General features: G+C 53.1%; 3 protein-coding genes across 3 annotated transcripts in view; 2 read left to right on the top strand and 1 right to left on the bottom strand.

The window, feature by feature from the left end:
* The first annotated feature begins 19,442 nt into the window (after positions 1-19,442).
* On the top strand, positions 19,443-42,053 carry LOC116940398 (L-threonine ammonia-lyase-like). Its single transcript, XM_032950180.2, has 13 exons — positions 19,443-20,535; positions 22,887-23,001; positions 23,410-23,651; positions 24,686-24,802; positions 26,547-26,821; positions 27,978-28,143; positions 29,872-29,968; positions 32,342-32,417; positions 33,381-33,506; positions 34,459-34,626; positions 36,830-36,887; positions 37,043-37,141; positions 38,033-42,053. The coding sequence occupies exons 2-12, from the start codon at positions 22,998-23,000 to the stop codon at positions 37,139-37,141; spliced, it is 1,428 nt and encodes a 475-aa protein (XP_032806071.2). The 5' UTR covers positions 19,443-20,535; positions 22,887-22,997; the 3' UTR covers positions 38,033-42,053.
* Positions 42,054-45,008: 2,955 nt separating this feature from the next.
* On the bottom strand, positions 45,009-58,712 carry G3BP2 (G3BP stress granule assembly factor 2). Its single transcript, XM_032950142.2, has 13 exons — positions 58,601-58,712; positions 57,219-57,356; positions 54,925-55,006; positions 54,415-54,516; positions 53,148-53,219; positions 52,532-52,622; positions 51,759-51,858; positions 51,299-51,593; positions 49,650-49,760; positions 48,622-48,754; positions 48,021-48,152; positions 47,334-47,458; positions 45,009-47,027 (listed from the first exon to the last, which is right to left on the bottom strand). The coding sequence occupies exons 2-13, from the start codon at positions 57,311-57,313 to the stop codon at positions 46,728-46,730; spliced, it is 1,638 nt and encodes a 545-aa protein (XP_032806033.2). The 5' UTR covers positions 57,314-57,356; positions 58,601-58,712; the 3' UTR covers positions 45,009-46,727.
* Positions 58,713-66,510: 7,798 nt separating this feature from the next.
* LOC142924122 (solute carrier family 35 member D3-like) overlaps positions 66,511-71,600 on the top strand; it is an 11,109-nt gene continuing 6,019 nt past the window's right edge. The window contains exon 1 of the mRNA XM_076065761.1: positions 66,511-66,855. Within this exon, the coding sequence (XP_075921876.1) occupies positions 66,691-66,855 (165 nt within the window). The 5' untranslated portion in view covers positions 66,511-66,690. The remainder of the gene's footprint in view (positions 66,856-71,600) is intronic.

Raw genomic sequence — 71,600 nt, forward strand, 5'->3', positions numbered from 1 at the left:
GACACGGTTATTGTCACTGATTTTAAATCCTGTTTGGGGACAAAAGATTCTAAATCTCATCTTTGCTCCCCCCACACACAGAGCACCCCCCCCCCCCCTTGTCCGGGTCCCGTCCACCCCCACCCGCTCCTCTACTCCGCCTCTCCCTCCCCCACTAAAGTGCCGGATAGAGAGCGAGAGGGGAGGGCGGGAGAGGGAAAGAGAGAGATGGAGAGAGGAAGATAGAGATAAAGAGATGTAGAGCCAGCGAGATGGAGGGTAAGAAATAAGAGAGAGGGGTGGAGAGGGAGAGAGGTGGAGAGAGAGAGGTAGAGAGGAAGAGAGGTGGTAGAGAGAGGGGGGGGGCAGAAAGGGGTGTAGAGAGAGAGGGGGGGGGCAGAGAGGGGTGTAGAGAGAGAGGGGGGGCAGAGAGGGGTGTAGAGAGAGAGAGGGGGGGCAGAGAGGGGTGTAGAGAGAGAGGGGGGGCAGAGAGGGGTGTAGAGAGAGAGGGGGGGCAGAGAGGGGTGTAGAGAGAGAGGGGGGGCAGAGAGGGGTGTAGAGAGAGAGGGGGGGCAGAGAGGGGTGTAGAGAGAGAGGGGGGGGGCAGAGAGGGGTGTAGAGAGAGAGGGGGGGGCAGAGAGGGGTGTAGAGAGAGAGAGGGGGGGTAAGGAGAGCAGAGCAAGACATATTTTGTTAAAACTTTCATTTAAAAGGGGGGGGAGGGGTTATATAAAGTAAAGCATTAAAAAAACGAAATGATGAACAAAGCAAAGTGCCGACTACACCGAGCATCTTCTTGTTTCCTCTGCTCGTAAAAAAGAGAGAGGTGGAGAGAGAGAGGGGTGGAGAGAGAGGGGGGTGGAGAGGGAGTGAGAGCGGTGGAGAGGGAGCGACGTGAAGGGAGTGAGAGGGGTGGAGAGGGAGCGAGGTGAAGGGAGTGAGAGGGGTGGAGAGGGGTGGAGAGGGAGCGAGGTGAAGGGAGTGAGAGGGGTGGAGAGGGAGCGAGGTGAAGGGAGTGAGAGGGGTGGAGAGGGAGCGAGGTGAAGGGAGTGAGAGGGGTGGAGAGGGAGCGAGGTGAAGGGAGTGAGAGCAGACGAGGGGAGCGTTTGTGCGATCCCGGCTGAAGCTCCTCACGGACCTCGACACGGGATCCCCGCTTTTCTACTCCCTCGGGAGGCAGAATGGGAGACGCAAATCCATGGAGTGCCTCTTTGATGGTGCCGGTGTCCTGGTGCACGAACTCCAGCAGAAGTCGACCATCATCAGAGACTTCTACGGCAGCCTGTTCTCCCCTGAAGAAACATCGGAACCGGCCCAGGCGGAGGCATGGAGTGGTCTACCCACCCTGGGGGAAGACGGGAAAGAGCTGCTAGAGCAAAAGCTCACCAGGACTGACCTTGACGCAGCTGTAAGAGGACTGGCCTTAAATAAATCCCCAGGGTTAGACGGCCTAACAGGGGAGTTTTTCGCCGCTTTTTGGCCATCCCTGCGGGAGGACTACAGAGAGGTGCTGGAGGAAGCCTCAGTCACTGGGGTGATGCCTCAGTCTTGGAGGAGGGCGGTGCTCACTCTGCTTCCCAAGAACGGAGACCTGAGGCACCTACAAAACTGGCGTCCGGTCTCACTCCTGAACACAGACTACAAAATATTGACGAAGGCTCTCTCCCTGCGACTGAAAGGGGTGATTGCACAAGTCGTACACGGGGACCAGTCTTACACCATCCCCGGACGAACCATCCACGACGGCATCTTCCTGGTCAGGGACCTCATCGCGGTGTCCCATAGGTTGGGCATCCCAATCGCGTTTCTGGCTCTTGACCAGGAAAAGGCTTTTGACAGAGTGGACCACAAGTACCTGCTGGGAACCCTCAAGACCTTGGGTTTTGGGGATGCCTTTGTCCGAACGATCCGCCTACTCTACACCAAGGCGGAGTGCATGATCAAGATCAACGGCGCCCTCACTGCCCCGGTCAAATTCGAGCGAGGAGTGAGACAGTGATGCCCATTGTCGGGCCAACTTTATGCCCTGGCATTAGAGCCTTTCCTGAATCTCATAAGGCGGAGACTCAGCGGCCTGGTGCTGAGGGAACCAAGCGTCAAGTTGGTCCTGACGGCATACGCCGACGACGTCCTCCTCATCCTGCGCTCCCTGGCTGATGTCGCCCTGCTGCATGAGTGCCAGGAGGTATTTTCGAAGCCTCCTCATCAAAAATGAACTGGCAAAAGTGCAGCGGCCTGCTGGTTGGAGCGTGGGACATGACCGAGTGTCCCGAGAAGGCAAAAGCCATCAATTGGAGCACAACATCGCTGCACCACCTGGGAGTGTTCCTCGGACCAGAGGAGGAACCACCGCAGAGGAACTGGGTCGAGCTGGAGGAGAAGGTGAAGGAGCGGCTGGCCACCTGGAGTCGCCTGTGCAAGTTCCTCACCTTCAGGACAAAGACGTTGGTGGTGAACCAGCTGGTGACGTCCATGCTGTGGCACCGACTCTTCTCCCTGCACCCCCCCATGAGCCTCGTCAACGCACTTCAGAAGCGAGTCCTCGACTTCTTCTGGTCGGGTGGAGGACACCGGGTCGCGGCTGGGGTCCTGGCCCTGCCACTGGACGAGGGCGGTCACGGGCCGGTGTGCGTGCAGAGTCAGCTGGCCACCTTCTGACTGCAGGCAGCGCAAAAGTTCCTGCATGCCGCCCCTGCACCGGCCTGGAGCGTCACGGCCTCCTTCCTCCTGAAACAGCTGGGGGGTCTGCAGTGCTCCAATCAACTATTCTACATGGACCTGCAGGGCCTCCCACTGGGACAGCTGCCACCCTTCTACAGAAGCGTCCTGCAGACATGGAGCTCCCTCGCCGTCAGGAGGCTGAACCAACCGCGATCGGCCGAGGATCTGGTCTTCGAACCCATCCTCAGGAACCCACAGACAAAGCTGCCATCCACCACCACCACCCCTGGCATGGAGAGGCGCCTCGCCAACACGCGGCTCACCAGGATGGGAGATCTGGTGGAGCCTGAAACACGGGGCAGGTGGCTCGGACCAGCAGACGTGGCCGCAAAGACAGGGCTGCAGTCGCTCCGGGTGGCTGCCCGGATCCTGGCCGAAGCCAAGGGGGCCTTCTCAGCGGCAGCGGGGAGAACGCCCCCCATCGGCGTTGGGGATGATGAGGCCCCTCTCGATCCCCTCCACCGGAGCTCTCAGTCGTGCCACTGCATCGCCAATGCCGACAAACGAAGGCGGATCACAACCTGTGCCGGCTAGAAGACCTACCGGAGGTGGCCTTCGCAAATGTAAAGAGGAAGGTGCTCTACTCCTACATGGTCCGGTTCCACCAACAGGACACCCTGAGGAGCCACAAGGACCATGCCTGGAGGAAAGCCCTGCCCTGCGTCTCTCCGGAGAGGCATCGCTGGAGGCAACTCTACTCCAGCCCGACGTACAACCGCATCAGCGACCTCGGCTGGAACATCGCCCACGGCACCGTCACCACCAACGTCTCCCTGGCGCGCTTCACCGACACGTCCCCGGAGTGCCGATTCTGCAGTAAAGTGGAGACGGTGGCGCACCAATACGTGGAGTGCAAGAGCCTGGACTCGCTGTTCAAGGTCCTGAGAAACATCCTCCTAAGGTTCAGCCTCCACTTCTCTCCGACGGTCCTCATCTTTGGATACCCGAAGGGCGACGGACCCCAACATCTTCAGGGGCTGGTCAACGTGCTCTTCGGCTACGCCAAGCTCGCCATATAAGGGCGAGGAAAGTGGCCCTGGAGGGGCAACGTCCAGCCAGCAGCCTGGGCATCTTCCGCGCTCTGGTCGGAGCCAGGGTGTGGCCGGAGTTCCGCCATGCGCGGCTGACCCACGCCGTGCCGGCCTTCAAGGAGCAGTGGGCGCTGGAGGAGGCCGTGTGCTCGGTGGTAGATGACGGAGAGCTCTGCATGCAGATCTAAGCTACCCGTCGGAGGCCGTTTGACTGTGGGAAGGGCTGAGTGCAGATGCAGCACTTGTCGTAGTTATAAAGAAAAAAGAGAGAGCGAGAGAGACCCAAATGGAGTAGGAAGAGAGGGGGCAGAGAGAGAGGGGGGGGCGGAGAGGGGGTAGAGAGAGAGGAGAGGCAGAGAGGGGGGTAGAGAGAGAGGGGGGGCAGAGAGGAGGGTAGAGAGAGAGGGAAGGGGAAAAAAATTTGGGTCTTTCATTTAAAAGGGAGGGGGGGTTACATAAAGCAAAGCATTAAAAAAAAACGAAATGATGAACAAAGCAAAGTGCCGACTACACCGAGCATCTTCTTGTTTCTTCTGATCGTAAAAAAAAGAGAGGGGTGGAGAGGGAGCGAGGTGAAGGGAGTGAGAGGGGTGGAGAGGGAGCGAGGTGAAGGGAGTGAGAGGAGGGGTGGAGAGGGAGCGACGTGAAGGGAGTGAGAGGGAGTGGAGCCGCTCGCCCGAGGGGGGATCTTCAGTTGCCGCGGTGTCGCTTTGACACGGCGCCTCTGATTGGCTGTCATCGCACACTGCGAGAGAGGGCGAATGCGATTGGCTGTCCTGATTCCTGCAGAAGTCAATTTTACCACAACTTTTTCAACATAATAATCGATTATCGAATCGTGATCATGTATTGGATCGCGAGGCGGGTGGTGAGGGGGTGGGGGGCGAGGGATCATTTCCCTATTTTTTTGTTACATCCAATGTCAATCCACTGCTCGTTCAAGGCCTCCGAGCGACGGGCGGGTTTGTTTGACCATACTTCACCACGCCAGTCAGCGCGGGCTTTGGTTTCAGATGTGACTCGCCGCTGATGTTGGCCGCGGCCGGGAATCGAAGTTCAGAGAACCGGTGTTCATTGCGCAGTGCGCTAACCACTGCGCCACCGCTCCCTCTATTTAACTTAACAGAGACAAACACATGATTGGTGTGTCCCATGCAGCGTGCTGGGGACATTGTAGTTAGCGAGCATCTATTACGACACACTCATTCACAGACGAGCTTGTACAAAGACTAAAGCTCGCTCCCCTGTATATCCGCTACCAGACTGTTGGGGCAAGTGTACCCTTACACAAACAACCAATTGCATATTTGCAAGAGTCACGCGCACTTCGCTTTATACGCACACGTGTGCCCTTTATACTTAACAATGTACAAACGTGTCCACATGCACATTTATCACACGCACCCTCACCCACACTCGTGTTCACGTGCGCAGCTATACGCACGTGAACACCCCCCACACACACACACACAGAGACGCTTGTAGACTCGCGCAGCGGTCTGCAACTGTCACTGATCACAACTTAAACATTTGCTCTCGCTAAGAGGATTTTGAGTGGATTTGAATGGAGACCACACACCCGCACATTCACACACACACATTTATACACACAAAGATAGCGATCCCCAGTATTATAGCCTTTAACATAATGTCGGGGCAAGTTCTATTTAGCGAGCATCTATGAAGGCCGGAAGGGTACACGACAGGGTGGGTGGCCAGCACCACGCGCGACCGCCTTTGTCTGCCAAGTGACGATGTTTACACACCGCACCAGGTACTCATTTGAGGCCGAGTGGACCTAGGGTAGGTCCAGTACCGTGAGCCGGAATCGAACTCGGGTGGTTCGTAGCGCAGCGCGCTAACCGCTCCGCGTGTTCTCATTCACAAGACCCCGTCGCGTCCCATACATCACCCCCCCCCGTCGCCCCACCCACACCCGCCCCCCGCGCGAACCAGCATGGACAGATGGAGACGCGTGTGCGTGCGTGTGTCAGAGAGCGTCCGTGATTGTTGTGTGAGTGTGTGTGAGTGTATGTGTGAGTGTGTGTGTGTGAGTGTATGTGTGAGTGTGTGTGAGTGTATGTGTGAGTGTGTGTGAGTGTGCGTGCGTGTGTCAGAGAGCGTCCGTGATTGTTGTGTGTGTGTGAGTGTGTGTGAGAGTGTGTGTGAGTGTATGTGTGAGTGTGTGTGAGAGGGTGTGAGTGTATGTGTGAGTGTGTGTGAGAGTGTGCGTGCGTGTGTCAGAGAGCGTCCGTGATTGTTGTGTGTGTGAGTGTGTGTGAGAGTGTGTGAGAGGGTGTTGTGAGTGTGTGTGAGTGTATGTGTGAGTGTGTGAGTGTGTGTGAGTGTATGTGTGAGTGTGTGTGAGAGTGTGTGAGTGTATGTGTGAGTGTGTGTGAGAGTGTGCGTGCGTGTGTCAGAGAGCGTCCGTGATTGTTGTGTGTGTGAGTGTGTGTGAGAGTGTGTGAGAGGGTGTTGTGAGTGTGTGTGAGTGTATGTGTGAGTGTGTGTGAGAGTGTGCGTGCGTGTGTCAGAGAGCGTCCGTGATTGTTGTGTGTGTGTGAGAGTGTGTGTGTGTGTGAGTGTGCGAGTGTGTGTGTATGTGAGTGTGTGTGTGCGTGTATGAGTGTGTGTGTGTCTGTGTGTGAGTGTGTGTGTGTGCGTGTGTGAGTGTGTGTGTATGTGAGTGTGCGTGTGTGTGTGAGTGTATGTGTGAGTGTGTGTGAGTGTGCGTGCGTACGTGTGTCAGAGAGCGTCCGTGATTGCTGTGTGTGTGAGCTTGCGAAACGTGGACCCCTTAATGGAGCATCTTCGCCGGTTGTAAACATTTAGGCTAGCCTGCCTACGATCCATCCTGGGTTTAACCAGACTGGATTGTGTGAGGAGCTCACAAATCCTTGAAAGATCTGGGCAAAGTCCCATCGGTGAGCTCCTCTGGCGGGGAAGGCTGCGTTGGCTGGGTCATGTAGCCCGCATGCCCAGCCACCGCATGCCGAAACAGCTTTTGTTCGGCCGGATTGAGGGGGCTAAGCGGGCGCGGCACGGGCTAGAGAAGAGATGGAGTGATGTGGTACAGGAGGACGTGGAGCTGAGTGGACTTGCCGATGACTGGTACCAGCGGTGTCAAGATCGGCCTCTGTGGAGGAGGCTCGTGAAGGACGCTATTGGGCAGTTGGAGGCAGTCGCCCTCCAACAACAACGGAGGGTGGAGGAGCGACGCTCACAACAACGAGCGGAGCGCCGGGTGGCTAAAGCACAGCAGGTTGGCACAGTAGGGGGCACAGGTGGTGCATCAGCCAGGCATCTCAGTCGACCCGTGGCACCTGGGTCTGCCCCGTGACCTCCTGCCCGCGGGCGTTCGACACTTCACGTGGCCTCAAGGTGCACATAGCCTGGCACAAGCGTCGTGGTGACGTCATCGCCACTTAGTGGCGAATGGCGGTTGTTGTTGTTGTGTGTGTGAGTGTGCGTGCGTGTGTCAGAGAGCGTCCGTGATTGTTGTGTGTGTGTGTGGAGCGGTAGTGTAGCGGTTAGCGCGCTGCGCTATGAACCTGGCTACCCGGGTTCGATTCCCGCTCACGGCCAACACCAGTGACGATTATCTGAACCGGTCCTGTGCCTTCCCTAGGTCGACTTAGCCTCAAATGAGTACCTGGTGCGGTGTGTAAACATCGCCACTGGGGAGACAACCACCCACTCCTTCGTGTGCCGTGCCGGCCTTCATAGGTGCTCGCTGACGGCACTTATCCAAAAAGTCTGTTTAGGCTACACGGGGGATGTTTGTATGTTACACACGTGTGCACGCGTCCTCATCACCTCGGCCATCTCTGATGTCCCTTCCCCTACCGCCCCTCCCCTACCCTCCGTCCCTTCCCCCCGAGCCCCGCCCCTCGCCCATAATTCCTCTAATTCCTCTAATGAGCCGCGTTAATTAATGGAGACGACACCAAAACACAAACACTTTCACGTGGCGTCATTGCAGAGCCATCCCTGCAGGGTGGGCTGGTAGGAACATTGGCAAAGTAACGTGCCTTCGAACTTCGCCTCGCAAATGGTATTAGGCTGTGGGCTGTGTGTGAATTAGCCACATCCCCAAAAGCGAAGTTCGCAAATGAGATAATGTGACTTCCAAATGTTGGGTGCAATAAGACATATCAAGTCTCTGCGCTGTCTATTGCTGATTTTACACCCAACAGCACGAGACGGACGGACACATTAATCTATTGCAGGCTTACAACTTCGTTCCTACCAGTAAAAGGAGCATACATATCTGTAACAGGAGGCGACGTTTCGAGTAATGGTCCTTCTTTATAGCGCAGAATCATTGACTTTTTCATGCTACTCCACTGCTGGATGGAGAGCTTTCCCACGCCGTGCGGGTAATTCGACCATACTTCACCACGCTGGTCTTTTGAGTGTGGTTGTGAAGGGACGGGGCGCAAAGACGTGAGAATATAAACACTCATTAATTAGCTGAGAACACCGTCATATGTAGAGGACTGCAGAGCTTGGGGGAGGATTTAGCGCCAGCTCCTCACCACGTGGTGGCTGCTGCCCGTCTGTGGTTCCTCCTGGCGCCTCCTCTCAGTCGTCCTCCCTCTCTCGACGAGCCAACACCGTGCGGCCACTGCGCAGCCTTCGTAGTTGACATGATGATGATGATACAGCAGAGGACTGCCCTAGGCTGCCTTCCACGTGATCCCACATTAGCCTATGTAAAGCTGCATGTGTGCGCGAAGAATCGCCCATCCAAACGCTATCCCGGCTCTAGCCTGCTTAGCTCATCACGAGATGTGACCATCTCACTGCGGGTGACTTGGTTACAGCGCCATCGGCACGGAACGCGAGTGACTTGGGTTGGCGTCCACTTAACAGGGACTCCAACCTCCACTTAACAGGGACTCCAACCTCCACTTAAACAACTCCCGGGCTCTCTGACGTGCACGCAGCAATTGACGTTGCTTCGACAAGACTAATCCGAGCGCGTCTGAGGAAAGGGTTGGTGGATCACGATGGGGATTAGTAAAAAAACAACTCTCTAACCCGCTGCTTTGATTGCTCACGGTGTTGCCAGGAGACGGCAGTACAGCAAATGGGTTGGTGACATTCAATGCGTGGTTGGGGGGAGGGGGGTGGACGAGAGGTGGACGAAAGAAGAACCTCACCACCCCTTCTGTCCGCTCCACCGCCCTTCCCCCTCCCTGCCGCGCTCCTTCACAACCCCAAGAGCGTTGATGCGGGCAGCCTAGGTCAGGGTTCAAAGGTGAATTGCTCTCTGTGGGGAGCGACAAATAGGGGCAATGGAGGGGGCAATGAGGGGGAGAGAGGAGGGGTCGTGGTAGGGGTGGTGGGGGGGGTCCCTCATTGGATTACGGACGAATAGAGGAGGGGACAGGGAGCAGAGTAATCAGGTTACGGGACGCGCCGGACGGCCACGCGAATTCCGTCAAAAGACATTCTACCCCAGGGTGAAAGGGACCTTGTTTCTCTTCCGTCCCTTTAATTTAATAACAAAAATGTCACCCCCCACCCCGAGCCCCCCCACAAACCCCGAGCCCCCCACACAGCGCCGCACTCTCTGGTCAATGTGCGAATGTGCTGAGTCCGGAAGAAACAAAAAGGGACGCCTCCAAGTCAAACACACCTGCAGCCCGGGGTTGGTGGGTCACGGGAGGATCGTGTGAATGAACGAGACGTGAGATCTTCCCAAAGAAGGCAAGGCGGAGTTACGTAATGTGGGATCTTGATTTGAAGCTTTCGTGACTGCAGGAATCCATACTCTTTGGTTATTTCGGTAAAGTCACGTGGGTATAAAAATAATAATAGATCACGACGTTTCGATCGCAACGCAAGCAATCGTCATCAATGTTACTGTTCGTGTGTAGATGTCACGTGCTTGTTACTGTTCGTGTGTAGATGTCACGTGCTTGTTACTGTTCGTGTGTAGATGTCACGTTCATGTTACTGTTAGTGTGTAGATGTCACGTGCTTGTTACTGTTCGTGTGTAGATGTCACGTGCTTGTTACTGTTCGTGTGTAGATGTCACGTGCTTGTTACTGTTCGTGTGTAGATGTCAAGTGCATGTTACTGTTCGTGTGTAGATGTCACGTGCATGTTCCTGTTAGTGTGTAGATGTCACGTGCTTGTTACTGTTCGTGTGTAGATGTCACGTGCTTGTTACTGTTCGTGCCTAGATCTAACGTGCATGTTACTGTTCGTGTGTAGATGTCACGTGCTTGTTACTGTTCGTGTGTAGATGTCACGTGCGTGTTACTGTTCGTGTGTAGATGTCACGTGCTTGTTACTGTTCGTGTCTAGTTTGTTGTCCTGCTGTACCTCCAATTAGCGACATTAGATAGGTAGGGTGCGAAAGAAGTTCAACATACAGATTTTCCGAAATGCTGCTTAGGTCGGATTCGGAGTAGGGTTGATTGTAGTAAGGCACTACCACTACAGTGCAATGTATGCAAAATCCACAATCATATTAATAATCCCTATATGCCTATAATGCCATTAATGGGTTTTGGACAAATCACGTGGTACAGCAACGCTCCGGACTGTCCCGGCTGAACTTAACCTCTGTGTTTAGTCCTTTAATCACATCCACTGCAGCACATTTGCTGTTCTTGTACATATTGTTTAATTGACAGCGAACGCCGCTGGGAACTATTGTCCCACAAGCTCCATCGGCCGAGAGGTTGAATCATCAGCAGCAGCACGACCATCGTTCAGGCTCAATTCACAGCAGGATGAAGGCTTCCCCATGCTGCCATATCTCATGGAATCTCCGCTGTGCCGATCCCCCTAACACCTGCACACGAGATTATTTAATCGCTCCATCACCACGGCGGACGTCCCGACTCTCGGGGCGCGGCGTCTTCTCTGGCTCCCTCGCTCGGCTCGACCTCGCGCCAGCGTCCCTCTTCGGGCCACGCGGCCTGCACGAGGCCACTCACATTTCTTATCAGTCGCGATTCTGTGTTCACCCCGCGCGTGTGTTCTCTCATCCACGTGTCCCTCTGTCTTTGCCTCTCAGTGCTGCAATTCCAAGCATGCGCGTCTCTCTACCTTGCCCACTTTTCAGTTTTTGCTTCACTTTCTTTTTCAATGTCCGTGTGTTTCTGAGAATGTGGAATTTTACCACCGACTCAGGACGCCCATCCTCCCCCCTCTCTCCCCTCCGCCCCCAATCTGCTCCCTCCCCACACCCCCAGTTATTCTGCTCCATTTGTCAGAGTAAACCAATTATTTGGTGATGCTGCTGCTGCTGCGTTGGCAGTGCTGCACAAAACGCCTCAACACATTTGTAAACAGCACTGTGGCCTTGTAAGTAAATATTTAGCAGGCGACGTTTCGGGCAATGGGCCTTCTATACTATGATGAACATCAATTGGCCAAAGAGTCACCGATTGTATACGTTTCATTTTAAGGCCACAGTGTTATTGACAAATGTGTTGAATTGTATTTATACCATGTATCGTAGAAGGTGTAGGTACCCGGCACTAACATACTGATGACGCACTGGCGTCTGGAGGAAACACGGCTGTGTGTTGTGTACGTGCCAGGATCAGTTTTTCTACAGCACCCAAACAAACGCTTTCTCAATGTGCGTCGTCGACTCATCATTTTGGTGAATCAACGAAAAGGCGTTTCCCTTGTTGGCATAATGCAAGCCTTAGAATGTTAAAACATTAAATGGACACCTATTACAAGGCATCAAGTCTGGATTAACCACACACATGCTTGTTATAAAACATTCAAACGAATATGCTTTGATGATAATGTATTAAAATTGTCCTTGAAAGTGATTGGCCTACACCAGAGACAGCCTCCTTGATGGCGCTGTCTCACCACTGCCATCGACTTGCGGACGCCAAAACGCGAACAGTACAAGGGCGATGCAAACGACAACGCATCAATAAGTCGAGTTAAGCAGTTATAGCTACGCGACCCTTTTTTAGTATTAACATAATAATACATTTTGACTTAAAACTTTCGTGACGGCAGGAATTCATATTATTTGTTTCTTTTGGTAAAGTCACGTAGATCGAAAAAAATAAAAGTGAGCGTACTGGCAGTCTATATTGTAGACTTATCCTGGTTCTTTCAGTAATAAAAATCTAATTAAAAAAACACACAAAAACCACTACGTTTCGATTGCAACACAAGCAGTCGTCATCAGGAAAAGGGGGGTTAGCCTCTAAAGGCAAACTGTTTATAAAGGTTTAAAGATGGGCGTAGCCCAAGTGTTTCAGCAGCATGGGCGGGGCAGCTAATGTTAATGTAGGAGAAGAGACATGCAACTGCAACTAAACCAATCAAAGGGGTGCCAGGCAATCATCTCCACACACCCACACTGCTGACGGTGGAGGTTGACAAGAAAACACAAATCAAGTCATGACCCAAAGTGACATATTTACAATGATTGAAGAGTTTATAACCATCCTTTAAGGTGGAAATTGTGTATGTGTCTGTATATATGGATGTCTTCATGAACTAATCTTTGTTTTATAGCCAGTAGGCTTGCAAAGTATCATCGTCTTAGAGAAATCAATTTTATGTGAGCCAGCCGAATTATAGTAATGATCAGCCACGGCAGAAGTATTGGTCCTGCCGTGTTTCAGCTCTGCCTTGTGTTCACGAACACGGTCCGAGACATGTCGCTTAGTTTCCCCAATGTAACTGCTGCCGCAGATACAACTTAGTTTGTAGACGCCGGGGTATTGCATGTCAGGAATCTTGTCCTTCACAGATGGGATCAGATCACGAATTTTACATACTGTGTTAAATCGGACCCTTCATCTTGAGTTTGTTCATGACTTTGGAAATCCTTTAGGCTACAGTTTGATCCAGGCCCACATTCAATAACTGCCCTAGGTGTGCGCACACACACACTCGTGAGGTGTGCTGCAGCTAAGAGCCCCGGATAAGAAGACATCGTCAAGCGTTGAGCGAACTTGTTGTAAGGTTCCCGACTCGGCTCCGACCAGGATCACGAGGCAAGGCGGCCGGAGCTCGCAGTGCTTGAGTCGAGCTAGGAGTGCTCGAGCCTCGAGTCGAGCTAGGAGTGCTCCAGCCGAGCTAGCAGTGCTCGAACCGAGCTAGCAGTGCTCGAACCGAGCTAGGAGTGCTCCAGCCGAGCTAGCAGTGCTCGAACCGAGCTAGCAGTGCTCGAACCGAGCTAGCAGTGCTCGAGTCGAGCTAGCAGTGCTCCAGCCGAGTGACCACCGCCATGGGAGGCAATGTACCGGGCAACACAAGGTGCAGCACAGCACAAGGTGCCGGGCAGCACAAGGTGCCGGGTAGCACAATGTGCAGCACAGCACAAGGTGCCGGGCTGCACATTGTGCAGCGCAGCCAAATCCATTATTGGTCTGCTGCACATTCTTGATGGAAGCTGCCCATTCTTGATGGAAGATGCCCACTCTCCCCCCTACGCCCGCAGTGCCACCCAGCGGCCACGTGTAGGATACCACCACGCGTCTCACATGCAGATGGCAACCGAAGTACATAACTCGAGTCGTCTCCATACATCACGGGTACATCGGTATCGCGTACATTTCAAAACATCTAGTGGACATTTGTGAAGAATCAGAATCAATCTAAATACAGATCATTATTCTGATCGCTATAATTTATATACAGTGAGGGAAAAAAGTATTTGATCCCCTACTGATTTTGTAAGTTTGCCCACTGACAAAGAAATGATCAATCTATAATTTTAATGGTAGGTTTATTTGAACAATGAGAGACAGAAAAACAACAACAAAATCCAGAAAAACGCATGTCAATAATGTTATAAATTGATTTGCATTTTAATGAGGGAAATAAGTATTTGATCCCCTCTCAATCAGAAAGATTTCTGGCTCCCAGGTGTCTTTTATAGAGGTAACGAGCTGAGATTAGGAGCACACTCTTAAAGGGAGTGCTCCTAATCTAAGCTTGTTACCTGTATAAAAGACACCTGTCCACAGAAGCAATCAATCAATCAGATTCCAAACTCTCCACCATGGCCAAGACCAAAGAGCTCTCCAAGGATATCAGGGACAAGATTCTAGACCTACACAAGGCTGGAATGGTCTACCAGACCATTGCCAAGCAGCTTGGTGAGAAGGTGACAACAGTTGGTGCGATTAATCGCAAATGGAAGAAACACAAAAGAACTGTCAATCTCCCTCGGCCTGGGGCTCCATGCAAGATCCCACCTCGTGGAGTTGCAATGATCATGAGAACGGTGAGGAATCAGCCCAGAACTACACGGGAGGATCTTGTCAATGATCTCAAGGTAGCTGGGACCATAGTCACCAAGAAAACAATTGGTAACACACTACGCCGTGAAGGACTGAAATCCTGCAGCGCCCGCAAGGTCCCCCTGATCAAGAAAGCACATATACATGCCCGTCTGAAGTTTGCCAATGAACATCTGAATGATTCAGAGGACAACTGGGTGGAAGTGTTGTGGTCAAATGAGACCAAAATGGAGCTCTTTGGCATCAACTCAACTCGCCGTGTTTGGAGGAGGAGGAATGCTGCCTATGACCCCAAGAACACCATCCCCACCGTCAAACATGGAGGTGGAAACATTATGCTTTGGGGGTGTTTTTCTGCTAAGGGGACAGGACAACTTCACTGCATCAATGGGACGATGGACGGGGCCATGTACCGTCAAATCTTGGGTGAGAACCTCCTTCCCTCAGCCAGGGCATTGAAAATGGGCCGTTGATTGGTCTTCCAACATGACAATGACCCAAACAATCGGCCAAGACAACAAAGGAGTGGCTCAAGAAGAAGCACATTAAGGTCCTGGAGTGGCCTAGCCAGTCTCCAGACCTTAATCCCATTGAAAATCTGTGGAGGGAGCTGAAGGTTCGAGTTGCCACACGTCAGCCTCGAAACCTTAATGACTTTGAGAAGATCTACAAAGAGGAGTGGGACAAAATCCCTCCTGAGATGTGTGCAAACCTGGTGGCCAACTACAAGAAACGTCTGACCTCTGTGATTGCCAACAAGGGTTTTGCCACCAAGTACTAAGTCATGTTTTGCAGAGCGGTCAAATACTTATTTCCCTCATTAGAATGCAAATCAATTTCTAATATTTTTGACATGCTTTTTTCTGGATTTTTTTGTTGTTATTCTGTCTCTCAATGTTCAAATAAACCTACCATTAAAATTATAGACTGATTATTTCTTTGTCAGTGGGCAAACGTACAAAATCAGCAGGGGATCAAATACTTTTTTCCCTCACTGTACATCCCAAACATCATCTCTCTTCGGCTCCCGTAAATATATATATACATATCGCTATACACCCACGTTGTGTAGAGGTTGTGGGATGGATTAGAGCGCTCAGTCGGTATTGCTAAAGCCTGGGTTCGAATTAATGTTTAAGCCGCCCGTCACTCATGATGGTCGCAGTCTGTTCATCAGAAATGACTGCAAAAAATTTCACTTCAATTATTTTTTCTCCTTCATTAGTTCGCCTGGTTCGGCTCTGCGAATGAAAACTATTTTAAATTTGATTGGCATGCGACAGACACCTCTAAAGCAGATTATTTGGCGCTGCTGCTGCGTGGTGCACACGCACAGTTACCAACGACACTCAACGCGTTCGTCAATAACAACACTGTGGCTTTCAAATAAAATGAATATATCATAGGCGACGTTTCGGACAGTGGCCCTTCTTCGTTGCATATGCGCCTCCGTAGGAGGGCGTGTGAGAACCTGCATCGCCACCTTGTGTGGTTAAGACGAACACTCGATTTGGTGATTCTGCTGCTGAGATGGCATTGGTGCAAAAGCACAGTCAACAAGAGCGCGCAACGAGTTCGTGAATCACTGCGTGGCCCTCAATAGCAGGCGGTGGTGTTCGTGGCGGTTTCGTTCTGATGGGAGCGGTAGTGTAGCGGTTATCGCACTGCGCTATGAACCCGGCGGCCGGAGTTCGATTCCCGCTCACGACCAACACCAGTGACGACTATCTAAACCGTTCCTGGGCGTCCCATAGGTCGACTCAGGCTCAATGAAGTAGCTGCTGTGATATATATGCTTGGTTCTTTCGGTAAAGTCACGTTGAAGGGAAACAATAAAATAATAAAATATATAAAAAATAAAATTCTCACGACGTTTCGACTGCAACACAAGCAGTCATCATCAGGTGTGAAAACCAACGGCAAGAACATTTGAAAGAAGTGACGGTTTGTGTTTATTTATTTATTTTTAAAACGTTAGCACCACGGATAGCGATTTGACAGTTTGTTTAGATGGACGAGTCCATCTATGTTCGGAAAAGACCCGAAATGGTTTAAACCATTTCGGGTCTTAATTGATTGTTCACGCTTACGGTGGCTTTCAGACAGCATACATTAATTTTTTCGTCTCCCCCCTCCTCTTTTCCGAACATAGACGGACTCGTCCATCTAAACAAACTGTCAAATCGCTATCCGTGATGCTAACGCTAATAAATAAATAAATAACACAAACCGCCACTTCTTTCAAATGTTCTTGCCGTTGGTTTTCACACCTGATGATGACTGCTTGTGTTGCAGTCGAAACGTCGTGATAATTGTATTGTTTCATGTATATTTTGTATTATTTTATTGTTTCCCCTCAACGTGACTTTACCGAAAGAACCAAGAATATGAATAACTGCAGTCACGAAAGCTTTAAATCATAATTTAGCTGCTGTGATGTTTTAACATCGTCACTGGGGAAGCAAATGCGGCCGGGCGTGGTGCCGGACGTCCACACCGTCTCGTGCTGTGCCGCCTGCATTGGTGCTCGCCAACATCACGTGCCCCAACAATATGTTATGGCTATACGGGAGACCTTTGTCTTGTGTGTGCTGCTATTGTCATTGCCAAATGTATTGTGCGTTTGCCTGCCTGTCTGTTAAGCGTACATCGCAGAGCGATCTAGGACGGGGCTTGGGTAGGACGCGTGGCTGCCCGGTAAGGATGCCCGCTGGGTCAAAGGAGAGAGATCGCGCCAACGGGGACGTCCCACAGAGGGAGTCCAATTAGCGAACCTCGGGTCTCGGTGGCCCACGGGAAGATGGAGCGGTGGTGAATCGAGCTCTACGTACGCAGGCGTTGGGTGTGGAGTGCGACATCGCAGGGCCGTGAGAGATGGCGACGGCTTTGGGAGGCGTTCATCCAGCAGTGGACTGATCATGGGTTGCGATGATGGCGATGGTATTGTTTGTTGTTGTAAGTTGCTGACCCCGTGCCCCTACTGGACGTCCGTGAAAAAGAGCTTCATAGCTCATCGGATTCCTCCAGTATAAATAAAGATTCTGATGGTGATGATGATGCTGATGAATAAGAAGGCAGCAAACGATAGAAGCTTTCCTCAAGGGCAGGATGGCGTAATCACCTCGGGCAGCCGCGCTCACAAGACCCATAAATCCCTCGTTGCATCCGCGCTTATCTTGGAATCCTCATCACGGTGAGCACCGTTATCCAATTAGCGAGCTAGGGGGCTTGGGTTGGGGTGGAGGGAAGGGGGGGGGCAGTGAGCTTGGGTTGACGGGTGGAGTTGGAGGGGGGGGGGGAGATGGAACCGAGGTAATAATACAGGAGCTGCCTGAGCGAGTCCCTAAGCTTAATCAGACTCGACCGCGTCTTCTCATCCACCACCACACTGCAGGGCTCACCCACTCACCCGCTCACTCGTTCACACACACACGCATACACTCACTTACCCGCCCACCCACTCAACCATTCACTCACCCACACTCACCCACTCACTCAATCACTCACCCACCCACATACCCACTCCTCATCCACTCACTCACCTACCCACCCACACTACGATTCACACCACTTCTAGTTATGCTTCTGCCTACGCACCGCCGCTCCTGTCGGGAATCCCCTCCCACGAGCGTCTCTGCTCCCAAGCCCGTGTGAGAACCTTGCCCAACTTCAGACGCGTCTCAACTCGGACGTATTGCAACTTGAATCGTGCTGTTTGTTGCTGGCCGCTTTGCGATGTTGGGCCTTCAGGACTGCGCTCAGTAACAGCGATGTAACAATCGATGTGCTCACTCAAACCTTAACAAATTCAAACCAAGGCAATTACTGCCACCCAGCCGCCCCCCCCCCACCTTTGCTGTGAAGAAGAACCATTGCCCGAAACGTCGTATGTCACATAACGAGTGAAGGAGAATGGGGGACGGGGGCAAGGAAAGGAAAGGAGAGAACGATAGGGAAATGAAGAGAGAATGAGAAATAGTAGAACCGGGAAAAATGAAAGAGGAAAAGTGTCAACGTGAGTGAATGATTGACTGTAAGAGGAGAGTGAAAGGAGAGAATGAAGGAGAGAATGAAGGAAAGAGAGAGAAGGTGGAATGGAGAGTGAATGGGTTAGAGAAGGAGGAAGATGAATTATGGTGGGGAGCGGGGAGACACGATGCAGGGTGGGAGTGAATGGATGGAGAAAGGCTGGAGAGAGACGGGAGGAGTGAATACGTGAAAGAAGTAAGACGAGGAATAAGGAAGGAGGGAGGGACTGGGTGGGTGGGGGGGCGATCTAAGCCCTTAACGCCCTCAGTGCGGGATCCTCTCCCCAGGGCATTCACCGCACACAGCGCGGGAAGCTTCGGTTTGCGCCCAGGTGCGAGCGGAGAGACCGCAGAGCGCCTCTCTAGCGGGCATCGGAGTCACGCGACTCCGCAGCACGGTGGAGCCCCCACGCATCGGACCCCTGAGCTCCAAGAAGCTTCGGGAATCCTCCTCCACCTTCTTCATTGCCTCTTCCTCCACCTCGTCCTGCACGGGTCTCAACCAACTCGCAGCCATGAACTTCGCAGCCCATGTCCTCTTCTCGAGGCTGCAGGGAGGGGTGCTCCACGGGCGGGCGGCGCTCTCCACGCCGACGCCCGGCTCTCAGCAGGACTGCGACTCAAGCCCGGACCCCTTTTGGAGGAGGTGTGGGACCCCGCCAGACCCCAGCTGGGCTCCCTACGAGCCCCCCCCCCCCGCTACCCCTCCCGGGCTACTGCTCGCGTGTCGCTCCTCGTCTCGTGATGACGACATCGTTTGGTGGTGGTGGTGGTGGTGAGAGTGTTGATGACCACTCCTGGTCCTGGTGGTGACGGTGATGATAGCGATGTTTATGGTGATGTGTGGTGGTGATGTTCCGTGCTCAGAGAGCCCAGCGCGTGCGAAAGCTAAATATAGAACAGACATGACCACACACCGCGACACACGCAGACACATATACACAAACAAAGACAAAGATTCCCCTATAGCCTTAACAGACTGTTGGGCCAAGTGCTGTTAGCGAGCACCTATGACGGCTGCCACGGCACACGAGGGGGTGAGTGGCCAACACCACGCCCGGCCGCCTTTGTCTCCCCAGTGGCGATGTTTACACACCACACCAGGTACTCATTTGAGGCTGAGACGACCTATCGGAGGCCCAGGACCGGTTCAGATAATCGTCACTGGTGTTGGCCGTGAGCGGGAATCGAACCCGGGTTGCCAAGTTCGTAGCGCAGCGCGCTAACGCTACCGCTCCCCAACACACACACAGATACACACAAACAAAGACGCACACACAGACAGACACGTGTGTATGTATATAGATCTTCATTCGCACCGTACCGACAGACATACACGGAGACACACATAGATACCCACGACCACACAGCCACAAAAACAAGCACACACACAGACGTACAGGCAGCCCCCGACCCCCTATCACCTACATCGAGCGTTGGGGCACCACAAAGCACGCACACAGCTGCGGGCTCGCGCGTGCTATTTATGGAACGGCGCGCACTGCGTGTGAGTGGGGGGGCGTGGGGGTGACCCGTGAACGCGTCTCACCGAACCCCACTGCGCAGAGACCCAGGGACACCTCTCCGCTAACGTTTACCCCCTCGGTCTCGGACTCACCGGGACCAAACCGGCGCGCCCTCGCTCGCCGGGGTTGACTTGACCAGGGGAGGGGTGGGCGGGGTGCGGGGGGCGAGCGAGCGAACTCCGCGGGGCCTGCGAGTTCGGGGTTCGTGTAGGGAGAGAGTGGGGGGGGGGCGGTGATGGGCAACGTGGTGACCGTGAGAGACGTGAGAGAGATGGACGACGAGGGAGACGTGCGGGGCCCGTGGAGCGTGGGAGACGCGCGCGGGGTGGACGCAGTGAGGGATAGGGGGAGCGCGGGAGACGGGGAGAGCGTGAGGGGCGTGAAGGGAGTGCGAGACGTGAGGGGTGCGAGCGACGGAGGGAGCGCGAGAGCCGGGGAGGGCGCGGGGCACGGGGAGAGCAAAGTGGTGAGCGTGAGAGACGTGGAACGCGTGAGGGAGAGGTTGGAGAGCGTGAGACGCGGCTTGAACCTCAGAGACGGCTTGAACCTCAGAGACGCGGAGAGCGTGAGGCACGGCTTGAACGTCAGAGACGACTTGAGCCTCAGAGACGGGATCGACTCCAGAGACGCGGAGTCAGTGGTTAAGAACGCAGAACGCGGGAGACGCGGCTCTAACGTTCGAGACGGAATTAACTTCAGACGCGCGAGCAGCGTGAGACGCGGCTCTAACGTCCGAGACGGGATGAACAACTTAAGAGGCGTGTTCAACGTCAGAGACTTGAAGAGCGCGAGACGCAGCTCGAACGTTCGAGACGGGTTGAACAACGCAAGACACGGGGTGGACGTTCGAGACGGGGTTAACTTTAAAGAAGGGGTGGACGTTAGAGACAAGGTGAACAACGGGGAGCTCGATCGGCTCGACCGAGTGAGCGACCTCCAGGCCGTGCTGAGCCTCCTGCTGCGTATGGTCGTCTACGCGGTCTCTGTGCTGCTGCTCAGGTGAAAGCGTGCGTGAGTGTGTGTGAGTGTGTGTGTGTGTTAGTGTGTGTGTTAGTGTGTGCTAGTGTGTGTGCGAGAGTGTGTGCGTGAGTGTGTGTGTACGCGGTCTCTGTGCTGCTGGTCAGGTGAAAGCGAGCGTGCGTGAGTGTGTGTGGGCTCTGGGTCGTTCTTCGTGCTTTTGGAGTCCCTGACCCTCTGCTCACGATCATTAAGGACCTTCATGATGGTGAGCGGGCCCGGGTAAAACTACGTGGCTGGGAGTCAGAGCTATTCCCTGTACACCCTGGGGTGCGACAGGGATGTCCTCTGGCTCCGACATTATTTAACATCTATTTTGGCCACGTAGTTCGTGAACCCTTCAATAGCTGTACGGGGGAATCTCCATTTGGTACAGATATAATGGGAGGCTGATCGATGCCCGGGTGCGGTCAAGGGATGGCTCCCTATTGCTCAACCACGTTATGTATGCTGATGATTTGGTAATAGCTGCTCATTCAGAAGAGGAGTTGGAGACGCTGCTGCTGAGACTGGAGCGTGCCACTAAGAGGTGGGGCCTTACCATCAGCCCCACCAAAACTAAGCACCTGCCTGGGTATTTTGTACCATCGGACACTCCACCCCCACAACTCCCAATCGGTGATGGGGCAGTTGTGGAGAGAGTGGAGAGTTTCCCATACCTGGGCAGTGTGCTTATGACTGGCTGCAGTTTAACAGCAGAGGTCTCACTCCGAATCAGTCGAGCGGCAATATCTTTTCATCAGTTGCGTAACGCTGTGTGGAAGCTACCTGGTCTGTCGCTCCGCACTAAGCTTCAGGTCTTCTCGGCCACGGTCATTCCCTCCCTTCTCTACGCTTGCGAAACGTGGACCCCCTAATGGAACATCTTCGCCGGTTAGAAACATTTAGGCTGGCCTGCCTACGATCCATCCTGGGTTTAACCAGACTGGATTGTGTGGGGAGCTCACAAATCCTTGAAAGATCTGGGCAGGGTCCCATCGGTGAGCTCCTCCGGCGGGGAAGGCTGCGATGGCTGGGTCATGTAGCCCGCATGCCCAGCCACCGCATGCCGAAACAGCTTTTGTTCGGCCGGATTGAGGGGGCTAAGCGGGCGCGGCATGGGCTAGAGAAGAGATGGAGTGATGTGGTACAGGAGGACGTGGAGCTGAGTGGACTTGCCGATGACTGGTACCAGCGGTGTCAAGATCGGCCTCTGTGAAGGAGCCTCGTGAAGGACGCTACTGGGCAGTTGGAGGTAGTCGCCCTCCAACAACAACGGAGGGCGGAGGAGCGACGCTCACAACAACGAGCGGAGCGCCGGGTGGCTAAAGCACAGCAGGTTGCCACAGTAGGGGGCACAGGTGGTGCATCAGCCAGTCATCTCAGTCAGTCGGCCCGTGGCATCTGGGTCTGCCCCGTGACCTCCTGCCAGCGGGCGTTCGACACTTCACGTGGCCTCAGGGTGCACATAGCCTGGCACAAGCGTCGTGGGGACGTCACCGCCACTTAGTGGCGAATGGCGGTTGTTGTTGTTGAGTGTGTGTGTCAGTGTGCGTGAGTGTGTGTGCGAGTGTGTGTGTGAGTGGGGAGCGGTAGTGTAGCGGTTAGCGCGCTGCGCTATGAACCTGGCGACCCTGGTTCGATTCCCGCTCACGGTCAATACCAGTGATGATTATCTGAATCGGTCAATGGGCCTCCCCTACGTCGACTCGGCCTTAAATGAGTACCTGGTGCGGTGTCTCTCCATTGCCACTGGGGAGACAATGGCGTCTGGGCGTAGTGCTGGCCACTCACCCCCTTGCGTGCTGTGTCGGCCTTCATAGGTGTTACTCGCTAACAGGATTTTCCCCAACAGTCTGCTAAGGCTATACGGGGAATCTTTGTGTTTGTATACCTATCGATGTGTGTGTGAGACACTCGGAGAGACTACATCCATGCAGTCACAGTGATGTCACAGTGATGTCACAGTGATGTCACAGTGATGTCCTCCTTTAATCGGTGCTCATCTCCTGTCTACAGACTTGAGTCAGCGGGATAAATTCCTCATTCCTATGGCGGGGGCGAGGCGATCCATATTGACCACTACCACAAAGTGACACTGATTCCGTAAAGATGATGGGCTGAGTCAACCCCCAATCCAGGATTGCAACTCCACTGCGAGCCGCTCGCGCTGTCACTGAGCCACATGGCCAGTTACTCATCCAGCAGTGGATACACCAGAACTGATAATCGATTATCATGATGAATCGATAGATAGATACATTTTATGTGCTCATGATGAAAGAGTGAGTTGATGATAATGACGGTGATTATGATGATGATGACAGGCGCGTATCTCGCGCGTGTGACTTCAGCAAGGATGACGCGGCGATAGGGGAGCCGCGGGGGAGCGGCTGTGGACCGGGGGAGGAGGGGGAGGGGGGCGAGGGGTCCCCCCCTTCATCAACCTCCTCGTCCGCATCATCATGGGTGAGAGGCTCATACTCATCTCTCTTTCTCTATGTCTCTTATGTCTGTCTCAGTGTCTCAGTCTGTCTCAGTCTCTCGTCTCCCACTCTCTCACTCCCCTCCTTCTCCCCCCGCCCCACTCCCTCCCGTACTTCTCGTCATTTTCTCCCCTCTCTCAACAAGTCCGTCGATGCCTTCTCTCGCCTCCCTTCCCCCCTCTCTGCGTGCACTCTCCCCACACTCTCCTCTTTCTCCCCTCCCTCTCTCTACAACACCCCCCCCACAGCCAACCCTCTCCCTTCTCTCCCCCCTTCGCCCCACGCTCCCCCATCATCTCCCTGCAGTCTCCTCCTCTCTCCCCTCCTCTAGCCCCCCCCCCACTCACCCTCCGAGTCGCCTTAACAAACGAGGGTCGCTCTGTGCGCGCAGGTGAAAGGAGTGGAGAACGGGGCCGGCTCCTCCATCGCGGGGGGGCTGTCCCCTCCCCGCCTCAGGGACTCTCGGCGCGGCCCCCCGGCCCGAACGGGGGGCCGCTGCTGCAGGGCGCGGCGGGGGGCGCCCGCCAGGGCCCTGCCGCGCCCCCCGCGGCGGAGGGAGAATCCCTCCAGTTCGAAGAGATCAGCGCCGCCGCCTTCATGATCCAGAACGCGGTGCAGCGGACTCCGTGCATGGTGGGGGGCTGTGGGGGGGGGGGTCGTGGGGGGATTGGTGGAGGGCGGGGGGCGGGGTGGTTGGGTGGAGGGATTGAGAGGGACGACGAGAGGCGAGTGGAGGAGGGAGATGGAAAGGAGGGGACAGACGAATGTGAAGGGCTTCGAGAGATCGGAAGTATATGGGATGGGGAGTATGACAGAGATGACAAAGGATGAGGAGAGGCTTAGAGCGATGGAGCGCCATGGATAAGGGGGAGCGGTGGTGACACGTGACAGGAGATTGGGAGGAATTGGGATGAGCGAGGGGGGATGACCAGTGACGTGAAGTTCTGGCGATGGATGAAAAGCAGTCTTGTAAGCGATGGATATGCACGGGGAGACAAGAGGAGGGATGAGGAGCGACGAGAAGGGATGCGACGGGATGGAACCCATATGCGTGACAGTGACGATAATGTTAATTAAATTATAGTGATGTTTAATGTTACATATCGCCAGGCGGCGAGCCATCGACGCTACCAAAAATGTGCCAAAGCTCTGCAGTCCTTCATCGTATTAAGATGTTTTCAGCCAAATTAATGAGTATTTATACAAGTGGGAGCGCACCGGATCGCCCGGATAAAATCCACGTGCGCGAGGGGGCAACGCTCTATCCCATCCAGAAGGGACAGATGGTATTAGTCGGCACTGTTGCTGCCCGCGCTGAGCCAGAGCGCTCACTGTCTGCTTCACACCGGGCACAAGCGCCACAGTGGAAGGTAGAGACGATGATCATCAATAGATCATTTGACAATCCACTACTGGATGAAGGCTTCCCTAGGCCGCGCCGGTCTTGGAATTTCTATTTTTTTTTACCATACTTCGTCATCCACCATCCCTCGAATCTACGATGATGCGAACGCGGGTGGAGATTCTAACCCTACCACCTCCTCCCTCAATCTCCCTCCATTCTCTGCCCTCTACCACCACATCCCCCTCCCTCTACCTCTTCAATCCCATCTCCTCATTCTCCCCCTCCATCACCTCCTCTCACTCCATCCTCCTCCTGCACTCAGTACTCGCGCCTCTCCAAGTACTACGGATCAGAGATCTTCGTCAAGAAGGAGTTCCTCCATGCGACTGGCAGCGCCAAGGAGCGTGGGGTGCGCTACTGCCTGCAGATGATGACCAAGGTGGGTGAAGCTCACCACTCCCACCCTCAACAGTACCATCAGCAGCACCGCTATCGGCAACAACAACAACCACCACCGCCATTCGCCACTAAGTGGCGGTGACGTCACCACGGCGCTTGTGCCAGGCTATGTGCACCTTGAGGCCACGTGATGTGTCGAACGCCCGCTGGCAGGAAGTCACGGGACAGACCCAGCAGGTGCCATGAGTCGACTGACTGGGATGACTGGCCGGCAGCACCACCATTACCAACACCAGCATCATCATCATGATCACCACCACCACCACCATAGCTTTGCTTTCGGCTCTCCATCCCACGTTGCAATCGCAGCTTGCCGACGGTTGGCACGGCTATCGGAAATGTTTCTTTGGGGTCTCTGAATTACGACCACACAACGTTCATGATGTTATCACAGCAGCTAAAGTTAGAATGTTTCTAAAAATAAATTACCGTCGCGAGTGGTTTATCTTTCATTAATTTACCTTGAGTCGGATGTGTTAATGTGACCTCGGTAAATAAATTAATATTTTGATAACTTCGTACATTTTTGTTACTTGAGCCCACTTAGACCCTTCCCCCATATGAGCCTAAGGCCCCTCGACCTGATCATCACCACAATTACCATTACCATCATCAACAACTACACAATCAGCATCACTATAACCAATATCATCGTCGTCATAATTGCCAACATCGTCAGCATCACCATCACCACCACAAGCCTCACTAACACCATCACCGCACTCAACATCGCCACAATTGCCAACATTATCAGCGTCATCAACACCAACAGCGTCACTATCACTATCAACATCACCAAAATCACAAACACCGTCAGTCACGCTCACCTAGAAGTCAGCATGGACAGCACATCGAGCTCCCACCACCTAATCGTCACCACCATACGGCATGTTCTATCCATTGATGGATGATATCCTCCCACACGCCATCGTCACCCCGCACGGTCCTGCGATGCCACGATGCATCTCGCTCCCCTGCACGCGCTGACCTCATGGCTACTCCATCTCCACGGGTGTCATTCCCTCCGTTGGCTGCTCTTCCACCACCACCACTGAGCTTCACCACCACCCCCCCCCCCCCCCTTGTAGCAACGCGTCGTGCCCAGCACCGTGGCGCTCTCCCCGAGTCAACACGATGGCGGTGTCCCCAGCTCACATTAGTTCCGCGATCCAGGCGTCTCTCTGTCCCGTCTCTCCGTGCAATCCCAAGCACGCGTCTCCCCCATGCTTCTGGCGCATACCCGCCCTTTGTTCCATTGTCTTTGTCAACTTCCGTGTTTCCGAGAATGTGGAATTTCACCACTAACTCAGACCCCCCCCCCCCCCACGATGCTCGATTCCTCTTTTACCCCCAACTACACCCACATTCTCTCAGCTCGTCCCCCACCCCTTTTCACTTCCCCATCGCCACCCCCCTCCCCATCTTCCACCTTCCTCCACCCCTCTTCTCGACACCATCCAACTCCCCCAACTTCACGCACATTCCACCCCCTTACTCCTTATTCCGCATCCCCTCCGCCGTTTCTTCACCCCAATCACCCCCCCCCCCCCCCGCACTGTCTCCGCCTTCCCATCTTTCCATCTCCCCGCCACCAACTCCCTCCCCCATCCTCCTTCACTCTCCCCAACTTCTCCACCTTCCTCCTCCATCTTCCTCCTCCTCCTCTCTCCACCTTCCTCGCCGCACGCGCCTCCCCCCACACTCCCGACCCCTCCCCCGCGCAGGATCAGCGCGCGCGCGGGGTGGTCGCTGTGGGCGCGTGGAGTTCGGCGCACGCGCTCGCCGTGTCGCACCACGCGGCCGAGATGCGCGTGCCCGCGCGCGTGCTCGTGGCGGCGCGCGCCCCCGAGGCGCTGCTGCGCGCGTGCCGGGACCTGGGCGCGAACGCGGGGAGGGCGCGGGTGGGCAGCGGCGAAGGCGGGGGAGGGGAGGGAGCGCGGGGGGCGAGGGCGCACGCGCTGCAGGTGGCGCGCGAGGAAGGGAGCGCGCTGCTGGAGGAGTGAGTGAACCTCGACCCCCCCCACCACCAAAGACAAACGTCCCCCGTATAGCCTCTATCATACTGTTGGGGCAAGTGCTGTTGGCGAGTAACACTTTTGAAGGCCCGCACACGAGGGAGGTGGGTGGTCAACACCACGCTCGGCCGTCTTTGTCCCCCCAGTGCTGAGGTTTACACCAAACTCCACCAGGCACTCATTTAAGGCTGAGTCGACTAAGGGTTGGTTCAGGATTGGTTCAGATACTCGTCAATGTTGTTGTTGGTCATGAGCGGGAATCGAACTCGGGTCGCCGGGTTCGTAAAGCAGCCAGAAACAGACATAGCCGCTCTCCTCCATTCCCCGTGTACACTGTCATTGATCATCGTCATCGTGATCATGTCAGATAGATGACAGTGCAGAACAATCCGCTGTTGTACTGTACAACAACTCCATCGTTCCCCTCCGCCTTCAGCAAATTGCTCCGACCAACGTGCGTGGCGAGACCCCAGTCCAGCAGTGGATCGAGCAAAGGGGCCTCTGTTCGTGTTTCATGTTCCACGCAACACGAGGCAGCCTCCCCCCCCCATAAACCTGAAGCGTGACTACCTTTAAATGGGGTGGCGAACCGAATGAATGCGAAATAAACTTTAAACAAACTCCGAAAATCGCTAAACGTGGCGGGTAGCAGCGCGTGTGATCTTCTTGATATCCACCACGCACGCTGCTCTGGCTCCATGCAACTCTCCCTTCTCACTCATCACACCTCCTCTCCAGTGCCGGGCTATCCGAGTCGCAAAAGTAGCTACAAATGTTACGGGCCCCGCACTTTCAAGGGCCCCGCGCTGAATGCTTTCGAGCTATCAATTCCGGTTCGTGATAGTGCACTTGCTCTATTACTATAGCACTATACCGCCTTCAAATTTTATGAACGACCGGGTGTTTAAGGTTAGCGATTTGTCGTATTATCTGGCTGCATAGCAAATGAAATAATACAATTACTTTACTGTGCAAGTTAAACATTTGTGTTTTAATATTTTTGTGTGTATTTTGTTTAATTTAGGGCCACTTTATAACAACATCTGCTACAGGCTCTGCACGAGTCCGACACTGCTCCCTACCGAGCACCGCCCTCTACCCTGACCGCCGTTGGTTCCCCGTGCCTCCCCCTGCCGACAGTGACGACCACCCCAACATGATCGCGGGGATGGGGACCCTGGGGCTGGAGGTGATGGAGCAGGTCCCGGGGGTCGAGGCGGTCATCATCCCGGCCGGGGGCAGGGGCAGCCTCCTGGCGGGGGCAGCAGCGGCCATAAAGCATCTCGACCCGGCCGTCACCATCGTCGTGAGACACGCCGCCGTGTCGCGTTCGGGAGAGGAGGACGGTGGTGGTCGTTGTTGTTGGGTGGTGGTGGTGGTCGTTGTTGTTGTTGGGTGGTGGTGGTCGTTGTTGTTGTTGGATGGTAGTGATGGTCGTTGTTGTTGGATGGTGGTGGTCGTTGTTGTTGTTGAGTGGTGGTGGTCGTTGTTGTTGTTGGGTGGTAGTAGTGGTCGTTGTTGTTGTTGGGTGGTAGTAGTGGTCGTTGTTGGATGGTACTGGTGGTCGTTCTTGTTGTTGGGTGGTAGTGGTCGTTGTTGTTGGGTGGTGGTCGTTGTTGGATGGTGGTGGTCGTTGTTGGATGGTGGTGATCGTTGTTGTTGGATGGTGGTGGTCGTTGTTGTTGGACCGTGGTGGTCGTTCTTGTTGATGGTGGTCGTTCTTGTTGGATGGTGGTGGTCGTTGTTGTTGTTGGATGGTGGTGGTGGTTGTTGTTGTATTGTGGTGGTGGTCGTTGTTGTTGGATGGTGGTGGTCGTTGTTGGATGGTGGTGTTTGTTGTATGGTGGTTGCGTTGGTGGTGGCAGGGTTTTTAATTTCGTACTAAACCACATCCGGTCGCTGGTAGATCGACTCGGAGTCGGTGTGGTCGTGAATGCCACAGCGAGAGGTCGACTGGGCATGGCGTGCTGCTGGGTCTGGACACGTGTTGTGTGTCACCGACTGTTGGTCACGTGTTGTGTGTCACCGACTGTTGGTCACGTGTTGTGTGTCACCGACTGTTGGTCACGTGTTGTGTGTCACCGACTGTGGGACATGTGTTGTGTGTCACCGACTGTTGGTCACGTGTTGTGTGTCACCGACTGTTGGTCACGTGTTGTGTGTCACCGACTGTTGGTCACGTGTTGTGTGTCACCGACTGTGGGACATGTGTTGTGTGTCACCGACTGTTGGTCACGTGTTGTGTGTCACCGACTGTTGGTCACGTGTTGTGTGTCACTGACTGTTGGTCACGTGTTGTGTCACCGACTGTTGGTCACGTGTTGTGTGTCACCGACTGTTGGTCACGTGTTGTGTGTCACCGACTGTTGGTCACGTGTTGTGTGTCACCGACTGTTGGTCACGTGTTGTGTGTCACCGACTGTGGGACATGTGTTGTGTGTCACCGACTGTGGGACACGTGTTGTGTCACCGACTATTGGTCACGTGTTGTGTGTCACCGACTGTGGGACACGTGTTGTGTGTCACTGACTGTTGGTCACGTGTTGTGTGTCACCGATTGTTGGTCACGTGTTGTGTGTCACCGACTGTGGGACACGTGTTGTGTGTCACCGACTGTGGGACACGTGTTGTGAGCCATGGCGGTGGTGGCGGTGTTTGTGGAGTCACGACGCTTGCCCTGGTGGCATTCCCAGTGGTGGTATTCCCAGTGGTGGCATTCCCAATGGTTGTATTGCGAGTGGTGGCATTCCCAGTGGTGGCATTCCCAGTGGTGGCATTCCCAGTGGTGGTGTTGCGAGTGGTGGTGTTCCGAGTGGTGGTGTTGCGAGTGGTGGCATTCCTAGTGGTGGCATTCCCAGTGGTGGTGTTGCGAGTGGTGGTGTTGCGAGTGGTGGTGTTGCGAGTGGTTGTATTGCGAGTGCCCGCGCTGTTGATGACGTCTCTGTTGTTATTCGTGGTGGAGGGGTTGGTGGTATTGCTAGTTATTGTTGTTGTAGCTGCTGCTGTGTTAGTGGTGTTGTTATTGTTGTTGTAGGGTGTTGAGCTGGCCAGCTGTCCCAGCTGGCAGCGCGCACTCACTATGGGCCAGCCGACACAGAGCGACAGTGGCAAAGAGAACCGACTGTGCGAGGGTGAGATAGACGGTGTACCTGCGTGAGAGTCTACCTGCGTGAGAGTGTACCTGTGTGAGAGTGTATCTGTCTGAGTGTACCTGCATGAGAGTGTACCTGTGTGTGAGTGTACCTGTGTGAGAGTGTACCTGCGTGAGAGTGTACCTGTGTTAGTGTACCTGTGTGAGAGTGTACCTGCCTGAGTGTACCTGTGTGAGAGTGTACCTGTCTGAGTGTACCTGTGTGAGAGTGTACCTGTCTGAGTGTACCTGTGTGAGAGTGTACCTGTCTGAGTGTACCTGTGTGAGAGTGTACCTGCGTGAGAGTGTACCTGTGTGAGAGTGTACCTGTGTGAGTGTACCTGTCTGAGTGTACCTGCGTGAGAGCGTACCTGTGTGAGAGTGTACCTGTCTGAGTGTACCTGTGTGAGTGTACCTGTGTGAGAGTGTACCTGTGTGAGTGTACCTGTGTGAGTGTACCTGTGTGAGTGTACCTGCGTGAGAGTGTACCTGTGTGAGAGTGTAACTGTTTGAGTGTACCTGCGTGAGAGGGTACCTGTGTGAGAGTGTACCTGTCTGAGTGTACCTGTGTGAGTGTACCTGTGTTCACCTGCATCTGTGCGTACCTGTGTGAGAGTATACCTGTTCCTATGTGTTCCTACAGTGAGGGAAAAAAGTTTTTGATCCCCTGCTGATTTTGTGCGTTTGCCCACTGACTAAGAAATGATCAGTCTTTAATTTTAATGGTAGGTTTATTTGAACAGTAAGAGACAGAATAACAACAACACAAATCCAGAAAAAGTATGTCAAAAATGTTATTAATTGATTTGCATTTTAATGAGGGAAATAATTATTTGACCCCCTCTCAATCAGAAAGATTTCTGGCTCCCAGGAGTCTTTTATACAGGTAACGAGCTGCGATTAGGAGCACACTCTTAAAGGGAGTGTTCCTAATCTCAGCTTGTCACCTGTATAAAAGACACCTGTCCACAGAAGTAATCAATCAATCAGATTCCAAACTCTCCACCATGGCCACGACCAAAGAGCTCTCCAAGGATGTCAGGGACAAGATTGTAGACCTACACAAAGCTGGAATGGGCTACAAGACCATTGCCAAGCAGCTTGGTGAGAAGGTGACAACAGTTGGTGCGATTATTCGCAAATGGAAGAAACACAAAAGAACTGTCAATCTCCCTCGGCCTGGGGCTCCATGCAAGATCTCACCTCGTGGAGTTGCAATGATCATGAGAACGGTGAGGAATCAGCTCAGAACTACACGGGAGGATCTTGTCAATGATCTCAAGGCAGCTGGGGCCATAGTCACCAATAAAACAATTGGTAACACACTACGCCGTGAAGGACTGAAATCCTGCAGGGCCCGCAAGATCCCCCTGCTCAAGAAAGCACATATACATGCCCGTCTGAAGTTTTCCAATGAACATCTGAATGATTCAGAGGACAACTGGGTGAAAGTGTTGTGGTCAGATGAGACCAAAATGGAGCTCTTTGGCATCAACTCAACTTGCCGTGTTTGGAGGATGAGGAATGCTGCTTATGACCCCAAGAACACCATCCCCACCGTCAAACATGGAGGTGGAAACATTATGCTTTGGGGGTGTTTTTCTGCTAAGGGGACAGGACAACTTCACCGCATCAAAGGGACGATGGACGGGGCCATGTACCGTCAAATCTTGGGTGAGAACCTCCTTCCCTCAGCCAGGGCATTGAAAATGGGCCTTGGATGGATATTCCAGTATGACAATGACCCAAAACACACGGCCAAGGTAACAAAGGAGTGGCTCAAGAAGAAGCACATTAAAGTCCTGGAGTGGCCTAGCCAGTCTCCAGACCTTAATCCCATAGAAAATCTGTGGAGGGAGCTGAAGGTTCGAGTTGCCAAACGTCAGCCTCGAAACCTTAATGACTTGGAGAAGATCTGCAAAGAGGAGTGGGACAAAATCCCTCCTGAGATGTGTGCAAACCTGGTGGCCAACTACAAGAAACGTCTGACCTCTGTGATTGCCAACAAGGGTTTTGCCACCAAGTACTAAGCCATGTTTTGCAGAGGGGTCAAATACTTATTTCCCTCATTAAAATGCAAATCAATTTATAACATTTTTGACATGCGTTTTTCTGGATATTTGTTGATGTTATTCTGTCTCTCACTGTTCAAATAAACCTACCATTAAAATTATAGACTGATCATTTCTTTGTCAATGGGCAAACGTACAAAATCAGCAGGGGATCAAATATTTTTTTCCCTCACTGTATGCCTGTGTGTGTACCTGTGTTAGTGTACCTGTGCATGTGTGTGTACCTGTGTTAGTGTACCTGTGCCTGTCTGTGTACCTGTGTTAGTGTACCTGTGCCTGTGTGTGTACCTGTGCGTGTTCAGACCTCAGCTCACAGTCCGTGGGACCGAACGCCTTCGCGACGGGGCGTCATGTGATCGACAAGGTGGTGTCGATCACGTGAGTGGCACGCGAGAGCAACATCGATGACCCGCACACTGACAGGCACTGACCCTGACCCACACCGACATGCACTGACCCACCGTGACACACACTGACACACGTACTGACAAGTGACGCCAACATACATTAGGGTCACTCATACGAGGGCCAGGTAGCGAGCACCTGCTGAGGCCGACACGTTTTAAGATTGGGGGCCCGATGATTGGCTCAGATAATCGCCGTGGCCCAGAGTCGAACTGAGCCCGTTGGGTCCGTAGCGCGGTGTGCTGACCGCTGGGTCACACCCAGTGACGCACATCGCAAAACTCATCACACGAGCCGTCGATAACCACCACCACGCGCCACTGTGTGACGTCACATTCTCTCTCTTCCCCCCCGAACGCTGCCACTCGGCTCCTCCAGACATTGAGACCACCCCCCACACGGGGGTCCCTACCCTCCCCCCACCCCCCTCCCACCCGCACCCCCCCCCCCCCACACGGGGGTCCCTACCCTCCCCCCACCCCCCTCCCCCCGCACTAACCCCCCCACACGGGGGACCCTACCCTATCCCCACCCCCCGCACCCCTCCCCCCGCCGCAGCTAAACATTTTGGCGCGTGGGGTAGGGTCCCACGCTTGCCCCCCCCCCACCCGAACTGCGTTGGCGTGGCGACCGCCCCACCAAACGACTGAGCCATCAGCCGACACCGCTTGCTTGGCAATTCGGCTTCCAGGTAGGACAGCGGCCCCCTTAAGAGGGGGCCCCGGGGTGCCACCACTTAGTGCCCTCGGTACGGCATTGCCCACCCGTGTGCCCCCCCGTGTGCCCACCCCCGTGTGACCACCCCCGTGTGCCCACCCCCGTGTGACCACCCCCGTGTGCCCACCCGTGTGCCTACCCCCGTGTGCCCACCCCCGTGTGACCACCCCCGTGTGACCACCCGTGCCACTCCCCCCCCCCCCCCGCCCACGTGTGCAGGGAGCAGGACCTGCTGCTCGCCATGCTCAAGGTGCTGGAGTTCGAGGGCGCCGCCGTGAACGCGGACGGCGCCGCCGCGCTCGCTGCCATCGTCTCGGGGAAGCTGCCCGAGCTGCGTGGCAAGCGGTGAGCGTGCGACGCAACACAAAGACAAAGGGCCCCCGTGTAGCCTTAACATGCTGCTGGGGCAAGTGCTGTCAGCGTGTGCATCATTTCAGCAGCAGCATTGGTTCAACACAAGCAGGACCGGATTCTACATTCAGAGTCTCATCAGCAGAGTGGGTTGGGCTTGATTGAACAAGCAACGCTGGTGAACTGCGAGTGATTTAATTTAAGTTTAATTTGGCACTGAGAAGTAAACGCGTCGGGGTGAGTGTCATGTGAGACGAACATCTCTCCCTGTGGCCCAGCGGTAGCGCCGTTCGCCACTAGTTGCAGAGGTTCGCGGTTCGATTCGAGCGGCCGACCCGATTTATACTGCGGGTGTAACAACCACGTTCATGGTACGTGCCACCTGCTTCACAGTGCACGTAATGTCTTATGAAGTCATTCGCCAGGGTAGGCCACTGTGTGTTGGCGTTAGGGTCCAAATTTTGTCAAATTATTTTTTTTTCCTGCAAACTATTCAATTGGCATCGCGCATGCACAGCAGGAGTCATCCTTTCCCCCAACTTCGAAAACTTGGCATGACCCTCCTGAAAAAGAGTCATGAGACTCAGTGAGGCTTTTCTGGGTAAACACACCAAGTAATAACAATAATAAAAACCACGTCTACGTACCCAACACACCACATCCAAGAAACATCTTGGTTTCCCAAACCCCAGTCCCCACGGTGGCACCACCACTACCACGCTTCGTCTTTCCGCGTTTACCAATTTTCTGCTCCCCATTCAAAGACTATGAACTCGTTTCCACGCTGCCTGCACGCGCCCGATGATTGTTAAAGACGCCCCATGTGACACGCGAAGCAATGAACGCTGGCTGCGTTAATAGAGTCAATTCACATCGAGATATCAGCGTGCGCGTGTACAAGTGTCCCACGTGTGACGTTCTTGTGCATCACCCCCCCCCCTCCCAGCGTGGTGGTCGTCCTGGTGAGCGGCAGCATCGACGTCTCCCACTTCAAGCGCTGCGTGGACCGCGCGCTGGTGCTGGACGGGCGACTCTGCAAGTTCTCGGTGCGCGTGAGCGACTCTCCCGCGGAGCAGGGCAGACTGCTGGAGCTGCTGGGCAGGGAGGAGGCGAGGTGAGTCGGCTGGCCGCCTGCGCCGAGCCCACGCGGGCGAGCGGGCGGGCGGGCGAGCAAAGGAAAGTTCTATGTGGACTCGAGTCATGTCACTCGTCCTGGTCTCTCGAGTTTCTCGCCAGGATGAACGAGATAAACGTGCCCCTGAGTATGGTTGTGGACGTGTGTGGTTGGGGACACGTGTGTGGTTGTGGACACGTGAGTGGTTGTGGACACGTGTGTGGTTGTGGACACGTGAGTGGTTATGGACACGTGAGTGGGTGTGGACACGTGAGTGGGTGTGGACACGTGTGTGGTTGTGGACACGTGTGTGGTTGTGGACACGTGAGTGGGTGTGGACACGTGTGTGGTTGTGGACACGTGTGTGGTTATGGACACGTGAGTGGGTGTGGACACGTGTGTGGTTGTGGACACGTGTGTGGTTATGGACACGTGAGTGGTTATGGACACGTGAGTGGGTGTGGACACGTGTGTGGTTGTGGACACGTGTGTGGTTGTGGACACGTGTGTGGTTATGGACACGTGAGTGGGTGTGGACACGTGTGTGGTTGTGGACACATGTGTAGTTGTGGACAGGTGAGTGGTTGTGGACACGTGTGTGGTTGTGCACACGTGTGTGGTTGTGGACACGTGTGTGGGTGTGGACACGTGTGTGTTTGTGGACACGTGAGTGGTCGTGGACACGTGTATGGTTGTGGACACGTGTGTGGTTATGGACACGTGTGTGGTTATGGACACGTGAATGGTTATGGACAAGTGTGGTTGTGGACACGTGTGTGGTTGTGGACACGTGTGTGGTTGTGGACACATGTGTAGTTGTGGACAGGTGAGTGGTTGTGGACACGTGTGTGGTTGTGGACACGTGTGTGGTTGTGGACACGTGAGTGGTTGTGGACACGTGAGTGGTTGTGGACACGTGAGTGGTTGGGGACACGTGAGTGGTTATGGACACGTGTGTGGTTGTGGACACGTGTGTGGTTTTGGACACGTGTGTGGTTGTGGACACGTGTGTGGTTATGGACACGTGAGTGGTTATGGACACGTGAGTGGGTGTGGACACGTGTGTGGTTGTGGACACGTGTGTGGTTGTGGACACGTGTGTGGTTATGGACACGTGAGTGGGTGTGGACACGTGTGTGGTTGTGGACACATGTGTAGTTGTGGACAGGTGAGTGGTTGTGGACACGTGTGTGGTTGTGCACACGTGTGTGGTTGTGGACACGTGAGTGGTTGGGGACACGTGAGTGGTTGGGGACACGTGAGTGGTTATGGACACGTGTGTGGTTGTGGACACGTGTGTGGTTGTGGACACGTGTGTGGTTATGGACACGTGAGTGGTTATGGACACGTGTGGTTATGGACACGTGAGTGGTTGTGGACACGTGTGTAGTTGTGGACACGTGTGTGGTTGTGGACACGTGTGTGGTTGTGGACACGTGAGTGGGTGTGGACACGTGTGTGGTGGTGGACACGTGTGTGGTTGTGGACACGTGTGTGGTGGTGGACACGTGTGTGGTTGTGGACAGGTGTGGTTGTGGACACGTGTGTGGTTGTGGACACGTGTGTGGTTGTGGACACGTGTGTGGTTGTGGACACGTGAGTGGGTGTGGACACGTGTGTGGTGGTGGACACGTGTGTGGTTGTGGACACGTGTGTGGTGGTGGACACGTGTGTGGTTGTGGACACGTGTGTGGTTGTGGACACGTGTGTGGTTGTGGACACGTGTGTGGTTATGGACACGTGTGTGGTTGTGGACACGTGTGTGGTTGTGGACACGTGTGTAGTTGTGGACACGTGTGTGGTGGTGGACACGTGTGTAGTTGTGGACACGTGTGTGGTGGTGGACACGTGTGTGGTTGTGGACACGTGAGTGGGTGTGGACACGTGTGTGGTTGTGGACACGTGTGTGGTTGTGGACACGTGAGTGGGTGTGGACACGTGTGTGGTGGTGGACACGTGTGTGGTTGTGGACACGTGAGTGGGTGTGGACACGTGTGTGGTGGTGGACACGTGTGTGGTTGTGGACACGTGTGTGGTTGTGGACACGTGTGATTATGGACACGTGAGTGGTTGGGGACACGTGTGTAGTTGTGGACACGTGTGTGGTTGTGGACACGTGTGTGGTGGTGGACACGTGTGTGGTTGTGGACACGTGTGTGGTTGTGGACAGGTGAGTGACCTGTCTCCTCTCACCTTCCCCCAGGTTGATGGACATCAGTCTAGACCGCACCTTCCTCACCACCGACTTGTTCAGCGTGCAGGTGAGTGCAGCACCTGCCCGGGGCGTCTCAGAGCCCACTCGTCTGAGCGGATACTTCGCGGCGTGTTACAACCGCTCATTGTTATTACAAGAATGAGTTTTGTCACCATTGTTCTTCTGAGCGTGGTTGTTATTAAACCGCGCGTGTGTGCGCAGGTGACCTGCGTGGTGGAGACGCGGGACCACGTGCACGCGGCGCAGCTCAAGGGGGTCCTGGCGGAGAAGTATGCGGCGCTCACCTGGCACGACAAATAGGTCAGAGCAGCAGCATCGGGCTGTGTGCTCGCGAGACGCGGGGTCTATCCACTGCTGGATGAAGGCTTCCCCACGTTGTCGACATCGCATATACGACCCCGCAATGCCACAATCCACTAACCCTTAAGGCACACATACACGTATGTAAACATACGAGTCCACACACACGCGCGCATGCGTCACGCGGGGTTAGGATTAGCAACCATCTGGCGCGTGCAGCGTGTAACGACGATTTGCATTCGGAGATCGGTCAACGTGGTCCGTGGTGGTGGCGCGAGGGGCAGCGTCTGTGAAGCCGTGAACCGCAGAGCGGCGCGCACGTACAGTGCTGCAAACCGAGGGTGGAGGAGTCACGTCCCATGAGCCGATCACGGCCCGCGACTGAATTTCACACGACCCAGGGCCGCCACACGAAGCGCAGCAAATTCTTAACGACCCGCAGACGATGTTCATCCATCACTACCGAGGTTCCTAGCCGCACGAACCGGGTACTAGGGGGAGAGAGGGGGGCTATTTTAGATCTGGCGACACTGCGTCATTGTTTCGTCACTTCTCTCTCCGCAATCTCGCCGTGACAGCAGTGGTCGAGGTATGTGTGTGCGCGTGTGTAAATCTTGCGAAAGACGGCAGTGAGATCTTTAACGTCCAAAGTTAAGCAGACGGCGCGTAGTGGTACTATCATCACGGTCATAGCACGCGCAATAATGACCGGGACGACCGCCGAGTTTGAACTGCGCTCCTCGACAGCACGCTAACACTCGGCCGCGTCACCGCCCTTACAGTCGTGTTCGGCCTTCAGCAAGGAAGAGGATCCCAAGGCCCTCGTGGTGTCGGTGAACTCGCCGGGTTCTCACGCCAGCGCGTGCCCGCGTGTCCCCTCTGCCTCCCTAGGCTCGCAACTCCGCAAGGCGGGGAGACTCCGACCCCCGTGACCCACGCAGAGCCTTGCCGAGGGGCTCTGGGTCCACCTGCATTGGAGTGGCCAGCGCTGTGTGTCCTGTAACGCACTGCACCAGCAGCAGTACCGGCAGCACCGCCACCAACAGACACAGACCCCCCCCCCACGGTGGCTCTGTAGACTCATGGGGAAAGCGATGTTTGCGAGCGCCTGTTAAGGCTGGGTGATGTGGCCGAAATCACGTCCGCGCCCCCCCTGCCCGCCTCTCCCCCCTTGACCTCCCCGTGCTGCTGTTTAGGCACCGCAGTAGGGACTGGTGTCTCCGAGTCCAACACGACAACTGACACCATTATCACCATGACCATTACCAAAGACAAAGATCCCCTGTGTAGCCTTAACAGACTGTAGGGGCAAGTGCTGTTAGTGAGCGCCTATGAACGCCGGCTCGGCACACGAGGGGGTAGGTGGCCAGCTTCACGCCCGGCCGCCTTTGTCTCCCTCGTGGCGATGTTTACACACCGCACCAGGTACTCATTTGAGGTTCAGCCGACCGAGGGGAGGCCGGTTTCGTAGCGCAGCGATGTGTCAGCAGTGGCACACAAGCACAGTAAACATCGACTCAGCGCAGTAAACATCGACTCAGCACAGTAAACATCGACTCAGCGCAGCAAACATCGACTCGGCACAGTAAACATCGACTCGGCACGGTAAACATCGACTCGGCACATGCATCAATAGACCTACTTCATAGCAGATACATCGCGAGCCCTAACCATCAAACTAGCCCAACCCCTCCTGCTTTCATCTTATATGAAGAGCCATTGCCCGAAACGTTGTTTATTATGTATTTTCCTCTTCTAAAGGCCACAGTGATGTTGACAAACGTGTTCAGTTGTTACTGCTGCGAGTGCTGACTATGTTGTCGCTGCTGTTGCTGCTATTGGTGAGATTTCTGATGTTACTACAGCCGCAACGACTACAGCTGCTGCTATTGTCGATGTCACTGCTCCTGCTGCTGCTACTCCAGCTCCTGCTGCTGCTGCTATTATCATGACAGTTGCTGCTACTGCTGCTCCTGCTGCTGCTGTTATCATGACAGTTGCTACTGCTGTTACTGCTCCTGCTGCTGCTACTCCAGCTCCTGCTGCTGCTATTATCATGACAGTTGCTACTGCTGTAACTGCTCCTGCTGCTGCTACTCCAGCTCCTGCTGCTGCTGCTATTATCATGACAGTTGCTGCTACTGCTACTCCTGCTGCTGCTATTATCATGACAGTTGCTGCTACTGTTACTGCTCCTGCTGCTACTACTCCAGCTCCTGCTGCTGCTATTATCATGACAGTTGCTGCTCCTGCTGCTGCTGCTATTATCATGACAGTTGCTGCTACTGCTGCTGATGTCACTGCTCCTGCTGCTGCTACTCCAGCTCCTGCTGCTGCTGCTATTATCATGACAGTTGCTGCTACTGCTGCTGATGTTACTGCTTCTGCTGCTGCTATTATGACATTTGCTACTGCTGATGTTACTGCTCCTGCTGCTGCTCCTCCAGCTCCTGCTGCTGCTATTATGACAGCTGCTGCTGATCTTACTGCTGCTCCTGCTGCTATTATCATGACAGTTGCTACTGCTGCTACTGCTGATGTTACTGCTCCTGCTCCTGCTGCTGCTACTCCAGCTCCTGCTGCTATTATCATGACAGTTGCTACTGCTGCTGATCTTACTGCTGCTCCTGCTGCTAAGTATCATGACAGTTGCTGCTGCCACTACTGCTGATATTACTGCTCCTGCTGCTGCTATTATCATGACAGTTGCTACTGCTGCTGCTACTGCTGATGTTACTGCTCCTGCTGCTACTACTGCTGCTGCTGCTACTCCAACTCCTGCTGCTGCTATGATCATGACAGCTGCTGCTGCTACTGCTGATGTTACTGCTCCTGCTCCTGCTACTCCAGCTCCTGCTGCTGCTATTATCATGACAGTTGCTACTGCTGCTGCTACTGCTGATGTTACTGCTCCTGCTGCTGCTACTCCAGCTCCTGCTGCTGATATTATCATGACAGTTGCTACTGCTGCTGATCTTACTGCTGCTGCTGCTATTATCATGACAGCTGCTGCTGCTGATCTTACTGCTGCTCCTGCTGCTAAGTATCATGACAGTTTCTGCTGCTGCTGCTGATGTTACTATTATCATGATAGCTGCTGCTGATATTACTGCTGCTCCTGCTGCTATTATCATGACAGTTGCTGCTGCTACTGCTGATGTTACTGCTCCTGCTGCTGCTACTGCTGCTACTCCAGCTCCTGCTGCTGCTATTATCATGACAGCTGCTGCTGATCTTACTGCTGCTCCTGCTGCTATTATCATGACAGTTGCTGCTGCTGCTACTGCTGATATTGCCATGATAGTTGCTGCTACTGCTGCTACTGCTGCTGATGTTACTGCTATTATCATGATAGCTGCTGCTGATATTACTGCTCCTGCTGCTATTATCATGACAGCTGCTGCTGCTGTACTCACTGGAAATGACGCCGAATCCCCGCGCCGCTCAATGTGCAATTCAACCAATCACGCAAATGACGCGCGCGAGATAAGCCAGTGCACGTGCCAACGTCGAACCAACGTTGGCACGTGGTTGGCACGTGGTTGGAACCGTTGGGCCAACGTTGACCAAACGTCATTCCGTGTTTGCTGTGAATCCGATTGAGACTTTAGTGGCGCGTGACAAGCGGGTAACCTGTGTAGGGCAATGTGTATGTACTGTACGTATGTTCAACTTATTTGGCACCGCACTGACACGGAATGTGTATCCATATTACGAGCCCTGGCCACAGTACTAACAACAACCGCCATTCGCCACTAAGTGGCGGTGACGTCACCACGACGCTTGTGCCAGGCTATGTGCACCCGAGGCCACGTGAAGTGTCGAACGCCCGCTGGCAGGTCACGGGGCAGACCCAGATGTCACGGGTCGACTGACTGAGATGACTGGCTGATGCACCACCTGTGCCCCCTACTATGCCAACCCGCTGTGCTTCAGCCACCCGGCGCTCCGCTCGTTGTTGTGAGCGTCGCTCCTCCGCCCTTCGTTGTTGTTGGAGGGCGACTGCCTCCAAATGCCCAGCAGCGTCCTTCACGAGCCTCCTCCACAGAGGCCGATCTTGACACCGCTGGTACCAGTCATCGGCAAGTTCACGCAGCTCCACGTCCTCCTGTACCACATCACTCCATCTCTTCTTTAGCCCGTGCCGCGCCCGTTTAGCCCCCTCGATCCGGCCGAACAAAAGCTGTTTCGGCATACGGTGGCTGGGCATGCGGGATACATGACCCAGCCAACGCAGCCTTGCCTGCCGGAGGAGCTCACCGATGGGACCTTGCCCAGATCTTTCAAGGATTTGTGAGCTCCTCACACAATCCATTCTGGTTAAACCCAGGATGAATCGTAGGCAGGCCAGCCTAAATGTTTCTAACCGGCGAAAATGTTCCATTAGGGGGGTCCACATTTCGCAAGCGTAGAGAAGGGAGGGAATGACCGTGGCCGAGAAGACCTGAAGCTTAGTGTGGAGCGACAGACCAGGTAGCTTCCACACAGCGTTACGCAACCAAAAGATATTGCCGCTCGACTGATTCGGAGTGAGACCTCTGCTGTTAAACTGGAGCCGGTCATAAGCACACTGCCCAGGTATGGGAAACTCTCCACTCGCTCCACAACTGCCCCATCACCGATTGGGAGTTGTGGGGGTGGAGTGTCCGATGGTACAAAATACCCAGGCAGGTGCTTAGTTTTGGTGGGGCTGATGGTAAGGCCCCACCTTCAGCCCCACCAAAAAAACTAACGCACTGTACCACGAGCACCCAACATTAGCCCAACCAATAGCCGCCAACGCGAGCAGAAACCACGATACGAATCTGAGGAATCGGGCCAATCCGTGACGTTAGCCCTGACCCCATGGTAACTGAGTTCGATTGTGAGTCGATGCCCGCGGTAATGAAGAGGAAACCAAATGTGACGTTGATTGTGCGTGGATTTTTATTTTTTTCACAGCGCGCGATGCTTTTGCAATAACAGAGCCCTGACCACAACAAATCTCCTCACCATAACCCTGAACACAGCCATCTAACCCTGACCACAACAAATCTGCTCACCATAACCCTGAACACAGCCCCCTAACCCTGACCACAACAAATCTCCTCACCATAACCCTGAACACAGCCATCTAATCCTGACCACAACAAATCCCCCTCTCACCATAACCCTGAACACAGCCCCCTAACCCTAACCACAACAAATCCCCTCACCATAACCCTGAACACAGCCATCTAACCCTGACCAGAACAAATCCCCCTCTCACCATAACCCTGAACACAGCCCCCTAACCCTAACCACAACAAATCTCCTCACCATAACCCTGAACACAGCCATCTAACCCTGACCAGAACAAATCCCCCTCTCACCATAACCCTGAACACAGCCCCCTAAGCCTAACCACAACAAATCTCCTCACCATAACCCTGAACACAGCCATCTAACCCTGACCACAACAAATCCCCCTCTCACCATAACCCTGAACACAGCCATCTAACCCTGACCACAACAAATCCCCTCACCATAACCCTGAACACAGCCATCTAACCCTGACCACAACAAATCTCCTCACCATAACCCTGAACACAGCCCCCTAACCCTAACAAATCTCACCATAACCCTGAACACAGCCCTCTAACCTTGATCACAACAAATCTCCTCACCATAACCCTGAACACAAGATAGCCATAACCTTGACACAGCACTAAACACAATCCCACCAATAATCCTAACACAGCCCGAAACCTTCATCATAACATTGACCCCAACACTGATCCTCCCCACGACACTGGCAGTACGAAGGCAGCTATTGACCGTGAGACGAGACGAGGAGGAGGAGGCGCTCACCCAGCGAAGGTCTCGCCGCGTGATCCGCTCAGCGGCTCGGCTCATCCCGGATGAAGCCCCACCCCAACATCCCCCACCCTCAGGTGCCAGCCTCGTTATACGGGAGGGGGTGTGCCAGTTGGCACAATTACAGCAGAGGAGCTGAAACAGGGGAGTTGAATTCTGGCGGCTCTATGAGAAGACTGAAGCGGGGAAGTTGAAGCCGGCAGTCAGCGGGAGGGAACCTGCAACTGGGGAGTCCGAGTTGGGGATGGTTGAAGCAGGCAGCTGAAGCAGAGGGTTGCATGGTGGGGAGGGGCGGGTGGTGAATTCGGGGGAACTGTAAGGGGACGTTTCCCGAGAGGAGGTTGCATCATGGAGGTGGCGGGAGCGAGTCGTGAGGCACACGGCGTGTTCCTGCGGTGAGTCGCCACTTGTTGATCCCACGAGCCCACTTCTCCCCCTCAATCTCCTCGCGCGCGTGCCCCGTTACGTCAGCACCGCGCCCGGCCGCCTTTGTCTCCCCAATGCTGATGTTTACACACGGCATCGATCCAGGGGAGGCGCAGGACCACTGCAGATATCGACGCGCGATCCACACGCACAATCGATCTTCATTTGCAGGCGCTTCTGTGTAGGTCACGTGCATTGGTACACAATCAGACGAGACCTCTTGTCGCCAGCACTACACCGAGGCGGGTTATCAAGTTTTCCTAGGACACGGCCTGATTTCATCTCTCGATTTTTAGGCATGCCACGATTTACTCGCCTAGTCGTGATAGAATTGTTACAATTCGGGATCACGATTCGTTTGTAGTTATTGTTTGAACCGTTAGCATCATCGCAGAATTCCTAAATTTGCATTAACCGTGAAATTTCATCGACGCGTCATTACAAAACGTTTTTATATCATTTCCAAACATGCAGCCAAGTTTCTTCACATCAGACGTGGATAGTGCATAACGCCAACTTGTAACGCACCGCCGCGCAAAATCCACTCCGCTCTCATCGATAAGACGACTCGGAGAGACCCCAGACAAGCAGGAAGGCAGCAGCGATTCAGTGCGCCGGCGTCAATCCCCAAGCTCTGCTGTCCTTGATATATGAAGACGTTATCCGCCAATTGATGTTTACATATCGCAAACTGGAGCACCCGTAGAAACCCTATGCGTGCGAGGGAGCAACGTTCTATCCCATTCATAGCGAACAGGTGTAGTCCACTCTGCTGTACCATCTTCTGGCAAGTGATGGTAGGGTTCCTCCTTCACACCCACGGGAACGGAGTTTCAGGACATTAATGTGACCCACCAACCCTCGCCTCCATCGTGCTGGATTACAGGTGTACGCCAACACCACCGGGCTAAGTATCTGATCTGGGCTCATGGTTAGCATGGTTAGGGTATCAACCATAACAAGAGGGTGAACGAGCCTCTCCCGTGCTTCATTTCATATCTGTCGGTGTCTCTGAATATTCCACACCCAGAACACCACGTTCAGTATTCTTCTCGCCATGGCTGTAGATGCATCGTCACGTGCCACCTACTCCAACCAGTGATCCAGAAAATATTTCGGCGAGAAAAATGAAGTCCCGAGCCACCACACACCTCACCAGCCAACACATTTGCCACTCGGTTATCGCGTTCAAGCGCCGGCGAGGAGCTCGGGATGCCAACTTGACTGCACAAACTGGAACATCATGGAAATTAGAATTTCCCAATATATTATAAATGCATTATCCTCGAGCCCTATATGATTACACAATCGAATCAAATCTGTAAATTACAAGAACACCAATCACACAACAGAAACGTTTATGTAAGCTGCAAACAGATGTAACCAACACAGAGGTGAGCACTGCATGTACCAAAGCCCTCGGCTTTATCCAGAAAAAAAACTGGGTAGGTTAAAATGCCACCGGAGAGACTAAGAAGAGATTTCGCAGGACAGCTGCCTCAACAAGGAGACGATCTTGGAAAATTCGGGACAGGTGGCAACCCCTCGAGACCACCCCGAGGAGCCTCACCCCACCCCCAACAAGAGCGAGGCACATGCTTCTCTGTAAACCAGCTACACTTTTATTGGACAAACAAATAAAACGAAATACGCAGTACAAACCTCTCAACAGACTAATGAAACAGTGCATTTCAGGGAGAGAAAAATAAAACGAAATAAAATGAAAAACAAATAAAAGACAACAGACGAAGGCAGCGAGAGCGAGCGACGTTGCCCTGGTGCCGGGGACTGCGAGGCTGCGGCGAGCACGCGGGGTGGTGGTGGTGGTGGCAGTGGCGAGCGTAGCGGGGCGGTAAGCGAGTCAGGCAGGCGGCTAGGAGCCACAGACAGGAAGAGATCAGCGATTCACAGTTCAAGAACGCCTGGCACACAACCCCTAGAGTTCAGGGGAATACGGCGCACAAGCACACGGACGCACGTGGTCCGCCTGCCACCACCCAGTCCCGGACTGTAACCAGGACGTTGGGAATTTAGATTTAAGAAATGAGACATTGCAGGATTTTTCTGCAAGGTAACAACCAGGGCTTATTTTCAGCCGGCTCTGTCCGGGTCAGCAAGAAGGAAAATATTTCTGTACCCCAGCACACCACATTCAGAATACCTTTCGCTATGGCTGTATTAGTGACGTGCCTACTCCAGTCTGCCAGCGAGCCAGAAAATATTGGGTGAGAAATTAATCCCTGGACGCAACCGAACTTCAGAGCGGACGCCAAATTTGAAAGCTTTCCTCCCACGGCGGTCGGACGCATGTCGCACCTCAATAGCACCACCCCTTCTCCGCCCCCACAGCTACTCCCCCCCCCCGCCTTCGCTTCACACGCACGGAGCGACGAGCGGGCGAACGTACGAACGGGACAACGTGCAGCCCGCACGCCGCTCAGTTCCACACGCGCGGCCCCGACAAGGCACAGTTACTGCAAGTCCCCCGCAAAACACCAGCCACGCGTGTGGGGGGTGGGGATAAGTGGGACGGCGCTACACGTTAAAAGGGGAGGGGAGTTCTACATCTACCACCACCACCGTTCCCGCTGCACAATCGATTGAGACGCCAAGCACCCACCCAGACTCCCACACCGGCTCCCCCCCCCCGCCTGCCACCTAACATCACTCGCCAACCCACTCGGGGATGCCACTGCGCCACCGACCAAACCCGCCTTATGTACAAGTTCATCTCAGGGCGATGGTTTCACAGCCACGCAGAGAAGCACTCGCTGGAGGCAACGAGCAATGAACAGTTTAATACGACACAGCGGTAGCGGCGAGCGAGAGAGCGAAACATGCGGCGCTTGCCCACGCCGGCCTACTCAGCGCTGCACGGGCAGGAGCTATTTAACACTGTACATGTCTGTTTAAATATTCAGTTAAGAATGATCATCTCCGAAATTCAAAACAAAACAAAAAATTATAACGACACACCCAAGGAAGCGAGAGAGAGAGATGAGAGCACAGCACCCGGAAGTTGGGAAGGCGGAACCGGGGGTTGGTGGAGGGCCGGCACGTCGAGAGAGGAGGGGGGGCGAGCAAGAGCGAGAAGACCCGTGGCTCGTTTGCTGGGCTAGCAGTGCCGCCAGCGCCGACACGACGCATGGAGAGGCCGTAACGCACTGCGATAAGACAACAGCAGCAAGCCACCCACCACACGAGACTCTAGCTACGCGGTAAACCCAGCACCCCTGCACGCGGAGCGGGGGGAGACTCCTGCGTGCGGAGGGGTGCGGACGGATGGACGAGCAGACGGGCGGGCGGGCGATCCACGGGGCGACTTCTATCGCCGTTGGGCAGGGAATCGGGGTTCCCCCTGGCCACCCCGCCCCCCGCCACGCGGGAAAAAGCCCCCGGCTCCGGCGCCGCCGCCCCTGGGGGACGCGCCCCCCCAGCCTTCACGGGGTCCCCCGCCACCACGGGGACCCAGGCCGCCAGGCCCCCCTCCGCCACGGGCCCCGCCAGGCCCCCCCCCGCCGCCGCCACCGCGGCGTCCCTCCAGCGAGCGCCACTCGCCGTCGCGAGCGACGCGAGATTTCTTCTCCTCCACGTTGAGACGAACTTCCCCGCGCAGCAGCACGGGCTGAGCACGCGGACACAACGAGGGGCAAGGCTCATTCATCGTCATTAGCCAAAATCTATCGACTGCTGGATATCTCCCACAGTCTCACGATGCAGCAATTCGTGTAGCTTCCGCACTCGAGCCGATTCCACAGAGCAGACCAGCAGCCACACAGACCACCCACCTACCAGTCCTGCTCACCCACCCACTCGCCCAGCTGCCCACCCACTCGCCCAGCTGCCCACACACCTGACCAGTGGGCCACCCACTGGCCCACCCACCCACCCTCCCACACGCTCTCTTGCACATCTACCGACCCAGGCGTACCTTAGAGGCGAGCACGCTCTGCACGGCGTCGGGCTCCTGGAAGATGACAAAACCGAAGTTGGGAAGCTTGCTGCCGCTGCCGCTGCTCTTGGTGTTGATGCGCAGGTCGACGACGTGTCCAAACGCTGGCGGTGTTAGATGACGGGAGGGGGCAGACAATGGTGGTGGATATTAAGGATGGACCAGTGGTGCCAATGGTCAGCGCGTCGCACTGTGACCTTTGGCAATCCCAAATTCTATTCTCGACCATGGCTAGCATCAGTCAGGCGAGCGATTATGCCTACTGGTCCCTGGCTTCTGACCGTTCACCAACCTGCACTGACCAACGTGAATGGTCAAAAAACCTTCATTACCAAGAATGGGGCTGTGAATTAGGGATGCAGCGATGCATCATTACATCAGTAGGGATAAAATATGCCATCAAGCCTCGACACATCTGTGACTAGTCTCAGTCAACGTAACATCTCCATCGACTGTGGTGCACCCATTTATACTGCCGAGTGGACCGAGGGCAGGGGAATTATTGAACTGCCACGCCGGGAGAGCGAACCAAACTGCCAAACCTCTGAATTGCGAGTCGAGCGTGATGACGGTTACAGCATTGTGGCAGCGTCCTGTCCCCCACCTCTACTCCCAACCAATTTTAAAAAGAGAACTTAAATTCTCGACTGAGAAAGCGGAGCTCACTCATGAAGAAGTCCCGCAGCTCGGCCTCCTCGATGTCGTGCGGGAGATTTCCCACGAAGATCTGCTGGGAGTCTGGGTAGCGTGCCGTGGTCGGGCGCCGTGGCTCAAACTCCTGGTTCCCGTCACCCCCCTCTGCACGCTCGCACAATATAAACAAAGACACACGCAGACACAGAAATGCGCACAAACACATACAAGACACATGCAAACACAAAACACGCTCCATTAGTCTAAATGCAATAATAAGTATATCAATTGCATGTCAGAAGTTAGAAGTGAGAAGTGTATTTCTCGAGTAGAGCCCATTGAGCTAAGACGCTTTTTTCGAGGGTGACTTGGCATTCGTCAATTGTATTTTTTTAAAACAAACTCACTTAATCATAGCAATTATGTTGTCAAATAATATTCACACTTAAATAAAGACAGAGATGGCATAACGAAGATGCCAGGAGACGAAAATAGGTGGCTACGAAACTTTGGGACAGCCACATTAAGCGCTTTGCATAAACCATAATTTATCGGAAGCATGAAAAATGAGTGCAAGAATCTATTTTGATTGATGAATCGATATGCATAGTTGGTGCATGGTGGTTGGTGTTACCAGGGCGAGGGGTGCGGGGTGGCCCCCCAGTGCGGTCCCGTGGGGGCCCTCCCCCTCGACCGCGAGAGAGGAGTGGGACAGGTCCAGTCCCCGCCTGCTCGGTTTTCACCTCCACTCTTGGCTGAGCCGCTGGCTACACAAGTGCAGATGCACGCACATACAGATTCCAAAACAAACAAACACAAAATATAAGTCCTTCATTAAATACATAATAGGGGCAAGTGATATCAAGTGAGTACATCTCCATATATATGAATGTGTTTGTTCAAAATGTTTAGCGTATTTCCCGACATGCAAACAAACTGCAAATTTGCCATGTGGGTACTTTCCAGACTGTACACCATGCAAAAATGAAATAATACACTTTTTTGTGGGGGGGAGCTCAACAATGCATATATTTTTTGCACGGCAAGTGAGCTGTGACGTCAAATCTGTGATGTGACCCTTTGCATGTGGAAGCGTAACGCATTGTAGTGTAGCGGTTAGCGCGCCGCGCTACGAACCCGGCGACCCGAGTTCGATTCCCGCTCACGGCCACCACCAGTGACGATTATTTGAACCGGTCCTGGGGCCTCCCCTAGGTCGACTCAGCCTCAAACGAGTAACTACTGCGGTGTGAACATCGTCACTGGGGAGACAAAGGCGGCCGCGATTGGTGGATCCAAGTCCCGGGCGAAGCAGGGTAGTACAGCTAGTTTTTCATAAATAAGCTACGAATAACTCTAAATCCGTTCAAGCCACCTGTAAATCACATGATTTGTGTATGGCAACTCTAAACTTCTCCTCCCTTCTCCACGCAGCCCGTTGTGAAAACACACGCTGCCACTCCCTCTCAGTGCAGCAGCAACATTGAGGCCCTCATGCAGCCTCACCCTCCTCCTCCTCCCCCATCCTCATCTCTCCTGGCCCTCTGCTCCTGTTACTCTATTAGGTTCCCATCATTTTCCTCTCATTGCGAATTTGTGTTTAAGGAAACACTCCTTAAGTGAACACTCATTGTTAAGTGAACGCTTGTGTCGGGGCCATGCCTGTAACGGAGTCTGAGGAGCCTTCATCACATAGGGGGTGACTCCTCCCGATGGCGCCCCCACTCCTCCGGGTGGCAGGTTTTTGCTTGTCACCGACGCCCACGAGTTCGTCTGCACACGTGCGCGAGCAAAAAAAGAGTCATCATCGTAATCATCTGCCATGACCTATCCACTGCTGGACGAAGGGCTCCCCAGGCCGTTGTAGTGGTATGTCTGGCTCGTGCCTACGAGACGGTTTCTTTGCTTCACCTCCGCTGTGGATGTCCTCTCAGGCGTTTCCTGCGTGGGCTACCGCTCCGTCATTCATCTCGACCACTGCCCTTCACCACGTCGAGCGGATGCGTCCTGCCCAAGCCAACTGAGCTGCCTTAACTCTCAGTGTGGTGTCTCTAACTCGACGCGTTCTCCACTCCATGTGTTCCTCTGTCCATCTCCGTGTAATTCCAAGCAAGCAATTCCCATGCACCTTCGTGCACTTTTTAGATTTAGTTCCATTTTCTTTGTCAATGTCCGTGTTTCCAATCGTACATCAAAGTGGGTAATATCCTCTTCTTGGTTCTTTCGGTAAAGTGACGTAGAATGAGAATAAAGCTTTGTTCAGACGGACGAGTCCATCTATGCTCGGAACGGAGGAGGGGGGAGAAACAGCCACGATGCGCTGTTATACTCCATGTTATAAACCATACCACGGTTAATGGTATGGTTTATAACATGGAGTATAACAGCGCATATGGCATTGTAATGTATAACGACTTATTGTTAGTAGCTCAGCTGACTGGAGAGTATATAGAGTTTATTGATAACATTGATGTAGTTTATATTTAAGTTTTTTATTAGTTTACTATATGGTATTCATTATATACTGTAGTGTATACCCAGTTACTTTATGTTCATAGCTCAACTTATTGAAGAATATATTGAGTACATTTATTAAATTGATGTAATTTATACTTAGTTTTTTCACATCGGTTTATTGTATGATAGTAGTTGCAGTCCTTTAGTGTCCATATACTAAATGCCTCTGTTGATATGTAAACTTTGACTTTAACATAGCTATTTCCGTGACCAGTCACATGCTAATCCCTCACATTAACATCATGCTAATCTCCCAGTTACATGCTAATTTCTGACTTTAGCACCCTGCTGATCCAACACTTTAACGCAGCTATTCAATGCTAAATTGAAATATTGGTCGCGAAAGCCTACGTGTTAAACTAAATTCTCCTGTTTGATATGTAAACTCCTTTGTCAAGGCGCTTTACTTCTCCCACCTAGCTTAAAAGACGCTGCGAATCATAGCAGCGTTCATTGAAGCGCTGTCGTCCCGACAGTTCTGTTCCTTCACCTGAAGAAGGCTACTTGTGTTGTGGCCGAAACGTCGTGAGAATTTTATTGTCTTATTTTGTTTTATTGTTTTCTCATTCTACGTGCCTTTACCGAAAGAACCAAGAAGATGAATCCTTGCAGTCACAAAAGCTTTAAATGGGTAATATCAATCAAGTCTTTATTTCTATACCACTGATTAGTGCAAAGGATGCTATTCAAAGTGCTGTACAAAACATATCAAAATGAAATGCAAATGATTGATTTGACTCAATGAATGGTCGCATCCCCAGCGACAGGGCAGCAGTGGGAAAAGTAGGACCCACCTCGGGCGGCTTGTGGGGGGCTGGTGGGGGCTCGACAGGCTGGCACGGGGAAGGGGGTTTTGCTTCCGGTTTCTCCGGCGTTGTCCCCTCCGTTTCGTCCCTCCAATGACCAGTGCCGTCCGTATCTAGGCCGTCAGGGACCCTCTCGTCCTCCTCTGGACTGCCCCCTTCCACGTCCCCGTTCCCCTCCACACCGCCCGTGGATTCGGGCTCCGCCCCGGGACCAGCGATGCCACCACCCGGCGCCGCCTCCAGGTGAGAGGTTAACTCCTCCTGCTCAACGACCTCCGTATTGCTGCTCGCACGCAAACAACATCACCGGCAAACATCGACAACTTCACGCGCGCACACACACACATACACCACCGATATCACCACCCTCACACCATTGACATCACCACCAGCACACCGACATCATCACTACTTACATCATCATCTGCAAACCAACATCGTCACGCACCTGGGCGGAGTTGTGTCTTGAATGAAGGGGGCAGGAGCCGGAGGCTCTGGCTGGATAATCTCTTGCTCCTCCTCACCCTCCTCCACCTCCTCTCCCGACTCTGTTGTTAGCCCACGTACACAAACACACACTCATAACGTGTTTCCACAAAAACAAGGAGCACGAGTACATAGTAAACTTACCCCCACCCTGGTATCCGCTTTCCATGTTTTCAAACGCAAGTTCGACGAGAATGCAAATTCTGCCGGATGATTTCGCTCCACGCGCTGGCCCAGATTCCAACATCAGAATTCCAATGTCGATATTCTGGCCAAGTGGAAATATTGCCCCTTGCACTTCTTTTCTAAGTATCCAGACTCCTCACGATGATTGCCAATTTTATGCAAGAAGGAAAATTCTCCTGGACGGGTTCACTTGTCGGGCTGGCCTGGATGTCCGACGTCAGAATTTGTCCAATGCCAGAATATGCCCAATGCATGATGATCCAAGTGTTGTAGGCAACTTTAAAAAAAGTCATTTTATATCCATAGTAGTAACATGCCCAACTGTGTGCAGGGTGGTGCGTTGCCCAACTGACGTGATGATTGAAGTAACTCCAGAAAATCATTGTAATGCCACTTTCTTTTAAACCAACTCTGGCTGTCCTTCAACTCAGGTTGCCAGTCAACTCAAGTCAACTCAATTAGTTTATGAACACAAGGTCTGGTAGAATCAGGCCGACTCGAGGTGACAAATCTAGACGGGCCCGGGCGGGCGTGAACGCCACACGATACCTTCGGCAGCTTCTGTGTCAGAGTCGAGGAACACCTCATCCTGGTAGCGGAACATGTCGTTGTGAACGTAGAACTTGTTTGGCACCGATCCCTGTGTGAGATAAGATAAAAAATAGTAAACATTCACCCACACACGCCGATACAAACACACGAGCCCGAGGCCGAAAACACTGGGCAGTCATCCAGCACGCAAGTGCAAGCGGCGTACAAGCGTGCGATGGGCGAGTGGGAGGAGCGAACTTGCCGTGTTTGTGTGCTGTGTGGCTATGAGCGAAGTATGCATGCGTGTACAGCATATACGCTGCGATTATGAGTGCGAGCGGTAAATGCAGTGTGTGTGTTGCGTATGCCGTGTATGGGTGCGGGTGGTATGTGTACGTATGTGTTGTGCGTGGCATATATGTCGTGCATACAAGTATAAGGGGTATAAGCAAAGTGTGTGCTGTATATGCTGTGAAGGTGTATGTGGTATGTACAGAGTGTGTGTCCAATCTACATGCTGCATTTGCCTGTAAGTGGTATTTACTTGCTATGTGTGTGTAGTGTTTTCTCTGTGTATGGGTTGGCATGGTGTCTGCACCGTGTGTGTTATGACCGGTGCTCACTGGGAACATACCTCTGGCGCCAGCACGAAGGTCTGCATGAAGCGCCGCATGGGCTGCCCGGCATTGGACAGCTCTCCCATCACCTGCACCATGGATAGATGCAGTCGAGCTGTCATACGAGTAGCGGTTTTACATTACCACAATACATTTTTGTGTTTGCACGACACTTCAATGCCTGGAACCAGGCGTGGAAAACCTGCGACTTAATGGCCAAATATATTTCATACGGCTTACAGCCACATGCGGTCTACAACTTTGAAACATCCCACAAACAATATTTATCCATCACTACAAGTATCTAAGCCATACGAATTTGGTACTCGGGAGGACTATTTTCCAACTGGAAAATGCATTCCAAATTTTAAACGTTCTCAGTCACTTAACGTGTTTGGAGAAGTTCTGTGCGGTCAATGCTGACAACGCTGCACTATCAAGATTTCGTGTGTACTAATGTGTGGCCCCGACCACATGCATTGGAAAGTCCGGTTCGGCCCTCAGTAAAGGCAAGGTTCCTCAGGCCTGATTCAACCAATATCAACAAAAACTCTTATTGGTGCTCATTTGAACATAAATGTATAATTTAATTAAACATGCCACTCTTCATTAAAGAGTTTTACAACAGTACCAGTAACTTAAAGAATATGGCATGACAGTGTACCCATACCAGCAGGTGTGGTAACATATGCCACAAATCCAGTGCTTTGTAGCAAGAGTTGGTGGATAACACAGATAACTGTGTTCTGTGAGACTAACCTGCTGAGCTGCACATTTACTGAGATGGCAGTACAGAAAGTGGGACCATGACGAGTGAGTGTGGACTCCAGTGTTATCTCCTGTCAGTGTGGATTTTTTTCCTATTTAGAAGTCTTCTCCTCTACCCAAACACTTAACAAGGAATTAACCAAACATTCCAATCTAGCAGGGCCCTCCTGAACAAGAATCTTGACTCGTATTCGTTGGGTCTTTCCGTAAAGCCACATAGATAGAAAAATAATAAATATCACGACGAAAAAATATATTTTTTCCTGCCACAGTAGCTCTCCCGCTATATTTTTTCACCTGATGACGATTGCTTGTGTTGCGATCGAAACGTCGTGATAATTTTTTTTTATTTTTCTATTTACGTGGCTTTACCGAAAGACCCAAAGAACATAAATCATTACATGCTCGACTAGTTGGCATTTGCATTGCAATGATGTCAGGAGCATGTACCCCTCACTCCACGTTCTCCTTGAAACTAGAACTCGGGGCCGAAATCCAGGTATGGCTTCTCCTCACCTGTACCACAACTCCATCCCCGAGCGAGGCGAGAGCGTCGACATGTCGTATCTTGGTGTGACAGTCCCGAAATCCTAGCGACATCACCTTCTTGTGAATTTCCTGCCGAGCACAAAGCCAAAAATCCCCCGTACAGACTTAACACACTGTTGGGTAAAGTTCTGCTAGTGAGCACCTAAGAAGGCTGGCACTGTGCACAATGCACCACTGCCTTTGTCTCCTCGGTGCTGATTTTTACAGATTGCACCAGGTTTCTCATTTAAGGCTGAGTCAGGTCTAGTGGAGGCTCAAGACCGGTTTAAATAACTGCTACTGATGTTGGCCAATGCCGGGAATCGAACACAGGTCACTGGGTTGAGAACTGCACGAACCACTACACTGCTCTTCAACACCGAAATAAAAACAACACACACAAAAAGCAAAGTGTGGTGAGCACATGTGTGTGTGTGGATGCCAGAGCCGAGTTGGCATCGCCTGTGCGCTCCCCGGTGGCTGCTGGCGTTTGCTCACCGCTTGCCCAATGACGGCCTCGGCGGGCTGTCCGTTGGCGTCCAGCCCGCCATGTACGTAGGTTGAGTTCTTGCCATAGAACCTTCAACAAAGCGCAACACAACAGCAGCAGTTAAGGCATCAACAGAAAAACCCTCCATGGCAGGGCCTATTTTCAAAGTGGCAACCAATTGTCAATGGTAACCGTAGCTCTCTATCAAACGCGGTAACCTTTGTAGCTGTTGTTCTGTACCTTGTAACACTATGCCGTATACGTACATAAATGCGCCTTCGATTAGCAGTTGGCTAAGAACGGCGTAAAATAAGTTCAACATACACATACATGACAGAGCCATATGGTTCATAATACATTTTATTAAAATAGGCCCTGCTCCATGGTATTCCAAGAACTGCCACGACTTGAATGGAGATCTGATTTAACATATTCCTTTCGTCTCAAGTTTTTTGTCTTGTTTGTACTTTTGTTTGCTCCGTTAGCCTAAATGTAACAGCACTATTGTTTCAATGTAATTTGGTTAAATGGTAAGAATTACATTCACCCATGCACAATTTGATGCATGTATTGGGAAGGTAAGAAACTATTTAAATTGAGATAGAAGCACTTTATTACATACTTGATTGTTTTTGTATTTTCCTCCAATTACATCCCAAATGTGGTATCACTGTCATTTCTTGAGACAAATAATTGATTTGGAGTTCTCACAGAGTAATGCAATTCTCCATAGTAGAGGCAAATGGATATCACAGGAGCTACCTCTGAGATAAATTTAAGCCCACTCAAAATGTGGTTAGTAATTTCCTACCCACTTTGCCACTGTTCATGAGATGACAGTAAAACCATCTTTTGAATTCTCAAGGCTGAAACCAATCCATATAAAGTGCAGATTCAAACTTAACATGTGCACGGGTCACCAGGTTGAGCCCCTTGTGAACCCAGTTTAATCATAGGGGGTTGACTGGAATTGAACCCAGGACCAAGTTCAGTACTTTAACCTCTGAGCCACTTGAATACCTCTTTGCCTATTAGTTTTATTGGGGGCAACACTAAGTAAGCATCATCATAATCATCAACTTTATGGCACCAATTTACAACGCAGTTATTAATGCACAACCTCCAAGAAACACAATTTCAGATGTGCCAAAAACCAATAATTATTTATATTTTTCCAGCTCTGCCGGAGCCCTGAACGAGTGGTGAAAATTCCACTTTTATTTGTGCAAGGGAAAGTTACGCCATCGGACAACTCTTGACTTTGCATAAAACAGTACCAGTTTTATCTAACACCATAGGCAACGATTAAATCCCTGTATGGGATTTTGAACTCGCAACCTCCCAATCGCGCATTGAGGTTCAATAGTCGATTTGCTTTCAACGTCAGAAAATAAAGCGAACCAAACCTAAAAGTCAAATGTTGCAATGCGGAGGTGGAGACATTAGTTTGGGGTGCAGCACACTGGTCCTGACACGAACCAACAAGTAACTTTAACTCTACCGCTAACCAACCAGCCATAAGTACTAACCCTAACTCAACCCCTAACCAACATCCCAACAGGAACGGGGCATCTCACCACAACCCTACCCCAAGGACGTCAAGACACTTCGTTAAGGAGGGCCCCCTATTAATATCTGCTTTTAAATTGTTGCTGTTTGTGACGCCAACCGGATGGATCACGCAAACAACGATCTGTATTCAGGACGCATGGCTGAGGCAGCTCTCTCCTACACCGAAGGAACTAAGCATAGCCCACAGTACCACTGATCACCAAGCTGTAACATCTGAAAATTGTACGCCACTGCCTACTTCAATCATTCACATTTTATATATTCACGAGGCTGAAGCCGTGTCAGTTTCAGTCTATGGGTATCTATGTAAATATGAATCGTTATGCGAGTTCAACCCAAACCACAGAGCACACGAGTTCTAGCTTCAATCGTGCATGTCTACGGGTCTCTATACAAGTCTATTAATTGCGATGAGACTATATCTTAAACCATAGGCAATAGAGTAATGCCATGCACAAATCCATCCTTTCCTGGTACCATATCAGCCGTAGTATTTACCAGGCTACTCGAGAAGCCATCCACTGGCTCACCCATCAACCTCGACATGAGCACACAAACAATGCCGCTCAACTCCCTGTAAAACAAAAGTAGAACAAAAAAAAACCCTGGACAGACCACACACATTCACACACACACTTCTGATGAGCACACTTCTGACAAATTCACCACAGCTGTCACGGGACTCGGCTTCCGCAGGGTGCCGAACTCTGCTGGACGGCTGGGCGCGCACCTGTGCAGATAGTCGGGCGCCTGGTTGAGCAGGGTGTAGTACTGCCGCACGAACTCCCGCCCAACCAGCTGCGGACTTGGCCTCTCCATCACCATCTCTCGTCTCGCGTGCACAGCCGCTCACAGGAACTGTCGCGCACTTGGGGCGAGGAGGAATAATAAAACATCACTCTCAAATGCATATTCAAGATCCGCATACGCCAACTACGGCATGCCTTCTCGTATCGTCACCTCTGATTTTCACGTCCACTTTTCCCTTCTCTACCGTTAAAAAAAACTGCACGTTTTTAAAATCCTCGATCCCTTCTCAACTGCCACTCTTCGTCTCCAGCGCCCGCGTGCTCTCCTCACCCTCAACGGCTCCGAGATCCGCCACGCGTCATCGCGCATTTCCCTTCCCCTCCACATCCTCAATCGTCCTTTTTTCCCACATCGAGACGTCTCTCCACCAGTTGATTTATCTCGGCTGAGGAGATAAATCGCTATCTCCATCTCCCCCATCTCCTTTTGCTATTGATCATCTCCCAACATCTCTCGTCGATTATTCTATCTCCACGTTTCTTACATCGTAACTGCCGTCTTCTTTCGCAACCACCATCTCATTGTCCCCTCATCATCCCTGGTCTCCTTTAACTGTGCACGTAGTCCCAATCTGTCTATCTAGAGTCACCCCTTTCTCCCCCCATCATCTTCGAGTCCGTCGCAACTGCCAATGTTTTTTCGTATCCCTCCATCTGCATCACCTCTCCATACCATATATCCATTTTCCTCTGCAATTTCGCAGCTCCCAGAGTATCTAGAATTCTTTCAGCGTTATCACTTCCCCAACACAATGTCCCCTCCATCTCCTCTCACTCGTACCGTCTCCCCACCCACCCCATTCCAGTCTTTGACATCTCAGCCACGTTTCTCTCACCCCTCCATCTGCATGCTCCCCACTCCCCGACAGCACATCCCTCGCCACTGCCATCTCCCACTAGTCGCCCGTCCTCCTTGACCACCCCACGAGTCTCGAGCGCTTCCGACATCTCCCCACCGCGCCGACTTCCCTCGCGACAGAGCGGCAACCGCGCCATCTCTAGGCCCTACGGTAGGCCTCGCCAAACCCCGGCCTCGCATAACGACCCCTCGCCGCCGTCCACGGCGCGGGGTCCGGTGGCGCCTCCAGCCGAGACCGGGGGGGCCGAGCGCCTCGCCCATGCGCGATAGGCCGCGCCGCGCTTGCGGGTTCGCGGCTCCCGCCTCGCGCTTCGGTCCGTTTCACGGTGCCGCGGCCTCGGCTCGGGAAACGCGCGAGGGGGTTGCCCGGGGAGGAAAAAATCCGACCTCGAGTTGGGAGCGAAGGGAACACGGGGAGCGAGGGGAACGCGAGGATTGCCTCACCGAGCGGGGCCGAGTTGCAGCAGCAGCGGCGGCGGCGGCACAAAGCGGCGGGACGCATGCGCAGAACGGCCCAGGCCAGGCACCCGTGGGGCCAAGCCCGGGAAACCCCGTGCAGCACAGGTGTGTGGGGGGCGGGGGTCAGGAGATGGGCTGGGGTGAAGGGAGGGGCGCGAAGGGCCTCAACGCAGAGAAACATGGATTTGGTTTGGAGAGATGACTTATTTACATAACATTTTAACAACATAATGTATCTATATATTTGGTGCATAAGTACAAATAACAAAAAAGCTCAACACATTCATCAATAACACCGTGGCCTTAACATTTAATATATAATAAGTGACGTTTCGGGCAATGGCCCTCCTTCAGTGCACATAAAGAGAGAGGCCAGCAGAGAGAGAGAGACATTTTGCCTGCTGCTATACAGAAATATGTAATAGTTCAGGGCATGCATAGTTGGACAAGGCTCGACTGCGTTAAGTCTCATTAGCAGCTGTGCCTTGTTGACCCACTGGACATCTGTGAAAAAAGAGCTCCATCGGAGTCCTGCAATCTAAATAAAGATTACGATTCTGACCATCTTTTTCACGCACTTATCTGTCATCCGTGGTTATATTTATTTACACAGTAGCTGCAAGTCGAGCCAAAGTGTCACTGTAGTCACCCCTGAGCCTGAGATGGAAATTCCACCTTCCTCTGGTGATAAAGTCTCGCGAATATACAGTGGTTATGATACTGACGGTTGTAGGGCCTTATGGCTGGTGTCACATCAATGCATATAACATGGAATAAATATTAACAACAAATCACACAATCCGGCTGCGTATACAAAATCCTATCCTATAAGGCGAAATTTCAAGAACATTTAATTATTTACTATTGTATGATTATATGTGATTACCCAGGAAAGCCTCGATCAGTTTCAACTCTTTTTCAGGAGAGTTTTGATAAATTTTGATTTTATTTCAGTAGTGGGCGATATTGCCACGCGTGATACCCCACCAGAGTAGCCTGCAGGTAACTTCTCAGCATCGCGATGCTTGGCCAATACCGGTGACGTAGGTTGGGTTTTTTTTACTATGGGAGGAAATCGTTGAATAATTATTAAAGCAGACAAAATGTCTGCTTCACATATCCGTCTCTCTATATAAAATAAAGTATTATTTTTTTACACAACCCAACGGCCACGCGGTCTGTAATTGCAGCAGCATTGATTCAATTCAAGCAAACTCTGGGCCGGTTTGAACAACATACAGTGTCTCATCAGCAACCAGGTTTGCCTGAATCAACGCTGGTGACTGCCAATGAGACTGGCAAGGACCCTCTCTCCCTTTACGATACCGGTCCTACTGGTAGGTCGACGCAAAATGAAATAATACTAAAAAAGTATACAACTTCAATAATAATATTTACCGTAGCTGTGGAGAGTATAAATAACACAATAAATAAGATGATAATGTATCCTTCATAGTTACTTATCAGAAACAGCATAATTAAGAATAGGGAACCTATTTTTCCACTTAGCCACGATCACACACGTCCCGATCCCGACGCCTGTATATTTGGAGTTTGCATGTTCTCTCCGTGGCTGCTATAAATGTCCACATGATGAAGAACAACTTCGTTGAACTAGCATTTGTGGCCAGGTCGCTTCTGAAAAAAAGCTATATAGCTCAGTGGGCCTTACCTGGTAAAATAAAAAATAGTAGTACAATTAGAAACCGAAGTATTAACTAGGGCAGCCTGCCGGATTCCAACCCGCGAACCTCTTGCAACAAACGGCCTACCGATTGCTTTTATGGTCAAATTGATGCTTTTTATGTTTGCGTGCCTAAGCCGGAGCAGCTGATAGCTCCACAGGCTCGTACCACTGGAGCTGTCCGATGGTTAAAAAGGTCACGTGTGTGAGTGCACACGTGTGTGGGTGTGTGGCCATGTGTGTGAGTGCACACGTGTGTGGGTGTGTGGCCATGTGTGTGAGTGCACACGTGTGGGTGTGGCCATGTGTGTGAGTGCACACGTGTGTGGGTGTGTGGCCATGTTTGTGAGTGCACACGTGTGTGGGTGTGTTGCCATGTGTGTGAGTGCACACGTGTGTGGGTGTGTGGCCATGTGTGTGAGTGCACACGTATGTGGGTGTGGCCATGTGTGTGAGTGCACACGTGTGTGGGTGTGGTCATGTGTGTGAGTGCACACGTGTGTGGGTGTGTGGCCATGTGTGTGAGTGCACACGTGTGTGGGTGTGGCCATGTGTGTGAGTGCACACGTGTGTGGGTGTGTGGTCATGTGTGTGAGTGCACACGTGTGTGGGTGTGTGGCCATGTGTGTGAGTGCACACGTGTGTGGGTGTGGCCATGTGTGTGAGTGCACACGTGTGTGGGTGTGTGGCCATGTGTGTGAGTGCACACGTGTGTGGGTGTGGCCATGTGTGTGAGTGCACACGTGTGTGGGTGTGTGGCCATGTGTGTGAGTGCACACGTGTGTGGGTGTGTGGCCATGTGTGTGAGTGCACACGTGTGTGGGTGTGTGGCCATGTGTGTGAGTGCACACGTGTGTGGGTGTGTGGCCATGTGTGTGAGTGCACACGTGTGTGGGTTTGTGGCCTTCACAGGTGCCCACGAACAGCATTTACCCCAAAAGTTCGTTAAGACTACAGGAGGGAGGGGGGGCGTCTTCGTATTTGTCATTGCCTTTTTGTGTGGGGTGTGTATGCATGTTTAGGAAGGAGCGAATGCGCCGTGGGCCGTAAGGGCAGTGCCCTTTGAACCCTAGAACCGAAGTTCGATTCCCGTTCACGGCCAATAACAGTGACGAATATCTGAACCGGTTGTGTATCAAGTCAAGTCAGTTTAATTTTTCTTTACACACGTGATGCTTTTCTCGCACAAATCTGCCACTCAAAGCGCCATCACATAAATAATCAATATAACATGAGAACATTCTAAACAATTAGGAAATATGTATTTACATACAATCTATAGTTGTTTAAATAATTACAAATAAAATCAACCTTTCAGTCAGTTGCATGCAAGTGCAAAAAGATGTGTTGTTGTTGTTGGTGAGTGGTGACTGTGACTGTCGTGGTGATGGAGTCGAGTGTGTGGATTACCTCGGGGAGGTTGTTCCAGATGTGTGGTGCTGTGCTTCCTCTAAGTCGACTCAGCCTCAAATGAGTATGCTTTGGTGGGGGTGTAAGCGGCTGAGCCCCCTTTCTGATGGCTCAACGCCTTCCCCTCTTAAACGTTATTAGAGTCGACTTTTTTGTATGCACACTGTCTACAATAGTCGGAGGATGTGGGGCAATACGAACATCAGTACAACGAAGCGATTGGCGTTGCAGCCTTGCCTCATTCACATGGGAGTGAGAGCTGGAGATCGTGCCGTTACCAATTCTGCTTAGGGTTGAGCGTTTGTTTAAAGTGTGTTTCATATGGACTGTGTCAAACCAATCCAGTAACTAAGCAGGCTCACCACCAGCGCGTTGCCGTGAACGATTCCGCATCGAGAAACGTATCAGCGGAACTCCTCCGTTCTCTGTCTCCACATATGTGTAACCAAATCGATATTACCTCCATCTCTCCATCTATTGGTCTATTGGATCTCCAGACCAACACTGCCATTATCAAGCAGCGTTTGATGAAGCAAACAAGCAAGCTAGCAAACTCTGCACTGGTTTCTACGCTCTTCCGTCGCATCAACAGTTGAATATTGGTGTGACCCATGAGGATTCTGTTAACAGCTTTCCAGGTCGCTTCTCCCCAGGCGCGTTACCCGCGGCTACAGTGTTAGGTTGAGCGCGAGTGATGATGAACACGTCGGTGATGATGAACATGTCGGTGATGATGAACACGCCATTGATGATGAACACGTCGGTGATGATAAACACATCGGTGATGATGAACACGTCGGTGATGATGAACTCGTCGTGCGTCAGACGAGTATTCGCATCCTTTTGCGTAAACGTGGCGGTCTCTGTGTGCGGTTCAATCGCGACGAACGCGCGTGGGAGACCTTCGCCGCCTTTTGCCAGCCATAGTGACGGTTCGACTACAGAGCCAGGTAGCAAGGGTGGTGGTGGGCTGGGAGTGTTTGGAGGCGGGGGTGGGGGAGGTTCAGGAGACGAGGTACTGCAGCAGCGGTGGACCACGCACACCGCGCTCTGCGCTCCATTCCCGTGGATCTCAACGGGCTCCGCGATGATCCACCAGAGCGCTATGACCCTCAAGGACTCTCCAGTACCACTTTAGAGTACACACGTACAGTTATCGCGCCATCTATTGGTACGCGTTATTGTGTTTGCGATGTTGGAATTCTTCGTTCACGGGTGTGTAGGATTTGCCATCCGCTGTAACGAATATTGTTGTACTGTATGCTTATGTTCGTGTTTATTCCGATTTCGTCGTGAGTTCTACAACAACGTCTTTTGCGGTACACTTCTTGGCCATCGCTGGTGTAGGCCGCGTGTTTAGTTTAGACTCATGGATAGGGTCGAGGGCTACGTAGGGTTCGTGGTGGGGTCAAGGTCAGGTATTAGGAATTCGATTTAGGGTGACGGTGGGAAACTGCTGCCCCTTAACTGGGTGGACCAGAGGTCACTTAAAGAGTTCTCGGGGGTAGCTCTGTGACACCCACATTTGCGGCCCATTCCCTAACACAAACGACGACGATGCACTGCTCTGCGAGCTTTCTGAATGGGTTATTCATCTTTTGGCATGACTCCGATAACGGGTTTGTAAAAAACAACAAGACCCGACCAGGCTCGAGGAAGGGTTAAGGGTGAAGGTGAGAGTACAGGTTGTGTCAACTCACGCGGGGTGCTGCTTGTGCCGCTGAGTCCCCGCGCACGCAGACACGAGTGTATCATTGACCTAAGCAGTGATCGATCCACTGCTAGATGAATGCTTCCTTCCCAAAAGCGTCGCCGTGGTTCAGTGAGTATCGGCTTGGGCAGTGCGCGTTGCTGGAAGGGGATGATGGCCGCGGATCAAGACGAATGACGGAGTCGCAGCCCAAGGAGGGAACGCACCCCCCGGAAGCACGTCCACTGCTAAGATGGAGCGACGAAATGCAGGACCAAACTGATTTAATTCGTGTAAATGAATACGCGATCTGAGCATCAAATTAGCTCTCACCTCGTATAGGTTACGAACCTTCGCATGCACGGATCGCTGGGAAGAAGAATTACGAATGAAGCTTCAAACCCGTGTGTGAGCCTAGGCGGCAGCTACAACATAAGAACCATCTTAAAGCCATCCTACCACTGCCCTGTAGATTATTAGAAACTCGTCGGGCAGAAAAGCGCGTGCACTCTTGAGTCACGTGCCGTGCAAATCCGTGCATGGGGAGGGCCGAGCTTCCGGGCAGAGCAGCACCCGTTGCTGTCCCCACATCACGCGCTGTGTACTGCTGTCCCAACATCACGTGCTGCGTACTGCTGTCCCAACATCACGTGCTGTGTACTGCTGTCCCCACATCACGTGCTGTGTACTGCTGTCCCCACATCACGTGCTGTGTACTGCTGTCCCCACATCACGTGCTGCGTACTGCTGTCCCAACATCACGTGCTGTGTACTGCTGTCCCAACATCACGTGCTGTGTACTGCTGTCCCCACATCACGTGCTGTGTATTGCTGTCCCCACATCACGTGCTGTGTACTGCTGTCCGCACATCACGTGCTGTGTACTGCTGTCCCAACATCACGTACTGTGTACTGCTGTCCCCACATCACGTGCTGTGTACTGCTGTCCCCACATCACGTGCTGTGTACTGCTGTCCCCACATCACGTGCTGTGTACTGCTGTCCCAACATCACGCGCTGTGTACTGCTGTCCCCACATTATGCGCTGTGTACTGCTGTTCCCACATCACGTGCTGTGTACTGCTATCTCCACATCACGTGCTGTGTACTGCTGTCCCCACATCACGTGCTGTGTACTGCTATCTCCACATCACGTGCTGTGTACTGCTGTCCCCACATCACGTGCTGTGTACTGCTGTCCCCACATCACGTGCTGTGTACTGCTGTCCCCACATCACGTGCTGTGTACTGCTGTCCGCACATCACGTGCTGTGTACTGCTGTCCCCACATCACGTGCTGTGTACTGCTGTCTCCACATCGCGTGCTGTGTACTGCTGTCCCCACATCACGTGCTGTGTACTGCTGTCTCCACATAACATGCTGTGTACTGCTGTCCCCACATCACGTGCTGTGTACTGCTGTCTCCACATCGCGTGCTGTGTACTGCTGTCCCCACATCACGTGCTGTGTACTGCTGTCCGCACATCACGTGCTGTGTACTGCTGTCCCCACATCACGTGCTGTGTACTGCTATCTCCACATCACGTGCTGTGTACTGCTGTCCCCACATCACGTGCTGTGTACTGCTATCTCCACATCACGTGCTGTGTACTGCTATCTCCACATCACGTGCTGTGTACTGCTGTCCCCACATCACGTGCTGTGTACTGCTGTCCGCACATCACGTGCTGTGTACTGCTGTCTCCACATCACGTGCTGTGTACTGCTGTCCCCACATCACGTGCTGTGTACTGCTGTCTCCACATCGCGTGCTGTGTACTGCTGTCCCCACATCACGTGCTGTGTACTGCTATCTCCACATCACGTGCTGTGTACTGCTATCTCCACATCACGTGTTGTGTACTGCTGTCCCCACATCACGTGCTGTGTACTGCTGTCCGCACATCACGTGCTGTGTACTGCTGTCCCCACATCACGTGCTGTGTACTGCTGTCCCCACATCACGTGCTGTGTACTGCTGTCCCAACATCACGTGCTGTGTACTGCTGTCCCAACATCACGTGTTGTGTACTGCTGTCCCCACATCACGTGCTGTGTACTGCTGTCCGCACATCACGTGCTGTGTACTGCTGTCCCCACATCACGTGCTGTGTACTGCTGTCCCCACATCACGTGCTGTGTACTGCTGTCCCAACATCACGTGCTGTGTACTGCTGTCCCAACATCACGTGCTGTGTACTGCTGTCCCCACATCACGTGCTGTGTACTGCTGTCCCCACCTCACGTGCTGTGTACTGCTGTCTCCACATCACGTGCTGTGTACTGCTGTCCCCACCTCACGTGCTGTGTACTGCTGTCACCTAATCGGCCCTCGGCCGATTTGCATGGCGGCGGGTGGCGAGGGACACGACTCTCTGCGCGGCGCGGGTCAAAGTACCCGGGGTGTCGACGGCGGTGGAGCGGCCCCTCCCGTACCCCCTGGCTCCACGTCCGCGTTTACAGCCGCTCGAAGGTTCACAACTGCTGACGATGCCACCTAGCACGAGACGGTAACGGGGGGGGGGAGGGGCCCCAGTGCTGCAGGGGATGGGTAGGGAACGAGTGAAGCAGAGACGGAGGGGCGCAGGGAGGGAGTATACGAGGGAGGGAGGCACGGAGGGAGGGAATAGGTGAAGAAGTGAGGGAGGGAGGGAATAAGTGAAGGAGGGACAGAGGGAGGGTGAATGAGTGAAGGAGAGAGGGAGGGTGAATGAGTGAAGGAGGGACGGAGGGAGGGATTGGGCGTGTAAGGAGGAGGGAGAGATGGAGGAAAGGGTGGACGGAGGGACGGAGAGAGGGGGGTAGAAGGATGCAGGGTGGAGAGAGCGCGTGATGGAGAGAGCGAGGATGGCATAGGGAGAGAGGATAGAGGGAGGAGAAAAGGATGGCGCATGGAGGAGATGGATGGAGGACGTCATGTGGGGGGAGGAGGTGGTAAGCGGTGGTGTTTGTGGTAGGAGGCAGGGGCAGGTAGAGGGGTGGAGAGTGGGAGCAAGTCAATGAGTAAAGGTGGGAGGGAGCTATGAAGAGGGAGGGAGGTACGGCTTCGGTCTGGTAACGGGAAGTCATGGTCTCGCACGGAGGGTTGTTCACAGATGGCACGGGCGAGGGGGGCGGGTGGGGGGGTGCCTGGGTCCGTAACGGGCACGTCACGGGTGGGCCTCGTTAAACGCAAAACACGCAGAGACGGCGAAACGACTGCGAGTGGCGGAGGGGCGGACACTCGGGCCGAGAGATGACGGGAGCGAGGCTGGATATGGGGCCGCCCAGGTGACGCGGCCCGACCGGGCATGCGGTGGTGGCTGCGGCTGTCGGCCCACGGGCCGGGCCCGGCCGTCGTGCGCGTCCTCGCCGCGGCTTTGCACGCCGCATGCGGCACGGCGAGCGCCTTCTTCTCGCGCGTGCTCATCACGCAGTACCGCTTCGTGTTCCCCACCTTCATCGCCATCCTGGAGGTGGGCAAACACTGACAAGTATCCCCCGTGTAGCTTTAAGGGACGTTTGGGGAAAGTGCTGTTGGCGAGTGGCGCCTATGAAGGCCGGCACGGCACACGAGGGGGTTGGTGGCCAGCACCATGGCCGGCCGCCTTTGTCTCCCGAGTGGTGATGTTTACACATCGCACCAGGTATTCATGTGAGCCTGAGTCGACCCAAGGGAGGCCCCAGGACCGGTTCAGATATTCGTCACTGGTGTTGGCCGTGAGCGGTAATCGAACTCGGGTCACCGGGTTCGTAGCACAGCTACACGACCGCTCCCCACACACGCACAAAGACGATGATCTCCCGCATAGCCTCGCCAACAGCAAGTGCTGTTAGTGAGAACCTATTATGTCCGACAGTAGGAATCTGGGATCGCTTACGTTCGCTAACTTGTTCTAGCTTATAATTAACTTCGTTCAGTCTCAATGTCAACCTCTCTCCGTCTACCATCAGATTAAGCACACGCGTAGCAAGCATCGGCGCCTACTGCCTGCACACAACTTGGCAGAATCCTTCTGAAAGAGTTATGGGATAATAATAATAATACTACACCTTGGCTATGTTGAAGGATAACCGGCGTCGCGTAATCCTCTGGGCACTTCCTCTGTTGAAATTTGCTGACAAAAACATCTCAGACGAGATGGGGCTTGTCCTATGTTTAAATATGTTCTGTGAGAAAGGGGCATTGCTTGAAACGTCGCCTATGATATATTTGTTTTTCGTTTATTGACGAATGTGCTGATAATTTATTTTTGTCATTTTGACAAAGGATGGCCATGTGGGGGGACGGTGGGGAGGTGTTGACTTGGCCCATTATCCCTCCCTCCATGGGTCGATATAACGATTACCACTTTGTGGGGAAGATGTCCGAATGGAGAGACGCGTCCCCGCTATGGGGATGCGGGATTACCACCACCGGCTCAGGGCTGTAAACAGAAGGTCAGCAGCAGCGTCTCGATCGCTTTCGCTTTGACGGCTGCATTTTGCAGCAAGATGTCAATACATTTGTCAAACAGGCTTGGAAAGAGGTGTTCGCTATACCGTCCCATCCCCGCTGACAGTCAGCTGAGAGCTCCCCTCTCTCCCTCCTCACTCGCTCTTCTCCTCTGTCTCTTCCACGTTTACCAACCCAACCCATTCTGTCTGTTCCACTCCGTGTGGCTGCTTTCGCACTCCCCTTGTGGCGCTGCGGATTGAGATGTGGGTTCATTTCTCTATGCTCCTACACCGGCATGGCTCTGTTTGCTGAGTTTTGTTTCACTTGCAGTGAACGTCACGCAGAGAAGTGGGGCTTGAGCAGGACGGTTGGCTACGTTTAACATGCATTATTTTTTTTTGTAAAAATTTGCAGATGAGAAACACAATCTTTATTTAGACGATGAGATATGAAGCAATTGTTCACAGATGTCCAGTACACATCCACTGAGCCAGACTCAACTTTAGGAACAGGTTGAACATTAGAGCGAAACAAAGTACTCATCTATTGTGTAACATTCCCGTGCAAAGGTTACTTTGCACGGGAAGCATGCCTTGAGAGCAGCCACTAGGGGTGGCTCCAGGCAGTGGCTTCATCATCAACGCCTTCTCCACAGACTCACACAGCGACCCACAGACTCACACAGAGACCCACAAACACACAGAGACCCACAGACTCACACAGAGACCCGTAGACTCACACAGAGACCCACAGACTCACACAGAGACCCATAGACTCACACAAAGACCCACAGACTCACACAGCGAACCACAGACTCACACAGAGACCCGCAGACTCACACAGAGACCCACAGACTCACACAGCGACCCACAGACTCACACAGAGACCCACAGACTCACACAGAGACCCACAGACTCACACAGAGACCCACAGACTCACACAGAGACCCGTAGACTCACACAGAGACCCACAGACTCACACAGAGACCCATAGACTCACACAAAGACCCACAGACTCACACAGCGAACCACAGACTCACACAGAGACCCGCAGACTCACACAGAGACCCACAGACTCACACAGAGACCCGCAGACTCACACAGAGACCCGCAGACTCACACAGAGACCCGTAGACTCACAAAGAGACACACAGACTCACACACAGACCCACAGACTCATACAGAGACCCGCAGACTCACACAGAGACCCGCAGACTCACACAGAGACCCGCAGACTCACACCGAGACCCGCAGACTCACACAGAGACCCACAGACTCACACAGAGATCCACAGACTCACACAGAGACCCGCAGACTCACACAGAGGCCCACATACTCACACAGAGACCCGCAGACTCACACATAGACCCACAGACTCTCACAGAGACCCGCAGACTCACACAGAGACCCACAGACTCATACAGAGACCCACAGACTCACACAGAGACCCGCAGACTTACACAGAGACCCGCAGACTCACACAGAGACCCACAGACTCTCACAGAGGCCCACAGACTCACACAGAGACCCGCAGACTCATACAGATACCCGCAGATTCACACAGAGACCCATAGAATCACACAGAGACCCACATACTCACACAGAGACCCGCAGACTCACACAGAGACCCACAGACTCATACAGAGACCCGTAGACTCACACAGAGACCCACAGACTCACACAGAGATCCGCAGACTCACACAGAGACCCACAGACTCACACAGAGCACCGCAGACTCACACAGAGACCCGCAGACTCACACATAGACCCACAGACTCGCACAGAGACCCGCAGACTCACACAGAGACCCACAGACTCATACAGAGACACACAGACTCACACAGAGACCCGTAGACTCACACAGAGACCCACAGACTCACACAGAGATCCGCAGACTCACACAGAGACCCACAGACTCACACATAGACCCACAGACTCACACAGAGACCCGCAGACTCACACAGAGACCTGCAGACTCACACATAGACCCACAGACTCACACAGAGACCCGCAGACTCACACAGAGACCCACAGACTCATACAGACACCCATAGACTCACACAGAGACCCGTAGACTCACACAGAGACCCGCAGACTCGCACAGAGACCCACATACTCTCACAGAGACCCACAAACTCACACAGAGACCCACAGACTCACACAGAGACCCACAGACTCATACAGAGACCCACAGACTCACACAGAGATCCGCAGACTCACACAGAGGCCCGCAGACTCACACAGAGGCCCGCAGACTCACACAGAGGCCCACAGACTCACACAGAGACCCGCAGACTCACACAGAGACCCACAGACTCATACAGAGACCCGTAGACTCACACAGAGACCCACAGACTCACACAGAGACCCAAAGACTTACACAAAGACCCGCAGACTCACACAGAGACCCGCAGACTCGCACAGAGACCCACATACTCTCACAGAGACCCACAGACTCACACAGAGATCCGCAAACTCACACAGAGACCCACAGACTCACACAGAGACCCAAAGACTCACACAGAGACCCGCAGACTCACACAGAGACCCGCAGACTCACACATAGACCCACAGACTCACACAGAGACCCGCAGACTCACACAGAGACCTGCAGACTCACACATAGACCCACAGACTCACACAGAGACCCGCAGACTCACACAGAGACCCACAGACTCATACAGAGACCCATAGACTCACACAGAGACCCGTAGACTCACACAGAGACCCGCAGACTCACACAGAGACCCACAGACTCTCACAGAGGCCGACAGACTCACACAGAGACTCGCAGACTCACACAGAGACCCACAGACTCACACAGAGACCCGTAGACTCACACAGAGACCCAAAGACTTACACAGAGACCCACAGACTCACACAGAGACCCAAAGACTCACACAGAGACCCGCAGACTCACACAGAGACCCGCAGACTCACACATAGACCCACAGACTCACACAAAGACCCGCAGACTCACACAGAGACCCTCAGACTCACACAAAGACCCGCAGACTCACACATAGACCCACAGACTCACACAGAGACCCGCAGACTCACACAGAGACCCTCAGACTCACACATAGACCCACAGACTCACACAGAGACCCGCAGACTCACACAGAGGCCCACAGACTCATACAGAGACCCATAGACTCACACAGAGACCCACAGACTCACACAGAGACCCGCAGACTCACACAGAGACCCGCAGACTCACACAGAGACCCGCAGACTCACACAGAGTCCCGCAGATTCACACAGAGACCCGCAGACTCACACAGAGACCCGCAGACTCACACAGAGACTCACAGACTCACACAGAGACCCACAGACTCACACAAAGACTCGTCATTGATGTTAGCCGTGGCCGGGAATCGAACCTAGATTCACGCATCACTCAGTTACAACTCATCTCTCCCACACACACACAGTAGCAGATACACTCAGTTATATACAAGACAAAGATCCCCCGTATAGCCTTAACCGACTTTTGGGGCAAGTGCTGTTAGCGAGCACCTATGAAGGCCGGCACATCCGGCGAAGTTTTTACACACCGCACCAGGTACTAATTTTAGGCTGAGTTGACCTAGGGGAGGCCCAGGACCGGTTCAGATAATCATCACTGGTTTTAGCTGTGAGCGGGTCGCCGTATTCGTAGCGCAACGCACTAACCGTTACACTACCGCTCAGTTACACGCACAGTCATAGGCACGCGCAGTCAAACAGTCACGCACATAGTCACACAGTCAGGCACATAGTCACGCACATAGTCACACAGTCA

Source organism: Petromyzon marinus, chromosome 8, assembly GCF_048934315.1.
Source record: "Petromyzon marinus isolate PM22_M1 ecotype Great Lakes invasive population chromosome 8, UKy_Petmar_22M1.pri1.0, whole genome shotgun sequence".
NCBI lineage: Eukaryota > Metazoa > Chordata > Hyperoartia > Petromyzontiformes > Petromyzontidae > Petromyzon > Petromyzon marinus.

Excerpts from the sequence above, each read along its gene's own strand:
- LOC116940398 (XM_032950180.2), top strand. Across the intron at positions 23,652-24,685 it reads TGCAGCGGACTCCGTGCATG|TACTCGCGCCTCTCCAAGTA; the intron begins GTGGGGGGCTGT and ends TCCTGCACTCAG. Across the intron at positions 29,969-32,341 it reads AGAGAACCGACTGTGCGAGG|ACCTCAGCTCACAGTCCGTG; the intron begins GTGAGATAGACG and ends GTGCGTGTTCAG.
- G3BP2 (XM_032950142.2), bottom strand. The coding sequence starts at position 57,313 with ATGGTGATGGAGAGGCCAAGTCCGCAGCTGGTTGGGCGGGAGTTCGTG. Across the intron at positions 52,623-53,147 it reads CCTTCGTGCTGGCGCCAGAG|GGATCGGTGCCAAACAAGTT; the intron begins GTATGTTCCCAG and ends TATCTCACACAG. Across the intron at positions 47,028-47,333 it reads AGAGCGTGCTCGCCTCTAAG|CCCGTGCTGCTGCGCGGGGA; the intron begins GTACGCCTGGGT and ends CCGCGTGCTCAG.